General features: G+C 50.1%; 2 pseudogenes; both read right to left on the bottom strand.

Annotated features, from left to right (window-relative positions):
• Positions 1-18,484: 18,484 nt before the first annotated feature.
• LOC119825861 lies at positions 18,485-18,579 on the bottom strand (annotated as a pseudogene).
• Positions 18,580-49,597: 31,018 nt separating this feature from the next.
• On the bottom strand, positions 49,598-49,705 carry LOC119825786 (annotated as a pseudogene).
• Between the last annotated feature and the right edge of the window lie 22,384 nt (positions 49,706-72,089).

Raw genomic sequence — 72,089 nt, 5'->3', positions numbered from 1 at the left:
TGAGGGGTGGAGCTGGGACTCCCACCCTCAGCACTCGGCTTCCGCACAGCGAGGGGGCAGCAAACCATATACTGAGGCTGTCAGAGAGGGACAACATGACAGAGTCCCGTGTCACCCAGGGCTTAGATTCAGCTCATTGGAAGTTACAGTTTGCCCAGTGCTGGGTCACACCCTAGTTCTTTGCTTTCATCTTCTGTTCATTATCATATGGTATCAGTTACTTTTCTTGGTGTATCAGTTACTTGCTTGCTGCTATGACAAAAATACCTGACAAGCAGCAGTTTAAAGGAGGAAGGGTTTCTTTTGAATTACAATTTGATGGTCCCTCACAGCCAGAAAGGCATGATGGGCAGGGGAAGCGGGCAGTTAGAGCTAGCTGGTCGCATTATATCCACAGTCAGGAAGCCAGGAAACAGATCAGACAGGAAATGGCCCCAGGCTCTAAACCTCAAGGCCCACCCCTAGTGACTCACTTCCTCCAGTGATGCTCCACCTCCTAAGAATTGTACAACATTCTAAAAACAGCACCACCAGTAGAGGCGTAGGGGTGGGGCGTGCTTTGCATTCAAATCACAACACACGTCAAGGAAGTAGATTTGGTTTTTGCAAGGTCATTGGAAACACAAAAGTTACTGGAAACCTTGGAATCAGATCTTTAATCCCCAACTCCTGTGCTTTTGGGTGTTCTGGCCTCCCCCACCCACCACTTCCTCTCTTTCTCTCTCTGGCCTGGAGTGTGGACATTCACATTGAATAACCACAGGAAAATGCCAGGATCCCACTGTGCACTATATAGTAAATAAGCAGAAAATTCCTTAGCTGAGCTCCACATGGTGAATCCCACAGTCAATTCAGGCAGGTTATGTTTTGAATATCGTCCTCGTTCCTTTTCCTCTTTCTGCGGTGAACTACAAAGAATGACAAGGGTGACTTTGCGGGGAACCTCACAAATCCGGGTGACAGTCTATCACTGCAGAGACGTCATGGCAGGAGCTTAAACCAGATAGTCACATCGCATCCCCAGTGAAGAGCAGAGAGCGGTGATGGCATGCTTGCTCACCGGCCCGCGGGCTTTGGCTCTGATTTCTTAGACAGTCAGTTCAGGACACCCTGTCTAGGAAATGGTGCCTCTCTCAGTGGGCCAGGTTGTCCCACATCAATTAACTTAATTAAGGTACTCTACCACAGACATGGCCCGAGGCCAATTGAAACTCCTTATTGAGATTCTCTTCCTAGGTGATTCTAAATTTCATCACATTGACAAATAAAGCCGACCATCATGAACATGAAACAAAGTGTCCCACACATCCTTGTGTGTTAGAGGAGCTGAACTTCAAATTTTGGGAGGTTCTGGAAACTTTAAGAGGTGGGGCTTAACGGAAGGACCTGGTCCTGAGAGTGTGTTGTCCCTATTGTCCCTGGTCCCTATCTGTTGATTTCTTTGCTTCCTGCCTATCATGAGGTGAATATTCTCATTTACTACGTGTTCCTGGCACAATGATGTTCTGTCCAGTCACATGGGGCCAAGAGACAATGGACTGAGGCCTCTGAAACTGTGAGCTAGTGCCAGAGGTTTCTCCTGCAAGTCATTAATGCTTGTGTGTGTGTGTGTGTGTGTGTGTGTGTGTGCGTGTGTGTGTGTGTGTGTGTAGGGGGGGGGAGAGAGAGAGAGAGAGAGAGAGAGAGAGAGAGAGAGAGAGAGAAAGCACAATGGAAAATCCAACTGCATTGCTCCTTCTGCCCTTGCTGACCTGGGCAACCCTATGGAGAAACAGCCTGCCCAGCCTAGCCACGCATCTACTCCTGCAGGAAGCACAGCTCACCTGCCTTTAGTGTGTTGTTGTATTTCTACATGGTATTGAATCTAGGTGCCTCGCCAAAGCTCTGTAAGCCAATGTGATGAGAAGACAGAAATGGGTTATCGCTGTGAAATTGGACTGAAAGCTGCACTTTGGGAAAATCCTCTGAGTGCAGTGCCGTCAAGGCAACTGTGGAGACCTGGTAAAAATATTGGAAGAATTCAAAAGCAAAGAAAACTGAAATTGTAGGTTTAGTTGCTTTATTTAAAAGCACTAACAAAAGACCTTACAGCTGTAACTCCTGGGTGCTATTTCCCTTCGGTGCTGATGTGAAAGTAGTCGTGACTTTCTAGAAGAAGATAGAGCCAACATTGTGTGTGTGTGTGTGTGTGTGTGTGTGTGTGTGTGCGCGCGTGCGTGCGTGTGTGTGAGTGTGTGTAATATGAAAAGGGAATTATTGGGCTTGCTGACTCAGTTGGAGGCTGAATAATCCCACAATAGCTCCCTGGACGAGAGGGCAGAGAACATAGTAGTTGCTCAGTTCAAAAACCTTAAGCAAGTGTGTCCTACTTCGCTTTCTGTTGCTGTGATAAAATGCTGATCAAAGGCAACCTGGGAGGGAGAGGGTTTTTTTTCTTACAATCTCTGCTCTCAGTCCATTTATATTTTTGGTTGTGAGCCTAGCCTCTAACGGCTGAGCCATCCCTCCAGTCCTCTCAGTCCATTTATGAGGGAAGCCAAGGCAGGAAGTCAAGAGAAAGCTGGAGGCAGGAACTGAAGCAGAGGCCACAGAGGATCCCCGCTCATTGCCTTGCTCTCCAGAGCTTTGCCTGCTTGTTTCCTCATACTTCAGGACCCTCTCGTTCTTCTTATACGTCAGGGGTGATAACGACCACAGTGGGCCCGACCTTCCCAATGTGTCATTAATTAAGAAAATGCTCCACAGACATGCCTGCAGACCAGTCTGATGGAGACATTTTCTTAACTGAGGTTTCTTCTTCCCAGATGACTCTAGCCTGTGCCAAGTTGACAGGAGACTAACCAGCGCAAAGGAGGAATCGATGGCACTATCCTAGTCCAGCGCTGAAGACCTGGACGCTCCCTGGAGAGTCTCTGGTGTGAGCTCATTAAAGGGATGAAGACGCAAGAGTCTTGATGCCTGTGAGTAATGGATGTGGTGGTGGTGGTTCACGGAGAACAGCTGGTGTGGGCTGGCTGGTTTCTTCCTTCCCACTTGGTTCTATGTGGGACTCCCGCTGACTAGATGCTATCATCAATATTTAAGACAGGTCTTCCCCACCTTAGCTAGTCTTCACTGGAGACAGCCTCCCACAGGTCCACCCTACCTCAGATCTAGGATATTCTCCATAGCCCCATCCAGGCCTTACTCAAATGTCACCTCCTTGCATGGGTTTCTCTACCTACCTGGGGACAGTCACTCCACCCATCCCCGTGGTACGCACCCCACAGCAAATGGGCACAGGGAGTTCAGGTGACCCATTTCTGACAACTCCTAGCAAGCTCCTCCCATTTTTCTGCTCAGCTTCCCAGACAGATTGCAGTCATGGACTCTTTTGGGGATCTTCAAGTCAGATGTGGCCCCAGATGGAATGTTCTGGAGATGAGGTGGAGCCACTGTCATGCAGTTGTGCATGTGCATGTCCGTCAGCAGGCTGCATGAAAAGCCTCCTCTGCCATCATGGCCAAGCATCCCCTCAGCCCATGTCCCACGTACCTGCTGCCAGGGAACAGCACTGACCTGGTATATGGGAACATGGCTAGTGCAGGGGAAAGGTATGAATATCTGAGAGCCAGGCCTTAGGTCAAACGCACTGTGGTTCTTGAGGATGCCATCCTACCAGAGACATTTTCTTCCCTCACCCTGATTCTTGCTGTCTTGAGGAGGAAGGAATCCAGCACTCCACTTCCCAACTTTTTTTTTTTTTGTAGTGACACACCCACCCTGGTAACCTAAGTCTTATCACATGACCCATGCCCCATCAATCAGAAAGGACCCATGAGCCTTTGTTCAGGAAGAGGTCCTGGGCAAAATTTAGCACTAGGCTACAGATCAATACACATCTGTTTCTGATGTCATTTGTGCTGGGTTGCTGGTGACCAGCTTGGGTTCCAAGCAGTGCATCCCAACAAAGGGGACCCGTGTTCCACAAGGTCAGAGAAGGCAGGCTGCGCCGTGACCTCGGCTTGGAATGATATGGAATCTGCAATTTGGGCCTGGCAGAGGGACCGGGCACAGGGACAGTGGGGACATCAGTATCTATCCATGATCCAGCCACAAATGCCGATTTGTACCCGGGCCAAGTCAATCCCACTAATCCATTTAAAAAGAAGAGAATCACATTTGTGGGACAGTAATAGTGCAGTAATTGAAATTGTAATTCCATGAAATCCCATTACTTACGTCGAGGCTGGAGACATGGGGTCTGGTTTCCTGGGCTCTTCTTCCTGCTCCTCAAGAGGAGCTCTGCTGTCCTGGGGCCATGGCCTCTTGACAGGAGCTTCACCTCAGAGGAGCAGGCTCAGGGATGGGGTCCCCAAGGGTCTCGGCTGCCCCAGAACACTGCAGTCTGCCCGTGGCCTTGCCTGTTTGTACACAGGCCACCCTTTTCCCGATCTCTGCGCCAACACAAAGAGTCACTAAATAGCCTGTGATGGGGGTCATCCGAGGGGCTTGAGAATGTTTAACATGGTTCAGGTGCAGGGCCACCTGAGGTGTAATTTTAAGTCACCTCACAAGCTCACTGGAGTTGATATTCCACCATGAGCCTCCTTCCCACCCACTACTGGGTAACGGCGGTGCTTTATCGATGATCTAGACCAGTGCACAGCTCAGTCTATAAATAGAACTGCTCCCTTCTGGAGCAGAGAGTTCCCTTCACATGGATGATGGGGCTATGTCCTTGGCTTTAAGACAGAGGTGCTGTCCTCAGAGGGTGGTCACTTCTCCAGAGCACAGGAACAAAAGCAGGATGCTCCTTCAGTCCTAGGAAAATGGATATCTGAGACCCTCTTCTCCAGGGCAAAGGGCAGAGAGACTGGGCGACGCATCCCAGGCAGAGCCTCTGCTCATGGACCTGTGTGGGCTCTGTATTAATTCATTAGTGATGGAAGAGCCACAGAGGGAGAGGAAGGAAAGTTTAACAGGCTCCAGGAATATCGTGCTCACTGTGTGCCGGATGATGCCCAAGTGTGCTGTTTATCAGTGATGCGGTAGTTATGGTAACCCATGGCACAGGCATAAAGGTCACCCTCACTCTGCAGAGGTGGAGGCTAGTTTCAGCACTGATAAGAGGCAGAACCCACACCCATGTGTTTAAGCAAGACTGGGCCTGAGCCCCTGCCCCATGTAGCCGGAGCCCCACCTTGGTTTGGGCCGATGAGTGTTTAGCTTGTGTGCAGAAACAGGAAGTGCTTGCTGAGTGCAAGCCCCATACTGTGCCCTCAGACACCTGGGCGGTAATGTCAGTGAAGATCAGAATGGAATTAAAGAGGGAACAGAGGCCTATAAGGTAGTGACCAACCCCCTACTATATTGATGAGGAAACGGAGGCACAGGAAGCTGAAGAGAATCCTCCACTGTGCCCGAGTCTAGACCCAGCTGTCTGTCACTACAGTCCACACGTTCAGTCACTGGTTCTGCCAACACCTGTGTGGGCTTGCTGGGCTGGCTCAGCCCCCCGTTACTGGAGATGTATCTTTACTTTGCCTGTCCCAGAAGGCCATCCCTCAGGCCAGTGTCAAGCATGTTTGCCATCCCCAACATCAAGTCCATCTCTGTGTGACACCCAGCTCAGCTCTCAACACTACTGTTGGCCTGTGATGCCACTGACCCTGCATAGTGCAGAGTGTCCCAGGAGCCTCTCCTCTCTCATGGATGACCCACCTCTTGTCCCAAATACCTCACTGGGTGGTTGGGGCACAGCCTTGTTGGTGCTATAGCTGTGACTCTATCGGTGGACCACAGCGATGGGTCAGAGAGCCTTTGTCACCTGAAATACCTGGTCACTGACATCCTTATATCACAGCCCACCGTACCCTCAAGACTATGACGTCATCCTCGCCTTCCCATCCTCCTGCTGCCCCTCGCTAGAGTCCCAGATCTGAAAGTGAGCATGGGCTGTGTGGGCAGCTGGGAGACACCAACTTGGAACGAAACAAATTGGAGCTGAGTGGGCCTGGGCTCCCTGCAGCCCAGCCGGCACCTGCTACCAAAGGACTCACTCTTGATTTGATCTCTGCTACTGACACTTTGTCTCTCCTTATAGAAGATCTGTCCTCTGAAGCGGTAGTTCTCCCGCTGACAGGAGAGCAGGATGTGGAGTCAGAGCAGCTTGTTTAATAGTCAGCCCGGGCTTCTGTAGTGACAGCTGAAAAGAAAAGCCACTCTCCTGGGAGTCACGGCTCAGCTGTGGGCATTCTGGCAGGAGTGACATGCCAGCCCTGGAGGAGGACACTGGGTCTCCACCGACCACTGTGAAGAACCAGCATTCCCAGTGCTCTCCTTGAGCTGCCACACCCTCGGAAGTGCTGAGTATAGGACCCGCCCACTGGTCCCTACCCCAAGAGTCAGGTTGTCTTTGCTCAGTTTGGAGATGAAGAAACTGAGTCACAGAAGTGTCCAAGGACACAAGTCAGTAGGGAAAGCAATAACGTTATCCTGGATTAATACCTCATTCACAAGCCGGGCGGTGGTGGTGCACGCCTTTAATCCCAGCACTCGGGAGGCAGAGGCAGGCAGATCTCTGAGTTCGAGACCAGCCTGGTCTACAAGAGCTAGATCCAGGACAGGCTCTAGAAACTACAGGGAAACCCTGTCTCGAAAAACCAAAAAAAAAAAAAAAAAAAAAATCTCATTCACAATTATCTCCATGATTGGCAGCAGGCCAGCATCATATTTGAATTATCCCCCATCACTATCTTCATATCACTACCCTCACCATCACGTCCATCGTCACTGCCATCACCAACTCCACCGTCAGTCGCCATCATCATTATCGTCACGATCACCATCGCCATCACCACCATTTCTTCATCACCCGCCGTATGTCCACCATCATCCTCATCCTCCTTATCACCATAGTGTCACCACCATCACCAGCTTTGTTATCACTGCCGTCATCACCATCACCACCATTCGCCTCGCCCCACCCCCACCATCACTACCATATCAGCATTGTCACCACCGCAGCCCCCCCCCCTCCTCCTTCTCGTGTCTTTGCCAAGTGTCCCTTTTGTATAAGCCATCAATTTCTTTGAGACCTTGGAGTCATTTTTATAGAGGTTTCGCTTAAATTGTCTCTAATTTAAAACCCCCCAAATATTCATGCATTAATCAAATACAAAGACAATGTACTTAGTTACTGTGAAATTAAAGTGGAATCACTATGGGGACTCAGAAAATTAAAAACTGGCCCATTTGTTTTATATATATGATACTCTCTTCTCTCTCTCTCTCTCTCTCTCTCTCTCTCTCTCTCTCTCTGTGTGTGTGTGTGTGTGTGTGTGTGTGTGTGTGTTGTGTTTTGAGATAGGATCTCACTATGTATCCCTGCATGGCCTGGAACTTGCTATGTAGATCAAGCTGGCTTTGAACTCACAGAGATACACCTGCCTCTGCCTGGAATCAAAGGAGTGTGCCACAATGCCTGGCTCCACTCACTAGTATTATGTTGACGGCTCCATTTCTAGCATTACTTTCTATGCAAACCATGTCATCTTTCACTAAACATATGACAGATCAGCACAGAACAGTTCCTAACCGCTGTTTTGAAATCTGTGTGAGTTTTGCAATCATAGACACAATTTTAACGGGATGTGTTCTCGCTTTGCTTGTCTGCTGCCATAACATGAAGCCCACGATAGCACCAGAGGCTCCCAACCCATGCTCCCTGGTTGTCAGTGGACAAAGCCCGGTCCTTGTGTTTCTCGCCACACTTTGCACCCTATGCTTTCCTGGTCATGAACCCCTGCCCTGAATCCTCCAGGGTCATGTTATCAGGGGCCCCCTAGCTCACAGTGTGTACATTGTCCCATAGTCACGTTTCCTGAGGACTGAGTTGTGGTAGACTTTGACCTGGGTACTTGGGACTCAGGAGATGGTGACCGTAATTTCTTGACCCCTTCCAGGGAGCCCTGAGATTCTTGCATAGGCAAGGAGGCACTGTCTGTCTCAGCCCCAATGGAGATGAAGCAGAGGGGCAGAGGGGAGACAGCTGATGCCCAGGGGCACGCAGAGGAGCCAGTCTTCATCTTAGCGAGCCCAAACAAACCCTTCCTTCTTTAAGTCACTTCTGTCAGGTATTTTGTAAGCAACAGAAAAGTAACAATTGTAGCAGCTGGCCACTATCCCAAAGCAGGTCTGAAAGCGGCCAGAGTGAAGGGGAGATGACACTGTGTCCAAAGATTGTGGCGCTGCCTGTGCCAGCTGGCCCCTCCAGGGAGAAGGACATGTCTCCATTGATACTGGCTGGTTGAACCTTTGTCCTGCAAAATGTTAGCGGAAATGCTGATGGCTGTCAGTACAGAAGCCTCGGGACTCAGGGTGTCATCTGTTACATTTTGTCTTTCTCTCTACCACAGGAAGCAGCATGAAGATGACAAGAAGTGACATTCTGGCCCTGTGACCATGGACAGAAAGCACCTGCCAGGAATCAGCCTTTGCTCCACAGAGCACTGAAACCGGGGCCAGTGTGTTACACAGCAAGAACCCCTGAGTCCTGACTGGCCATCATCCACACCCACGGCACCATCTGTATCAGTTGGATGTAGAATCTCAGTCCTTTCTATTCAAGTGTCTGGGCCACAGAGAGCCGCCTCTCAACGCCCACTGACCAACGGGGTCTACCCTGCTCACCTTGCCTTGTGCACCTCACCCCTTCCCAGTGGGTCATGCACAGCAAGCTGCCCCCTCACCTTGTACACCTCACCCTGAATACCAAGCCCCCGCAAATGTGGTCCTGTGTCCCTGTCCATACTTACCCACCTGGGCTTATATTCCTGGATGGGCTCACCCGGCCCCCATGTGCCTTCACTGTCTCAGTCTCCCATCAATCCTTTTCCTACTTCTGCTTGGCATCCGAGGCTATGAGGCCCCAGTTGCTAGTTGGGGCTGGCAACAGTGTGCACATGGCCTGAGCTGTGTCAATCATTCCTCTCAACTGCTGTGCAAAGGCAAGACTTGGAGATGCGTTTCTGCCCTGGACAAAGGAGCCAGAGAACAGAGCTTGCCTGAGGCATCCCACAGGGAAAGAGAGAGAGAGGAAAAAAATTCTCTTTGATTGTTGTTCAAATTCTGTTTTCCTCCAAATTGAGGAAATGCTCACTCTGGCTGCAGCAGTGTTCCCTGGCCAGAAATACCAAGGCTGCAGCTCTGCCCTGGTCGGTTGCAGACGTGTGAGCCCAGCAACTCTAGGATGGAGACCCTGCTCAATCACATATCCCTTCCACCTTTGGTCTGAGGGCCCTAAGGCTGAGGGTGAAGGCCCTAGCTCCTCCCCAGCCCCTCTTCTCCTTTCTCTCTGGATGCTCTGAGGAGGGATCTGGGGACCACAGTCTTACAGGTGTGAAGTAGGATGGGGGACATGTGTCTCTCACAGACTTGTACCGAAGTCACCTGCATACCCCTTGCCACCCTCCCTGGTCCCCAAATGAAGTCAGGGTAACACACAAAGATCATGAATGTCCAGGGAATGCCATCTTCATCGCCCGGGGTCAGCCAGCCACAGCCTGCCCCATCCCTCCCCTTCACTGTGCAGGGGACACTTGTCCGGTCGAACATCTGCTGTTTGGGGTCCTATCATGATGATTTGGGGGTGTTGTGATTTGGAGATGAGCCAGAAAGTTTATGCGTTGAGGGTCTGGTTCATGTGATAGATCTAGTCATTGAGAGGTCATGGGTCACATAAACTCTGACCTGATCAGTGGACTGGCCCACAGGTAGGTTCTTATATGTCAGTCTTTTGGACCTGGTAGAGGTGGGGCCTGCTGCAGGATGTGGTCACCGGGTTGTGCTTTGGAAGGGGACATCTTGCCCCTAGCCTATCCATCCTTGCTCCTCTGCTTTGCAGCTTCCATGAGCTGAGCAACCTCCCCATCATATACCCTTACCTTGATGCTCTTCTTACCACAGGTCCAAAGCCATGAGCCAGCCCACTGTGCACTGAAGCCTGCGGCTGTGAGCCAAAACCATCTGTCCTACTTATGAAGTGTCCTTCTCACATATTTGTGATGTCATCCACAAACGGACTAACACAGGGACATGCTCATTTCCCATCATCCTATGCAGTTCCTTCCTGATTGTTCTGGAGCCGAGATTCTACCCATCTCCAGGTCCAGGCAGTGTAGGAGAAGTGATGGTGGCCTGGCCAGTCAATGCTCATCCTATGGATTCTGAGACTCCAGGCCAGGAGGACCAGATGGGTGGCGGCTCATCAGCTAGGCCTGTGCAGAAGGTTCTGGACTATGCCATACCCCTGCCCACCCTTCTGGGTCCCATTTTCTTGATCCCTGCCTCCAGCCCCCAGAGGTCTCCAGATCCTGGTAGCTCAGGCTGCAACAGTGTCCCTTTCTCTTCTAAGTTGGCCCAGGCTAGCCCATGGTATCACTGCTGTTCCTTCAAGTCAAGAGGACACAGTTCCCTTGAGCACAGCTGTTGTCTATCCTGGAGGGGGAGAAAGCTCGAAGATGACTTTGTCTAGCTCCCTGGGGACATGCTGGGGGGCAGGAAAAGTTGACTGTTTGATGGGGAAGGGGACCTGTTTGGGGCTGATGACTGAAGAACTGGTTACTACTGATGAGAGCCTCGGGTCTCTGATGGAAAGTGCTGGACTGATTTGAGGCTTGACTCTGCTTATTTAAATTAACTGAACCATAAATCATGCCTGTCACATTCCTGTCCCTTCGGTCCTATAGATGTCTGCTGGCTTCTCTAGTAGAATTGCTCTGGGCACCGGGAGATAGTCCCCACGCAGTTAGCTGGTATGACAAAACTATATCTACCTGTGTTTCTTATTCTGAGAGCCCAGGTACCTGCTAATGTCCCTGGGACAGCTTGGTCCCCCAGCAGTCATGAGAGGACGGTGAGATCAACAGCAGGATGAAGAACCCTTTTAACATGTGCATTTAATTTATTACACTTTAAACGAGTTAATGTCTCCACCTCCCTTCTAGATTACAGCGATTAATTCAGGTCTTTGCCTGGGCTGATGGACTGCTAGTACTCAGCCTATTTCTCCATTTTTATTTTTTTTAAAACATGGCTGCTAACATGACTGCTCACCAGCAGTTACACAGTACCACCTCAACACACCATCTTCTCAGGGTAACTGGCTGTACCCCAATGTTACATCTCGCTATTTGCCTTGTTTCTTTGTATCTATCCTGTGGGTGACTGGTGGCAAGGGGCCCTGGGTTTATTTCCCACATTCTTTCTAGATCTCCAACCATCCTGAAGTCCTCTTTCAACACCCTCGGGCACCTTACCCCCTCTCATTTTATATTTCCATTGCACAACTGACACCTGGGTCCTTCTAGAGTTTACCTGTAGCCACACTGACCAGAACCCATGTCTTCCCTTCTGGGAAGTCTGGACCCACCTTGTGTACTGTGACCCTGCCGGCTTCATAGAGCATCTCCTCTCTCTCCTCAACCCTGTAGCCCCTCTGCAGGCCTTGGGAAGTGCGACCTGATCTACATGTGCTTTGACCCTGTAAAGCAGATCCGGTGGTGGCTCTGGCTGCACCGTGGGTGGCGACACTGAGCACTATGGTGTCCTTGTGCGTGTCCCTAGCTCCTCCTGACTCCTGGAGGAGGGTCCAGGTGGTGCTGCTTTCCTTGTGTCCCTGTGAGATGCAGGCTTCTAGGGCACTCCCTGGGTAATTCCCGCTCAGCGAGGACATCCCTGTTTGGGTATCTCAGGACTGTAGAATGCAGATGTATTGTAGAAATACATCTTGGTTAAGAAGACCCCCAGTAAACGCTGCTTCATGCTAGATCAACATGGACCATCCAACTGCAAACAGCTTTTATGCTCAAATCCAACGAGTATGGGGACACAGTCCTAAGAGGCCTAAGTGGCCCCAGAAGCCTGGGAAAGGCCATATGTGAGAACAGTGCCCTTTTTGGTTAGGACGCTCCTGACCTCTGAGCAGCCCGAGCGCAGAGGCTCAGTCCCTAGACCCCATGGTGGCAGACGCAGTATCTACCTAGCCCATTATCCTCTCTGTCTGCCAAGTGCCACCCTGACCATGGCACCTGCTGAAAGAAAAGTGACTGCAGACACTGAATCGGGAATAACACTTTCTGCTGCTCCACGGAGCCCCAGGCACTTCCCACCGTGGTACTGACCCACATCTGAGAAGAACTCTCCTCCTTGCTGGGAACCTGCGCTTCCCTCAAACCAGAGTGAAGTTGGTTCTCCATTCCCAACCCAGAGCAGCCACAAAGTAGATCGTGCTGAGAAGTACGTGGCAGTTAGAGAAGAGCTATGGCCCAGACCTAACGCCACTCCTGGAGTCCATCTTCCCTCCAGTCTACAGGGTTGGGCTGTAATTCCCAGCTGGCCGTCCAGCTAGCCGGTCACACGGCCTGAGTGTCCAGTGGATGTGGTGGAAGGACATGGTTTCTCACTGAAGGCAGTGCCCCCCCCCCCACCATTTGACTGGGCCCTCATTGACCCTCGGGCACCGATGGTTGGTGGAGCCATCAGTCTGGTACCGAGGGACTCACGGGCTGCTTCTGAGAGAGCCACATGCGTCTTTGTTCCCTTGGTGTCACGGAATCCTAGTTTCCAGGCATCTCCGCCACTTTGCTGGTTCATCTAAAGGAGGGTGGAGGAGGGAAGGAAGGGAGTGGGCCTGAGAATTTGGGGTGGAGACCCAGTGGGGATGTAGATGGCCAAGGCCTGTAGCAGGAAATGAGTAGCTCGTGGCTGACCCCACCCCCACCCCCAGCGCTGAAAGGGCAACGGGAGCCCTCAGAGGTCAGGACTCCCACAGGAAAGGGAATCTTTGTTGTCTCACAGAGCAGGAGTCGTTAGACCGGTGGCTCCTCCCTCCTGTCCTGTGTCTTTGTCTTTTCCTCATGTTCTTGGAGCACATTTTTTTTTTTGATTTTTTGAGACAGGGTTTCTCTGTAGCTTTGGAGCCTGTTCTGGAACTAGCTCTTGTAGACCAGGCTGGCCTCGAACTCACAGAGATCCACCTGCCTCTGCCTCCCGAGTACTGGGATTAAAGGCGTGTGCCACCACCGCCCCGCTGAGCACATTTTTTTTATGTTCTCGGAGCTGTTGGCTGGAGTGGAAGGCAGTTGTTGTCAAGCCATGACCACTGCATCCCTGGCAAAGGTGTAGCCATCAGTCTGGCTCAGCAGCAGACCTGGGAGGGTCCTGAGAACACTGGGACCGAACATGTCCCCTCCCCTGATCAGCGGATGGATGGCCATTATGCGGAGGGTCTGCTGCTCTTGTCCTGGGTTGGTCTCCCTAGCCTGGGATTGTAGGTTTGTGGGGATGAGGGCCCCATTCTGGGCCTCCCCCAAGTGTCTCCTAGAGGGGAGAGTGTCTAAGCCGAAGAAGGACAAGGACCCAGGTCTGGCTCCTTTGTGGAGCTGCATCTGAGCATATTCAGTCTTGCTAAGCAGGACTGGACCTGGTGAATACTGAGATGAGAGACTTCTGTGATGTCAAACCTTGACCATCCACAACCCAGGGCATGGGGGCTGCTTCTCCTCATTTTGTGTAAGTGGATCCACTTTAGATGTTGAACCAATATTAGCATTCATGCACAAAATACATCATTTATTAATTCCAAAGGAATTCAGATGAAACCAAAGTCATGTGCCCAGACGCAGGTGTGTATGAGATCTTCATGGAGGGGCCTTGCAGTTAGCCCTTAAGGAGAGAGCTGCGGCTGGTGCTCTCTGCTAGCAGGAGGCACTGTTTCAACCTCAAAGTTCAAAGATAGAACTTAACAGGGTCTTACCAGGGCCAGAGAGGATCCAAGACAGTCTTGGGTAGATCTGGGGACAGCTGTCCCTTGTCTCTGCAGCCTGGAAATCCCCCTGGCCTCCCATCCCATCTTCCACTACCCCCTGTATCTGTTCACTGGCAGGGAAGGGGCCAGAAGAACCTTCCAGAGCCTCTCTCAGTCCATGCTCTAGAGAACTCCATGAACAGGGACTGGGAGGTCTGATTAGTGTGGTTCAGTGCCAGGAAACCTCAGGATGGAAGCCGGGGCACTGTCAGGGGTGGGCAGCACTGGGAGGCTGCGCAGATCTCCCTGAGTATCTGCACGTGGACTGTGGCATATCCCATCTTAGAGAAATAACATATGGCAAAGCTGAAGTCTGATTAGCAGTGATTTGGCACTTTTAGGGACCTGTGGGAGTTGGAGATAGTCTTATTACATAATCCAGGCTGGTTTCAAACTCACAGCACTCCTCCTGCCTCAGCCTCCCTGAGTGATGGGATGGCAGATGCAGACTCTGAGCTCAGTGTGATGTGATTTGCCTCTAAATAGTTGTTTATATGGTGTCTTTTCCAGCTGTCAGTGATACTAAGCCCCCTTCCAACCCCGTGTCTCTAAGTAATGAATATGCATAACTTATGCAATTAGGCGGATAGAAAGCTTTCAGACATTGGCTCGGCTTCCTGGCTACCACCGCCTCCCTAGGCAGTCTCGTGGTCTTGGGAAAAAGCACACACATTAGCTCTGGAGGACATAGCAGGGGTCTGAGGAGACACCAATTCTCCAAAGTGGGAGGAGGGAAGCTGGCCAGTGTGCTCTGGAACAACATAGCATTGAGCTGCAAGCTCACACACACACACACACACACACACACACACGCATACACACACCTTGTTTACCTGGTAAAAAGACGCCAGCGGGAGGAAAAAGAAGCTCAGGGCAAATAACTCTGGATGATTTATGATTTGTGTATGCCTTCGGCATAAATTAATTACCTTTTTAATAACCGTTTCCTCCCAGGAGAATTATGTTTCAAAATATCTGATGTGGCTGATATTAAAAGAGCCCAGTTCCTGATTACATGGAGGGAGGGAGCCGGGAAAGAAGCAGAAGGCTGAGGGGGAGAAAGGCTAGCCAGAGAGAACGTCCCAAGGTCAGCCCCTCCTGCACCCCACCCCCATAAGAAGAGCAGTCCAGAAGACCCAGCAGCCGCAGAGGGTGTCCGGTGGCAGGGCAGGGTTCCCGAGACTAGCTGTTTCACAGAATTAAGTTAAGAGCAGTCTAGCCAAGTCTGCAAGATGTAATTGAATGATCTATTCTCACCATCTATATAGGGGGCCTCTGCATCTAGGCCTTGCTTGAGGGGAAATTCTTTTTTCATGATTAATTAAATAAAGCACTTGCTAGTCCCCATTATCACCAGGACTCTGCAGATCTGTCCTCTCCGTGTCTGCCTGCCTGTTAACAAGGGACCCGTCAGTGAACTGTTTGTGCTTACTGCTGCCTCCCCCCATCCTTGTTACCTTCTCAGTCTGTGTTGGGGGCTCAGGGCCTTCATGTTACCATCTTGGGAACATGATACCCCTCAGCCCTCAGTATCTGTGGTCACTTCCTGACTTGCTGCAGATGGGAACTCACATGCTGGCTTTTTCTGCCATGCACAGTAAAATGACAGACAGGTGTCCTGTCTATTGGAGCAAGAAAACAGTTGTTGAGAAGACTGAGAATTCCTGTGAAGGGTGCAGTCATATTTTCAGAGCGTTAAGACAGAATCTGACAATCACTTTGAAGCCCTTAAAGATCACACTTCCTCTGAAGCTTTTTGCAGGGTGGGCTTCGGGAAACCTGAACAGGAAGCAGGAAGTGCCCCTGGGTGGGCAGAGGAGAATGTTGCCTGGCTGAGAGATGCTTCCATCTGTCCTCAGTCCATGCCCTCTGGCTTGGGGTTGTGTGTGATTTGGATGAACACACCTGCCTAAGGATACAGTAGACAGATGCTGATGGAGGTTCACCACAGGGTCAAACTCGAGAAGAAGATGGGCTTTGTCGAGTGCACGGGAAGGGGGTGGGGAATTGCTTTCTGTTACTGTGTCAAACACCACGAGGAAAGCAGCTTGGGGTGGAAAGGGTTTATTTCATCTTACAGATTGTAACCCATCCATCATCGGGGGGAGCCACAGCAGGAACACAGGCAGGAACCTGAAGCAGAGACCATGGAGGGATTTTGGTCACTGGCTCACTCTCTCACTCGATGAGGGATGGCACTGCCCACAGTTGGCTCTTACAAAAATTAGCAATCAAGAAAATGTCCAGTTTTGCCAACAGGTCAGTCTGATCGAGACACTCCCTCATTTGAAACTCCCATAGGTATTTCTGGACTGCACCGACAGCTGGAGATAAACGGGAGAGGGGACATACAGACCTGGTCCCCTTGCTTGAGCTGGAGCTGGGAGCCTTCTAAACGGTGGCTCACAGAAGTTCTCATATACCTCCTGAACTTGCATGCATGCGTGTGTGTGTGTGTGTGTGTGTGTGTGTGTGTGTGTGTGTGTGTAGTGGCATTTCATTTGTATTTTAATAAATGAAGCTTGCCTGAAAATCAGAAAAGTAAAGCCACTGGCTCTTACTTTGACCTCAATCTGAAAATGGCGATCCTGCCTCCAGTAATCCTCAGAATGAGACTGAGACTGAGAGCTGTCTCCTCTCATCTTATTAGCCTTTCTAGTTCTGGGATTAAGGGTGTGCACCACTATGGCATGGTTTCTATGGCAAACTAGTGAGGCTACTGGGATTAAAGATGTGTGTCACCACTGCCTGGTCTGTAAAGCTGGCCAGTGTGGCTGTTTTATTTTTCTGATCTTCAGGCAAGCTTTATTTATTAAAATACAAATGAAATGCCACTACATGTATATGTGTGTGTTATGTGTATATGGTATATGTATGTTTGCGTATACTTTTGTGTGTGGTGTGTGTATGTGTATGTAGCATATGTTTGTGTGTGTGTGTTGGGTGTGTTTGGGTGTGTGTATGGCATATGTGCTTGTGAGTGTGTACATGTGTGCATGTGTGTGTGTGTGTGTGTGTGCATGCATGCATGCCTACAGTGTCTGCCTACAGGAAACTCTTGCAAACCATGCCTCTTCCCAAGGCCATCACAGTGCAGGAAAAACCAGATCATACAAATCTTAGCTGAGTATTTCAGAAAGATTTAAAGATGGGGTCAATTTGTCATCCCAGCTACCCAGGAGAGCTACCCGGGAGGCTGCAACAGGAGTGAAGGGTCATGACCAGCCTGGGTTATAGACAAGGTTCAAGCTGATCACGGGCAACTTAGTGAGATACAGTGTCAAATAAAATGTATAAATAAGGCAGGGGATGCAGCTTAGAGAATATTTACGTGGCATGTTCAAGGCTCTTGGACTCAATTCCCAGTATTGTAAAATAACAGACAAGTAGGAGATTACTTGGTCTTCACACTTCTTTTCTTTTCTGTGTTTATATGGGTGCATATATGTATATTTTCACCACTTGCAATGCTATTTGGGGGGTCTACCCTCATATCCTGCTGGACCCATCACTTCCACCCACAGTGTCTTCTATGGAGTGAGTGAGATACCATAATTCAAGGAAACAACCAGCAATGTTACATCCTCAGTGAAAACACACTAACTAGCCGAGAACCTTGGTGTCTGGTGGAGAGACTGTGTTCTGTAACTGAACTCTATCCCTGCCTAACAGGCAGAGCAGGGGATTTCTGAGCGAATGGTGAGTGATGTCTCTGGAGACGGGGGAGCAACCGTTCTTTGGTGGGTAAAAAGCAGGTTTGGAGTCCTGGCGAGACGTTCCCAGTCATAAAAGCCATGAAATTAAACAAATAGGAAGTTGCTTTGAAATACGCTCTGCAAACGGGCAATTTGTCTTTGAGTGTTTCAAAATTGCCCACTGTGAGAGATTACAAAGTACTCTGGCATTTTATCAAAGTTAGGGTGTCTCCCAGACGTCTGAGAGCCACATGGTATCGAGGCAGCCAGCACAACAGCTGTGTGTGGGCACTGTGGGTGTGTGTGGTGGCCCTTTGAGCTAGAGTCTGTGGTGGAGATGTGGGGATGAGGGCCTTAAGTCAGTAATAGGAAGTGAACCCCTCTTACGTAGTGAACTCTGGAGGAAGGAGGCTCCCTGGGATCCCATCTATTCCCCTTCCACCCCTCCCAGAATCTGCCTAGCATACCACCAAGTGTTCTATACCTTTCTGGGCAGGGATTCTGTCCCTGTGTGCTACCACAGCAGGGAAGTGCCCTTGAACACTTCTGCAGCCCCCTCCTCTTGTGAACGCTTTCTCACGTCCCCAGACATGGAGTACAGAGTCTGGCTTTGGTGCTTGGTGATGCAAGGGATGCAGGCTGCTCTGTGGTGAGCTACTCCGACTTCTACATTCTTTTACTAACCCTGCACCACCTCGTGTCCTTGGTAGTGGGGATGCTTGCTTCTCCCTTGATTTCAGGGGGCTCACCCTTATTCCCTCAGCTACCTCTCAAGAATCCTTACACATAGGCAGCCAGACAGACAGTCATCCAACATGGCTGACTTTCACAGTCTAGACTAGACATTGTGTAGGGTCAGTTTGCTATTGATTCTGCCATTGCTGCTGGGTCTGGGCACAGTTGCTTCGTCTCTTAGAGCTGTGACCTAACCAGCTGTAGGCAAGGTTCCCTGGAGGAACAGGACTTATATAACATATATTAAACTGACAAGAAAAGACATCACACTTGATCTTAGCCAAAAGGCTGAGAAATGATAATACCATATATTACAAAAGGGATTCATTAGACTGACTTATACGATAATGGCCTGACAGTCTAACAGTGGCTGCCCGTACACCGGAGAGGCTGAGAACCCAGTGGCTGAAGGCTTAGGGGATTCCTGGAGAGTCACTGGCCTTCAGTCCACCTTGGTTGGCTGAAGCAGCCAAAGTCTGACGTCAGTTGAGGACAACATAGGCATCGGCATCACCGTCATCAGCATCAGCAGTGGAAGTAGGAGGCACACCCTCTCAGCAAGAGGTAACAAAGCACGGTTGCCTTGGTTGCCTTTTCCTTGGACCTCTTTATATCTGGACTGCTTGTTGGAAGATGCTGCCTCCTCTGGAGGAGGATTGTCTCCCTTTAGTATCTCTTAGCTGATTCCAGATCCCTTCAAGTTGATGAGATTAGCTATCTCCTAACTGAAGGAGTTATCCATGGGGTCTGCTGGAAACGCTGGCCTTTTGCCATACGGGAAGCAGAACTGGGGCTGATTTCACAGGATACAGATAGTGAAGATAACAAGCAGGGGCTGGGGCAGTGCAGAGGACCACACAGGACGAAGATGCTGCAGCCCTCCTGGGATGAGGGCAAGGAGCAGGGATGCTGGCAGAATACAGAAAGATCAGCTGTGATTCCACCTCATAAACCTTTACTCGGGGTGGAAATAGTTCTCAGGATGTGTCCTGGTGGAGTCTCTGGGAATGTGTCTTTGAGACATTGCCGGTGCTACTTACTGATGAAAGTGTGCACTTGAATTCCACCATGCCAACTGCTGAGATGAACAAACAGTGCCCTCTGGATGGAGTGTCTGCCTTCTCTCTGGGTCTGGAACTTCTGCAATTGTGGCTGGGTTTCCAGCAGAGGAGTACTACGTGCTTAGCCTGAGATAGAATTCCTGGATCCTGTGGTTTCCACTCATTGCTGGAAGAAGTGTGGTTAGTGTGACACCCTGAGGGGAGCTTGGGAGCTTGCTTGGGTCTTCAGAATTCACCTAGTCATTTTGTCTTGCTAACAGTGCCAGGAAAACTTGCTTAGCCATGAATTACAGGCAGAAGTAAAATGTCGCTCAGTCCTGGTGTCTTTCTTTCTAACCACCCAGAGTGAAGAAGGACATGGGCCTTGAACCTATGGCTATGGAGCAGGGGCAGAGCAGACAGAAGCTTGAGGTGGAGTGGGATGCCTGATCCTCCTGCATTTGGATTCTCTTTTTGCTCTTTCCAGCTGAGTGCTGCCTGAGTCAACTGGTCCACTGCGATTCCAGAAGCCCAGCTCCAGGGCTCTTTTCCCAAAACCTTGGGGGCAGAGTGAGCATCTGCAGGTGAAGAGTGAATGGTGCTTTTGTAAGCTCCTGCCTCCATGATGAATGTGCTCTACCATGCCTCCCCATCCCCATATTGGATGGAGACCATTTAAAACCCTTCCTCCCTTAAGTTGTTCTGCCAGGAATTTTGTCACAGCGACCAAGAAGGAACACATCCAGGCACGGTGCCCATCATCTGTATTAAAAGAAGATCCTTGGTGAGACTTGCCCCACAGAGACACCATGGGTTCTCTGTTATGTTGATTGGCAAATTCCCTTTTCTGGCGATTGGCAGGTTGTTGTGTTAACTGGCCAGATGTCTGTTGTATTGATTGGCGGGTTATCAGTTATGTTGATCATTGTAACTCTAGGGCTGACTTGCTTCTCTGGAATTCACACTATCCATGGCTTAGTCCTTGCTGCCATCAGTCAGACATTCATCCTTGCTGAGCTTGGAGACCAAGTGAGCCTCTCCTGTTCCTGTAAGCAATGCTCGCTGCTGTAAGGGATCAATGACTCGACTCTGGGTCCATAGTCAACCTCCCTGGCTCCCAGATTGATTGAGCAGAGGTGATCAAGTGGGGCACAGGGGCTTCTCACCCTTTGCTGCATTTGTCATTTTTGAGAAGTTCAGGATGTGTGTTAACAGGGGCTTGACCTAGGACATCCAGCTTCCATGACCAAGTGTTTGTGAACATGAACTCTGACCTTGAACTTTCTCAAGTGGAAAGGTGGTACCTGCTGTCAGAGTTTATCAGCTTCTGTTGAATGAACATTTTGTATCCAGACCTGTGGTGCCAGCTCTGTGAGGAGGTGAGGCAGAGAGAGCTGTGAGCTGCTCAGCCTGGAGGGGGAAGAGGACGCCCACCTCCTGGCCTGAAGAGCCCTGGGCTGCTGACCTCCGTGCTGTGCCTTCGGGGAACCCAGCCTGGTGTATAGGAGCCAAACTGCCCTGGGCTCTGGATGAATAAGAAATGAAGTTCCAAAGTCAGGGCATGTGAGAGGAAAGCTGAAGACACCAGGCCTGAGGTGACAAGGCCCATTCATTGTCCCCCAAGATGGAGCTTGTTAGGTCAAGTGCATCTTGAATAAGAGGCTCTGCCCACATGAAGCTGGACCTCAGCAATCTGAGCATCCCTGGGTCTCAGTGGACTTTGGGTCCTTGTAAAGATCTACTAACTCTTGCCTCTGGAACTGGCTGATCCTGGGACCAGTGTGTTAGGCTTCCTAGCTGATAGATGCAGGCAGTCTGGAGACCCTAGCTTTCATAGGGTTAGCTCTCTGCTTCCTCAATCTGATGAGATGCGGGACATAGTGGGACAGGAGGACCAGGCCTTTGAGGGGCATGCATAGACTTCAGATGGGTCTTTTCAGCTGGGGTTGAACAAAGGGAAGGCACGAGGACGTGGGGGGAGCATCCTTAATCCCTCCCTGTAGCAGACATAGCTTCCAGGGGCTGGTTGGAACTCTCCCTCTGCACCTTGCTTTCCCATGTTCCCTGGTCTCTTTGCGAGTGCCCATGAAGGGTGACAGCCAGCACACCCCAAAGGAGTTTAGATCCAGATGTCATTTGACAGTAACCGTCTCATGCACCAGATAGTCCCAAGTCCAAACTACACAGGTTGGGGTTGATCTCTCACTGCTGGGCCATGTTGGAAAGATGCTTTAGATGTCTCCATTCCCTAGTCTATAAAACACACACAGCCACCACACGATTCATTTGCCACCTGATGAGCTGCTTCCCACAGAGACTGAGGCTCGGGGATACAATGTCTCAGCCCCAGGTAACGGGGAAGGACTCACTCTGAATCTAGGGCACAAAATAGTACCTCCTTCCCTCCCAGTTTTGTTACAAGGTTGCCTCTGAGGATGATGTCCACATTTCCCAACTCCAAAACCACTTAGGCTTGAGGTGAAATTGAAAATAAATAGGGAACACGGACAAAAAATGCTGACTCCATGGGCCTGGCTTCAGCCCCATCCATCATCTTAACTGTAGCCACAGCAAGGCTGCGGACAGAGCGCGTCTGTACCAGGAGCTCCCTGCAGAACCTGGGGCCTCAGAGGGGCAGGAATGCACACATGGGTGGGTTCCTGAGGCTGCGGACAGAGCGCGTCTGTACCAGGAGCTCCCTGCAGAACCTGGGGCCTCAGAGGGGCAGGAATGCACACATGGGTGGGTTCCTGAGGGAAGGGAGGAAACACAACCTCGGTCACCTCCATGGGTCCCTGAGTGTCCCCAAGTCACCTTCCCGCTCCCTCTTCTCTATCTTCTGTCAGTCCCTTCAGAGCACAGGTTGAATTAACCCACTTTTAAAGGTCACTCCATCAGTCCCTGCCCACATCCTGGTCTCAAGCCCCCCCTTTTCCTCCCATGACCACTCCTCATTTTGGGGATTATAAAGTACTGTGGTTGTCAGTAGCGGGCAGTGTTTTCTCTGTATCCAGAGATGAGTGTGTCTGCTTAGGCCCTTCCTGAGATTCCCTTCCTACTGGGCTGGTCGTAGGCGGATAGGTGGGGCTTGGTGCCATCTCTCTCTGAATCAGCCTTGCTCAGTGCTCTCTCTCTCACTGTCTTCTGGGCACGAACACCTGTGGTGTTGTTATTAAATCCCTTCTGTTTATAACACATTTATTTTCGTGAATTACTGTGTTGTAAACATCCTCTCTCTGCTGAGCAGACACCATCCCCTCGGGGCCTCACTGCTGAGTGTCTCTTGCCAGGCCACACACTTCCCCCCCTCTGTCCTCCAGAGTGTCCCTGGCCCAGGTAAGGTCCCCCCTCCCAGCTACCGCAGTCACTCCCGCCATCTGAGCACTTGTCCCTGTGGCCTGGGTTGGGCCTCCTGTCAGTGAGAATATGTAGCAGCCCTCCTACTTTCAAGGCGTAAGTGTCCCCATGTCCCAATCTCTTGCTGTACCTGGCAGCAAGGAGTGACAGGACACACTGCAGTACTGTCATGGTTTGTTTGGCTGTGGGTGCCAGCAACATTGCTCATCTTGGAGGAAGACCATGGTGGGAGAGTGGGGAGGAAGCTAGTTGTCCTCAGGACAGCCAGGGAAGAGAGAGGGAGTGGAGAGAGAGAGAGAGAGAGAGAGAGAGAGAGAGAGAGAGAGAGAGAGAGAGAGAGAGAGAGAGAGAACACGCACCCCTCGCGCACTTTTCCATATCCCCCCACTTCCTAAAGGCTCCACCTCTCCATAGCACCAGAGGCTGGAGGACCAAGCCTGTACTTTAAAAGCTAGGCTTTGGGGAACACTTAGGAGTCACATCACTGTCTCAGTCATGCTATAAACAGAGGCTCCTTGGAGAATTTGCATCCAAGCAAAGGGGAGAGGCTGCTGGGCCTCCCACAGACACAAGGGTCCAAGATGCAACCTGGTCCTTCTTTGTGCCACAGCTGCTAGGTGAGCAGCTGCAGTGGTACACACAGCGGGGACAGACACCTCAGTTCTAGACTTAGCTCTCCCTCAGCCTGACTCTGGCCCAGAGGAGTCTCATTCCTCTGAGCATCAGTTTCCCCTTCTGCAGGATGAAGAAATTGACTTGGTCTCATCTCTCCAATAGCAGTGTCTCCTGTATCTATCAGCGTCCACGCCCCCAGCACAAGCTCCCTCCGTATTCCTCTTTAAATTCCACTCCCATTCCAGCTAAAGTGTTCCAAAGGAGGAACTGCCATTTCAGTAGCGTGGCAGAAAATCGTTCTGGCCTGGAAGCAGAGGAAACCACAGCCGGAAATGGAACAGGTGATTTCGCTGAAGAGCGCCTGGGAGATGCGATGCGGGCGCTGGAGCCCACCCAGGGTCAAACTCAGCACTAAGGGTTTCAGGAAGTGGGAGATAGGGGAGGGCAGCGGTGTTGCATTATGAGCCTTTGGTGAACTTTGTGAGCATTTTTTTGTGAGCAATGGTGGTGCTGCGTATACTGTCTGCATGTTCGAGCTCCTTCTACCATCCAGAAATCCAGGAGGCCAGTGCTATGGACTTTCCTGCTTCACAGATGAGGAAATGGAGAGTCAAGGATAACCCCCCCCCCCCCACACACACACACCAAGGGACATGTGTCCATCTGCTTTATTGTAACTCAGTGATAAACTCATGATCAGAACCCAAGGCAATGTGACTCTGGGAATCTGAGTTTCCCATAAACACATAAAAAATGCCCCTGCCTGAGGTGGTTGAATCCCTCAGTTATTTGGGTCTCTTTTCTGTTTCTTTTCTCTCTGTAACCATGGAAACTTCCCCTCTCTCCTGTGGTCAGAGACTCACTCTCCAGATGAGGCCCATAAAAGGGTGCTGGTCCTAGCATCTTAGGGTGAGGCGGGAACTGTGGCAGTGTTAGGATGCAGTGCCAACTGAGGGGATAATGTTACTGTTCCCTTTCTCACTGCAGCCAAGAGGCTACTGCAGGCTGGCCATTTGGGGAGACCTATGTGAGATTCAGCCTGCCTGGGGACCCATGAAGTGGTCTGCATGGGTAGGGCTCTATCTAGTCCTGTATGTTCCCAGCATCCAGAAGAGGGCCCAGGTCAGAGTTAGGGCTGGACAAATATCAGCAGGCAAATCCATGCATTTCCCTGGATTTCCACAGGTCTGGTTCCCTGGGTTCAGCAGACTGGGCTGGGCTAGCCAGGCTTCTGATTACAGCAGTGGAGGGCACCATGGCGGTAGGAACTCTGAGCCTCTGCAGGCCTCTGGGACTGTTAGTTCTCTCGAAGGGATCATGGGTCACAGGTCCCTGTGGTGTTGTGGAGCAGGTGCGTCACATCTTGATCTCTCTCAGTGACCACCTGCCATCAGATGCCAGTGAGACACCACAGTCATGTGACGCTGCAACACATGCATCCTGAAGCCCCGCAGGACAGTTTCTTGGCCTCTTTTCTTGGAATTAGCAGATCCAAAGGTGTGCTTCTCACCCTCTTTCTGTGAGGTGGAGGAGAGGGAGGAAGGAGGGGCAGAGAGCAAGGTGGACCTAACCCTTAAGCTCAGGCTCAGAGGGACCCTCACCAAGCTTCTGGGTGCTTGGACTTTGAGGACAAGCAGCCCCCACCTTAAGATCAGACCAGTGGTTCTCAACGTGTGGGTCATGACCCCTTTGGAGGTAGAATGGCCCTTTCTCAGGAGTCATGTTATCAGATACTCTGCAGATCAGATATTTACATCCTGATTCATAATAGTAGCCAAATTACAGATGTGAAGTAGCCATGAAAATAATCTTATGGTTCGGGGCAGGGTGTCATCATAAAATGAGGAACTGTATTAAAGGGTCACAGCATTAGGAAGGCCTCAAACTCAAGTAGCCTATAGCATTGGACTGGAAATCACTCAGCTGACGGAGAGCCACCCAGTGATGCTACTTTGTGACACAGATATGTCCCCCCAATAATTCTTGCTAATAAAAAGATCCCGACCTAACTTCTGGGGATCTTTGTGATTGTTTTCTATGGTACTGAGAACAATGCCGGTGGATGAACAAAAATCCTTCTAGAACCTTCTAACTTAACCCAACACCTAGCCAGGTAGGTACAAGTAAATAGTTAAACCCACCAGAGGCCACAGAATGTAAGGAATCTAGAATTAGGGGTGTTGCTTTGGGTCACAGAAGGGCTACGGTAGAGGCCTAGCCTGGCTATGGTCGAGATCAACTCTCTAGGAGGACCTGTTCATGACTAAGTCTTTTGCTGCAGCTAAAGATGCAAGGACCAGTATTGCAGGTGACCCTGAGTATGTCCTCCTCTCCCCTGGCTCCCCATCACGCCTGCTGTTCCCATTTTAACTCCTGTAGCTTTAATACATTCTGACTGCATGGGCTGAAATGAACACTTCCAGCTGGCGGAGTAGAGGTCAGCTTTGATTCCTCCCTGTCCCCAGGCGCCTCGAGAGGATTGGCATCTCTTTCACATCTCTTCTTTCATAAGGGAGCGACCCGTCATGAGCATTCCCATGTCAAAAATAACATAACCCGAGGCCAGGTGGGACCATGTTCATATTTGCTTCCCCGGGGTCACCTGTGTCCCTTCACCATGATCAGGTGGCCCGTCAGGCATATTGTGCCGTGTTTTACCCATCTGGCATTTGCTTCCTCCGCATGCAGCAATGAAGCCCTGATATTGCTCTGGGCAGCTTCCTCGTCCCTGCGTAATCATTCCTCGGCTGCCTACCCTTGTCCACAGGGCCGCATGGCCAGAGGCCACCCACTCCTTTCATAGGAAAGTGGGGCAGAGAGAGGGCTGGGGCATGCCATTCCAAAAACTGAGCAGCCAGCCCGGTCAAACAAATGAACTGGGCTGACTGGGAACAGATGGAGTAAGCTAGCTAAATCAAGTCTCTGTCATGTAAACTTCCTCGGGAGGGGACAAATGATTTTGTGCACTTCTTGGGGATGAGCCAAGGTAGCAGTGACCTCAAAAGGTCCCTCTGCCCAGCCTGGGCAGCCAGTTTGAATCTTGTCTCTTGTTCTACCACACATGTGGTCATTGTGAAGCCTCACCATCTCCTGCCTCAGTTTCTTCCTCTGTGAACATGGAATCCCTGCAGGACAGTCACAGAGTCATTGGGACGAGTGTGAATTTGCAAGGTGTAGCCCAAGTCTGCCAGTCCGTGGCAGGTGTGTAGGAAATGTCAGTCATTTCTCCTGGTTGTGTGGCTGCGGAATTGTCATCCCTGTGTGGTTCTTGTGCCCAGGTGGACATCGACTCATGGGAGGTTCCGCGGAGGACCTGGCTCTTTATAAATTGTGTCACACTGAAGTAGAGACAGAGATGGGATGGTCTCTCCTGAAGCATCATCGTTACTTTCTCCCATGCACCTGCTCTGCCAAGCTCTGCTGGGAACACTGCGATCCATCCCCTGATTCCTGCGGCATCTCAGCTAGAGCCAGATCTGATTTTCTCTGTTTTGCAGATCAAGGAACTGAGGCCCCTAGACATCAAATCACTTGCCCAGTGCCCAGCCAGTACTCGGTGGAGCTGGCATCCACGCTGCAGGCAGGCTGACATGCAAGTCTTTACCCTCTGTGTATTTGATGTTTCCTTCCTGCTAACTCCTAATCATGTCTGACCTGGTCCTCCATTCTCTGGAGCTCGCTGCACAACATAAGGAGTCTTCTTGGCTACTTAAGAGTTGGCTAAACCCTTCCTTGGATCAAATGGATTTTGTCTGTTCCCATTGGGATCTGCTGAACTTCTTGTTTGCTTTGTGCTTCTTGCTCCCCAGTAAACACTGATTCAAAGTTGCTGTTTTATTAAACGGAGGATTTTGATTACGTATAAAGTTTTCAGACCTGAATCAGAGAGACCAGACAGCCCTGCACAAAGGCAATAGTCCCTATCGCTCATGGGTCCACTATCTGCCTGCCACTGTATGGACAATTACGGTTTGTCAGCTCACTGTGACACATCTCAGTGAGATAGCACTCCAATGTCCTCCATTTCATTGACAAATGACTAGAGGCTCTGGGTGGTCACGTGCCCAAGGCTCACAGCACTCATCCCAGGCTGGGCTGGCTGACTCAGGTTGAGGGAAACATCCAGGCCAGGCAGGAGCCACCCACCCGGCCAATGCTGCACTCTTGGTGAGCAGCCGGGGTTGACTTGCTGGGGTCACTTCAGGAGGGTTGGGGTTCCTGGCTGAAGCCCCTGAGCAAAACAGAAAGTCTGAATCAGAGCTAATGCTTAGCGTGTGAAGCAGCAGGAGGCAGAGGTGAGTTCTCCTGGGGACCAAAAGGCATGCCTTCCCGATGTGTGGCTGGCATCTGGGGCACCCCAGGACTCCTGTGCAGAAAGCTTGGTTCTAGAGTATAGTGCTTCTGGAAGATGGTGAAACCTTTAGGGAAGACCTGGAGGGAAGAAGTCGGGGGTTTTTTCGTGGGTGGGAGGGGTTAGGGACGAAGGTGTTTTTAAAGGGATATTAGGACCCTGGCTTCTTCCTCTCTTGGCTGCTATCATGACTACCATGATGTGAATAACTGTGACATGATGTGAACAGCTTGCCTACCCTCCATTTCTTTCTTTCCTTTATTTTTTAAAAGATTTACTTTATTTTATGTATATGAATACTTTGCCTGCATGCACATATATGAGTACTATGTGCATGCCTGCTGCATTGGATCCCTTGGAACAGGAGTTGCAGACCCTTGTGATCTGTTATGTAGGTATTGGGAACTGAACCGAGGTCCTCCAGAGGAACACCCATGGCTCCTAACCACTGAGCCATTTCTGCTCTCCATGTCTACAAGTCCAAAAATCGATGGGGGTAATTAACCACGGACTTAAGCTCTGACTGCCAGAGCCAAAGTAAACCTTCCCCTTTAAGCTATTATTGCAGAAGGCCAACTGGCATCATGAGGTAGCATGAACCTGAGCTTGCAGGGACTCTCTGGCATCATTGGTGGCAGGCATTGGGAGGTGGAGTCACTGCTCCCAGGTAAGAGTGTCTTCAACATAACAGGTATTATCTCTGTCATCAACAATCAGGCACGAGTGACAGATTTGTATGACCCCCCATGCCCATGTTGAAGCCCCAGGCTCTCTACTGCTTTGTGACAACAATACTGGCCAATCCTCTCTCTGCAACAGGATCCAGCATAGCTCTTGAGCATACAACTCCCTTTGGGGAGAAGGAAGAGGAAGAGCTTGGCAGTGACTGGGAAGGGCTGCCTGCTATCTTCTACCTGTTGGACAATACATGGTCACATGACTATGCCCTGCAAAGGAGACTCGGCTAGGTCTTTATTCTGAGATACAATGTATCCAGCTACAACCAGGAGGCTGTAAGGTACTGCAGAGGGATGGACTCCAGGGGATGCAGCCCTGCCCCAGGGCACCAGGGTTTGTCCCCAGCAATGACAGTCTTCCATCTGTGACTGCAACCAGTTCCAGGCAGGTGAGGGAACTCAAGAGAGATAGACAGCAGCCTGCACAGATGGTCCTCGACAAGCTGGAAAAGGGAAGTCAAGCTGGGGAGTTCAGACAAGCTGGGATTTTCAGTCGTGAGACTCGTTTTCCTAGAAGTGATTGGAGGTCACAAATTCATAAGTGAAAAAGGAACCGACGACCGCTGGCGGCATGGGGAAGAAGCTGGAAACTGTTGCTTTGGTGCTTATGCCCCACTGCAGATGGGGCATTATTAGTTTTATTTTTCTTGTTGGACATCACGAGCAGTATCGACTGTTGTGGCCCATCGCTGTGACAGACCTTGGCACACACCTCCTGTGACCCATGTGTCCCCCCTTGCCCTTTCCACATAAAGCCCCATGCCCAGCCCCCGCCCCCAGCAGCCTTTCTTCCCTTAGTCTCTGACACCGTGTGGAGAGCTCAGTGGATGAGCTATTCTATTCATCTACTCACGGACACGTGACCATAGGCTGGCAACCACTTCTCAGTATACACCCCAGGCCAGACACCACAGCAGAGAGTAGACAGCTAAAGAGAGTGGGGGAAGAGTCCGCTAGTCTGCCTTTTATCCAGCAGAGGCATTAAAAATGCACATGGCTGCATCTGCTGGGTGAAGCCGATGCCATAGCTGTGAGCTGCCATCCTGTCCCTGGAACTATAGGCCACCAGCTCACTTCCCCCAAACTAGATCATGGTCTTGGTGGACATGTGGAGAAGGGAGGTCAAGGCCATGAGGGGAAGGGCATCTAAAATGGAGTCAGAGTAAGGCAAATGAAGATAGTGACCTGGTTGTGGCTGCCATCATTTCCAATGCCAGGGCAGCCCCAGCCGGACTGCTCCTTTTATAGTCCTCCCCAGGCTGTCACACAACTCTCCCCAGGGCCTGCTATGTGCAGCCCTTCCTCAGTCCCCAGCAGCTTCTTGCGGGTTTGTATGTAGAACTCCATGAATGTCAGCTTCACACAGGTGTCCGACATGTCCAGACTCAAACCTGCCATTGCTGACCACAAGCGTCTAGCTGATTGCAGTCCTATTTGTGCTTGCAGAGGTCAGAAACAAAGGTGGGGTACCAATTTCCATCTGGATGCGCCGTCTTCCCTTGACGTGGTCTTGCTTCCGAGAGCAATCGTCCCTCTGCTTGCCAGAGAACAGACAATGGCTCATCTCAGACACAGCCTGAGATGCAATCACAGAGACTTTGCCTCTGGCTTCCTCCTCCTGATCAGCATTCCTCAGACGCTGACATCCTCGTGCACACACCCAGATCCAAAGTGCTAACCTAGACGGAGCAGGCAGTCACTTAATGGTGCAAAGAGCTGACGTTCCAGGAGTGTCTGTTACCCATTTCAGGAACCCTGATGACCCAGCAAGTCACCTCACACCGTTGGCTTCCTCTGTGACAGCCCGAAGATAGAGGGCATTGTCTCCATATGATGATGCGGGTGAGTGACTGGAATCCCTTGTGAGGAGCAGCAGAGCCTGTGGCTTGAGGACCCAGATGTCAGAGCCAACATGACTGCCGGAGTGGTTCCTGGAAGACATGAGATCCCGGTGGTTCTCATGGACACTGAGTTTGGAGAACAGATCTGAGGCTGGGTTTTCTTCTCATCTGGTGGCTGTGCCGTGTCTACCTGTGGTATAGGGGCTGACAGCTGCCAAATCTGCCTCTTTGACCTCTCTCTCTCTCTCTCTCTCTCTCTCTCTCTCTGGGTTGTCTTCTCATCTGGTGGCTGTGCCGTGTCTACCTGTGGTATAGGGGCTGACAGCTGCCAAATCTGCCTCCTTGACCTCTCTCTCTCTGTCTCTGTCTCTCTGTCTCTGTCTCTCTGTATCTCTCTGTCTCTGTCTCTCTCTGTGTCTCTCTGTCTCTGTTTCTGTCTCTCTCTCTCTCTCTCTCTCTCACACACACACACACACACACACACACACACAAATATTTCTGTATCATGGCTGTGGCTGTGCAGTCACGGGGCCAAGGAGTTCAAATGGGCTATGACGCTTAGGTTTCTGTATTCACTGTTCAGGGTGGTGACTGTGTTACCTACTTGCCTTATTGCTGCAGCAAGACACCTGACAGAAACAAAGAAGGAAGGAAGGGCTTATTTTTGACTTACAGTTCATGGTGCTGTGGTCCAGCATGGCATAGCCATGCGAACAGGAAGTAATGGTCACATTACATCCCTAAGCAGGAAGCAGGAAGTGATGATTGAAGGTTGATGCTCAGCCCACTTCTTTTTTTTTTTTTTATTCATCCCAGGACATCCATGCATGGATTGGTACCACCCACAGTTGGGGTGGATCTTCCCTACCCAAATGAACTTAATCTAGACAATTCTTCGCAGGCATTCCCTAGATAACAGGTGTGCTAGAAGGCTTGTCCCTAGGTAATCCTAGATCCCATTGACAATCAATATTGACCCCTAATAGTTACTGAATGGCCACGGGTCATAAATTCACACCAGGACTTAGTGCTCATCAGCCCAGTATCCTCCACCTTTGGTGACAAGTAACCCTTGCTCTCTTAGAATATGTTCTTAGTTCCTCCCAACCATGTGGTTCTGGAGAGGTATTTCGCTTCTGTGGGACCCCATCCCATAGGTCTGTAAACACCGACCTTTAGGAGTCATTGACCTAGCACAGTGTGGGCAGTATCTGGCAAGAGGAGAGTCAGAACAACATAGAGTGGAACTTACACAGGCCATAGCAATCCCCACTGGTCCCAGTAGCAATTTTCTTGTTTCTTTTCCTCATAAATCCTGGTTCTTTGTGTGGTTCCTCATAGGACAAGACGTTTCTCAAACCAATAAGTAAATGAGTAGAGGGGCTGTCAAAGCTCAATAATGTTGTTGGATGACTAGTGAAAGGACAAGAGAGAGCTCCACAGAAGCTTTCTCTGTCACCTATCCATCAGCCACCCACCCACCTATCTATTCATCCATTTACCCAGCCACCTGCCTACCTACTTATACACCTATCCATCTCTCCATCCATCTATCCAACCATCCAGCCACCCAGTCACCTATTTACCCATCCATCCTCCCTTCCATCCATCATCCATCTATGCATCCATCTGCCCACCCACACATCATCCACCCACACAACCATCCATCCATTCATCTGTCCATCTGTCCACCTACCAACCCATCCATCCATCTACCCATCCATCTACCCATCCATCCATCCATCCATCCATCCATCCATCCACACATCCATCCACCCACACAACCATCCATCCATTCATCTGTCCATCTGTCCACCTACCAACCCATCCATCCATCTACCCATCCATCCATCCATCCATCCACCCACTCACCCACCCACACATCCATCCACCCACCCACCCAACCATTTATTGGTCCATCCATCCATTCATCTGTCCATCTGTCCACCCATCAGCCCACTACCCATCTATCCATCCATCCATCTATCCATCCATCCATCCATCATCCATCCATCCATCATCCATCCATCCATAATCCATCCATCCACCCACCCTCCGATCCATCCATCCATCCATTCATCCCTCCTATCCATTGTACTACAGCAAAAGCTGCTACTCTTTCATCCTCTTTCACTCACTCTTTGTAGTCTTTTTCTCAAAGCATCTTAAATTGATCTTTGTTGTGATAAAACATGGAGGGTCTCAAAGCAGAGCCTCTATTTTCATGGGCCCTTACAAAGCCAGCAGCTGCCTCTCTGTGTCTAAGGCTGTCATACAATGAAAGTTTTTAAAATGAGAGAATGAATGAATAGGTGAGTGTATACGTGGGTAGACATATTGGTGTGGGAGTGGATGAGTGCATGGCTAGAATAAAGATGGATAGAGGGATGATGGATGAGTAGATATGTATAAAGGTAGACTGGATGGGTGGATGAGTGTTGGGATGTTGACGGATGGGTGAATTGAAGGAGGGACAGACAGATAATGGATGAGTGATAGGTAGATACATGAAGGTATATTGGATAAATGGGTAAGTAAGTTGATGAATGGGTAAGTTATGAACAGATGTATGGATCAGTGGATGTGTAAATGGTCAGATGGTTGAGTGGGTGGGTGGATGATGTATGGATGGATGGATGGGTAGGTGATGAATGGTTAAACAGGTGAATGGGAGGACAGATAGATAAAGGATGGGTACATGATATGTGGATATATAGATAAATCTATGTTTGTTAAGTATGGGTGTGGGATAGCTGAACAGAGGGTAGATGGACAAGTGATGAATGCATCCATGAATGAATGGATGGATAAGTAGATGGATGGTAGATATATAGGTAGATATTGGCATCTGCATTGTCTGGAAGTCAGGTACTTCTCCAAAAGAAATCGGACCAGGGCAGAGACATCATAAAGGCCATGTCTCTGCCCCATCATAAAGACCTTATCAGTGGCCCTTATTTGTAGTTGGACACACCAGCAACTTGACATCAGTGACTCCTCGTTTGACCAAGTTAGAGAGCCAAGCACCTAGCATTCCACTGGACATCCCATTGGGAAATCACACAAGTGCTTCTTAGCACTCCCTGGAGCCAAGATTCTTGGGGGTGGTTCCTCAAGCCCACCTCACCTTCCCTTCTATGAGTCCAGAATCTCACATGTAACCCAAAAGAGATGAGGTGTCATGTGTGCTGCATGGGGAAAAATGTGGTCAGGAGTGGACACATGAAGTGACCCTCGTGACGAATCTAAGTGCAGGTTCTATTTATCTCAATGCCGATCTCATGATGGGGGACATTTGGTGCAGGCCTTTACAATGGTCTGTTGCCTTTCTAGGACAGAGGGTTTTGTTCCTTTTCCCCTGAGTCCCTCAGCTGATCAGGCTGAATTACTAGCATTAAGGTTCATTTCTCTATGTCATCCACACTGAGTCTCCATCCCTGATCCAGCTGAGACATTCTCAATATCATTAGGAATTAACCAGCCCAGGGATTCAGACATGAGCAACTGCATACCTGGTTAGGTCCATCATCTCCCTGGGTAGGCTTCTGGACATTTGGGCAGTTGGATAGAGAGTATTCTGGTCCTGAGGGAGCACAACCTGTCAAGTACTAAAGCCACAGAACTAGAATTCCAACTGCCTAGTGATGCACCCTGGGGGTTGAAGGTGAAACCCAAGGGGGTGAAGTCTTAGTGTAAGAGTTGAGAGAAACACCAGGGGCCAGGGAGTCTGCAACACGGTCAAGCTCAGGAGCAACGACTGTTGCCATGTTGTGTTTCTCCCCTCAGGGTGTGAAGAACTGGTCTACCAACAGAGAACTCGTGCATTCTGCAGAAGTGTCCCAGGCCTCAGTGGCAAGGCCTGTTGCATAATCACTATGAGGTCAGCAAGCTTGCTGGGTCTGGCCCCTCTAGCCAGGACTCTGTATTAAGAAGGATACCTCTCTTACATGAGAGAGCTGACCCAGATCAGTGTGGCCAGGGTCATAAGAGGCTTTCCCTCCTCTCAGGACAGCACACAGGATGGTGTGGGACTTCTGAGATCTACAGCTGTGACAGCTAATCTTGGTTGTCAGCTTGACACACCTGATAAGAGGGGGCCTCAACTGAAGAATTGCCTCCATCAGACTGGCTTGTGGGTATGTGTAGGGGATGTTCTCTTGATTACTAATTGATGTAGATGGGCACTGTCCACCATGAGCAATTCCATTCCTAGGCAGGTGGACCTGGGATGTATACGAAATGCAGTTGAACTTGAGCCTGGAAGCAAGTCAGTGAGTAACATTCCTCCACAGGTTTTACTTCAAGTTCCAGCTCTGCTAGAGTTTCCACCCTGGCTTCCCTCAAGGACGGACTGTAACCTGGAAGATGAAATGAACCCTTTCCTCCCCAAGTTGCTTTGGGTCGTGGTGTTATTACAGCGATGGAGAACTGATGTGGGAGAGTCTTCTGTTTGTGTTGATTTCATCTGTTAATAAAGAAACTGCCTTGGCCCATTTAATAGGCCAGCCCTTAGGTGGGTGGAGTAGACAGAACAGGAAGAAGGAAGTGAGGTAGATGGCTCAGACAGTCGCCATACTTCTCCTCTCCAAGACAGACACAGGTTAAAATCTCTCCTGGTAAGTGACCACCTCATGGTGCTACACAGATTACTAAATATGGGTTAAAGCAAGATATGAGAATTAACCAATAAGAGGCTGAAACTAATGGGCCAGGCAGTGTTTAAAAGAATACAGTTTCTGTGTAATTATTTCGGGTGGAAAGCTAGCCAGGTGGCGGGACGCAGCCCCGCCGTTCCATCTACAGAGAACCAACTAAGACAAGATCAGGCGTCACTGACACTGGGCTCCCTAGAGTAAAGATGGTGTGGCCCCGATGCCTTTAGGGATCTCAGGCCGTTTTTGGACTCCTCCTAGGTGATTCTCACTGGAGGGTAGGTTCACTGTATATTGGCTGCAACCCCAACTGAGGATCCCTCCTAGTCACAGGGCCGTCAAAGGCTATCACTGGCCTGACGATTGGAGCTGGAAGCTGGACCACTCGGGTCCACTGCACATGTGCTGGAGTTTCCACCACAGGCATGAACTTGGTGAAGGAGAACCCTTTCACACAGCAACCCCAGTGAAGCACTTTACCCCTTGTAGACAGGCAGCAGTGGACAACAGAAATCTGGGGTCCATGGAGAGCCAGTCACCAGGGCTCAGAAATGTTGCTGAGGTGATGGACTTTTGTTGTTGGAGCATAGTGTTGCACTACCACAGAGGGACTCTGGCCAGTGGTCAGCAGCCTTCCCTGGTCTTCACATTCTGGTGTCACATGATGCCTAGGCTCAAGCACCGAGGGATGCTGTCACCAGGAGCACAGGGCAGAAGTCAGCTGCTCCAGACAGGTGGGGAGTGGAGGAAGCCCTGAGTGAGTGTGTAAAGAGTGGTGGAATCCTGAGGGAGTGTGTTTTGTTAACATGAACACAGCCATGTCAAGGACCCAATGCCTCTGTCAATCCCATGGGAATGGCAAAGGCTCCCCTCCCCTGGGCTGAGGCTCAGAGGGACATCAAAGCCTTCCTCTGGTCTAAGTGTGAACGGTGGCAGTGTGCACAAGTGTGAGTGTTTACAAAGGAGTGTTGTGGAGGATCTGGGCTTGGTCCCACCGTCTCACAGCCACTTGTAACCCCCTTTCCAGGGGATCTGATGCCCTCTTCTGGTCTCCTTGGCACCTGCATATATGTGGAGTACATACAGACAAGCAGGCATACACACGCACACACAAATACACACACACACACACACACACACACACACACACATAAATAAAAGTTTTAAAAGCCACAGGAACATAGGGTGGTGATGGGTCAGTCAAGCATACTTTGTGTGATGACTAACCTTGGTGCCAACTTGACCGGGCTGGCATCAACTAAAAAGGAAGCTATTGGGCACAGCTGTGAAGCTTTTTCTTCAATAGAGAGACTTACTTTAACTGTGAGTGGCATCTTCTGATGGCAGCCCAGATAGAAGGACAGGAAAGAGGGAAACTTGTCTTTTTTGGGTTTTTTTTTTGTTTGTTTGTTTGTTTTTGCCTGCTTCTAATCACTCTTGCTGGCAGCTTCATCTATCCTGTTGCTGCTGCTTTCCTTTACTAATGTTAGAACCATCTCACCAGGATTCTGATGTAGGCCTAGAGGACAAGAACTTTCCAGGAATCCCCCAGGCCTACAGAACTAGATGGAGGCTGCAGAGGCATCCAGCCTCGTGGACTAAACCATTACCGGGTTCTCAGCCTCTCTAGTGCGAGACAGCCATTGTTGGAGTACCCAGACTGTATCCCGAGTGCCAAGCTAATAAATCTCTTTAATATACATTCATTTTTATCTGTTCTCTTCCCCTAGAGAACCCTAAAACACTTGGGGTCCATCCTACACTGCCCAGGCTGTGGTGGCAGGCCCTCTCCTCCAGCCCCACCTGCCGTCCTTTGGTGGGAAATGCAACCACTTTCGGTTCATTTGCCACAGGCTGCCCATCTGGGCTCTAAACAGACCACCCACCTCGGCGTGACCGTCCTTTTGTCTGAGTTCTCTGGTTTCCTCTCAGCCGGTGATTCGCCAATTCTGCTGCATGTTGGGATCACCTGGGAGCCTAACGAGTCCCCACCACAGGCCAATTAGCTGAGAATTTCTGGCAGAGGGAAGCAGGCATCCGTTCCAGGTCCCTGGGAGGCTCTGCTGTGCAGCAGGTGTGAGAGCCAAATGCTCGCAGCAGCGTGCCTTGGGCGTAATGAGCACAGCTTCTGGGGAGGGGAGGGCTTGTTAAAATGCAGGCTGAGATTGGGAGGCAGGTGACACGATGTTCAGGTTTCCGATTTTGGAGACACAGAAGCCTGAGAGAGGGAGGGATATGACGTTCATTTGGGGATGATTTCAAAGGGTGGGGAGACTGGGGGTTAATATGCAAGAATTCCACGGGAAAGCATTATGCCCAGCATGCTCAAGGGCCTGGCTCCAATCCCCAGGATCATAAAAACGTTTAAAAAAAGGAAGAAGAAAAGGAAAGAAAGAAAAGAAAAGAAAAAGTTAAGAGCAAAGAACAGCAAGAAACCCACTACTGAAACCCAGTGTTTGCTTGCTGTGAATCTGCTCTGCAAGCAGAGGTAGAAGGGATGCCTGGCAGCTGCCAAGAAAGGGCAGAGGGCACATGGGTAGCTATCACCAACATACACAGGAGGCACCTAGCACCGTGACCCAGGGCAGAGACAGAGGAACTGCCATGCTCACAGCATCGTGCTCTCTCCAGGCCAAAAGGACAGGGACACCTTAGGACTCTCCAGTGTCTTCGGATGCCAGTAGGTTAGGGAAGACAGCTGTGGGGAGCAGATGTGGCTGTCCACTAGACCCAGGCTCTTTTTAGACACTGGATGGGACTGAGAACCATGGAGGCCGACTCCTACTCAGAAGATCTCAGTTCTGGAGACAGACCCTCCCCCCCCAGCAGCCATCAGAGCGATACTGAATGCAGAAATCCAGGAGCTATCGACTCACCATACGATGGAGATGTGACTGGCTTCTGTTGACCTTGGACTCACCAGACCCACTTCTCTTAAAAAGACAGGCAGGTGCCACCCAGGAGCACAGCGTTCATCTCTCAGTTGGACCACTGTGTCCATAGACAGGGCCTCTCAATCTCTGGTCCTTAAGTTTCCCCGGCAGCCATCCTGGGAAAGCTCTAACTTTCTGTTCTTGGTGATTAGGATTAAGAAAACAGGATGGGAATTTCATGTTAGGAGCATTTGTGGAAGGGCCTCCTGGGGAGATGATATTTGAGCAGAGACCTGGATGCACCAGGAGTAGATTGATGAATAAATGAGTGGATGTATAAATGATGGGTTGGTAGAGAGGTGGCTGGATGGATAGCGGATTGATGGTAATGGGTGGTAAGAGAGGGGTAGATAGGTAGAGGGATGGATGGATGGTGAGTGGCAGATTGGTAAATGGATGACCCAGAGGACAAATGACTCTGGATGGAAGAGGTCTGGAAATTTAGTATCTAGCCTCTCATTTTTTTGTTTTCCTGTAGACATTTCTTGCCTTCTATATTCCAGCATAGGGGCCTGGACAGCTCCTAAATTCAGAGATCTCTAGGCTGTCCCCATTATTGCTATCTGCCCTGAGAGGAGATTTTTCACAAGGTCCCACTGCCAGGTCCTTGTTGGACACTACTCACACAGCTTCCCTGGGCAGACAGAAAAACAGACACATGAAGGCAAGAACTTAACCAAGGCTCAAAGGGCTTTTGTGATGGGGACCAGGAGAGCAGACCCGTCTACCTGCTCAACACGTTCTTTATCAAAGACCCAACCATGTGTAGGCTGGGCTTTATGCCCAAAACTGCATATGGAACATCTCCCAGGTCACACTGTGTCATTCTGTGTCTTCGGGGAAGCCTAAGACCTCATGGTGGGCGGAGGAATCTTGAGGAGGCAGAGGCTGTTCTCATGGCTGTGTTGGGCTTAGGGTGCAGGCAAGGGGCAGGCTTTGAAGGACCTGGACGTGGTTCTGACCCCGAGACTCGGGATCTCAGGTTCTGCATTCAGGAAAGGGGAAGATAATGAGGGCACAGTGCAGGAAACCCAGGCATGACAACTTTTACGGAACATGTCTGTGTCACAGATGCCACAGACATCCCTAATGCTATCTCCATTCCTCTGGGACAAACTTCCTTCAGAAAGCCAACAGCTCCGAGCATCATTCTCCCTTATGTCCCCCTTATACTACCTGACATGCGATGACAGAGACTGGCTCTGTTGTTCTTCATAGTCACCCTTTCTCTGGGACACAACTTTCAAGAAATACTATTTGATGGATGAAGAGATAGATGAATGAATGAAGAATGAATGAGTGAGTGAATGGATGGATGAATGAATGACCAAGCCAGGCTTTGATAATAGAGTCATTCTTCTCGGCAGGACAAGCATGACTCTATGTTAACCCCTCCGCTGGTCAGTAACACCTGTGGGCTGTGCTTCTGAGTAGATCTATTGTCATCTCTGTCCTGGCCCTTGACATGGCCTCACCCACTGGGGACCAGAGTCACATAGATGGGGCGCTTTGAAGACCGAAAGGACACAGCTGGCATTCCCAATAGAAACCTGACATTTCCGGGACTTGTGTGTGTGCTTTCAAGGGGAGCCAATCAATGCACACTGCCTGGCCACGGTCCTATCCGCTCCCCCATCACCGTAGCAACCACTCCACTGTCAGGAATCCTCAGGCGGTGATTAGAGCGTCACTTGTCTCCTTTATAGACTCCCATGGCTGTGCACTCACCCACCTTCTCTCCATAGCCCCAGCCCCCTGATAAAGGTTCTCGTGTCTCAGCAACTCACAGGAAAGAGGGTGCCCAGGCTCCCTGTCCCCCAGAACCTAACCCTCGCAGGGCCCCTCACCTGGTAGAAGGCATATCCACTGCATCGCTGCTTCACATAACTGCATAGCTGTTCACTTTCTGTGACATGCGACAGATCAGGGAAGCGCTGTGCCTGAGTCAGCCAGACCTATGTAAGTTCTACATTCTGAACAAGGGACTCAGATAGTGCAGGAGTGGCAGCTTACAGATTCTACCCTCTACTCCAGGTGGGAGAACGGTGGCTGCCTCCATCACTCAGGCCACAGCTGGGAATTATCATGGTCACCGTCACCACCGTCATCATCATCACCATCATCACCATCACTATCACAACCATCACTACCACTACCGCTATTGTCGCTACAATTATCTTCATCACCATTACCATAGTCATCTTCATGACCATTATCACCGTCACCCCTCCCCCTCCAGCACTTATTCCATCCCAGGACCATAAGCTCAATATGAACAACAATTTGTGTGTCATTCCCCTTGGCCGGCCTCTAGAGCCATGCCTGGCATAGTGCACGTGTATTTATTGGATGCATGCAGGAGCTAATGAATGAATGCGAAGGGAACACTCAGTGGGCTTCTGCGATGATGCCAGCATCCCAGGGGATACACAGCTCACTGCTGGAGCCCAGATGCCACAGGGCCACAGGGAAAAGCTACCTTCCGACCACTCTCAATGCTCTTCTTGTCTGGCCTCCTCGCCTGGCACCCTTCCCATCTCGTGGGGCTTTATGCAGCCTAATTGATTAAATGCCCAGGCCCACTAAGTGATGGATTTAGCATCAATACACGCTGCCCTGGGGGCAGACCTGGGCAGGAAGCTCTCTAAATAAAGACATCTAATGATTAGTGTGAGACCTGGGTACAGGGAGTCAGGGAGGGAGCCACCGACCGCTCCATTAGCCAGGACCAGAGTGGCTGAGCAGGAAGCCTGAGGCCTCAGCTGCACTGGAGTGCAGGGGCGGCAGGGTGGAGGGAGGTAAGCCTGGCTGGAGGGCTGGCTGAACTGCTGGGTAGAGGCCAAGGCCCACATGAGTGGCCCTGGCTCCCCAGCCTTCCAGCTGGCCTGCCAGCATCTCAGGAGAGATCTGAGGGATATTGGGGTAGCCACTGAGCAGGGCCTGATATAGACAGGAGGATTTGTATTTCGTCACCTCCTGGGTCAATGCGGCTGGATAGGGACTTGGGCTTGAGGTCTATACCACATTCCCGTATCAAGGAAGTGGAAGGGCTCTCTGCTGATGCTTGCTGCTGCTTTCGATGATTTGCCACTTGGAAATGTCACTCAGATGTTTCTTCTAGATAATTTAGTTCTTAATTAACTTCTTATATTTCCCATACTCCACCTGGAATGAAGCTGGATCCCAGGTGTTTCTGTATCAACTAATCCAGTTTCCGCCTGTCCCTGCTAAGCTGCCCAAGGCTTGGGGAGGTCTTGAATGGAGAGAAAATGACTGTCTGATAATCCGGCCACTCTGCTCATGAGCAGGGACTACACTGGCCCCTCCCCAGCAGCTCACCGTTTTAATACCAATCGTGGTTTCTAGCCCCTTTGTCCTTCGATGACAGGTGCAAGGGGCAGAGAGGACAGAAACTAGCCTTGGGCCACCCACAGGGTCTCTATAGTCTTATTATTCCTGGCCTGCTTCTCCCTTACAGCAGCCCCTCCCCCAGGTGCCTCTCGCTCTCACCTTACTGCTGGTTAGTTTGTCAGAAAACTCAGCGGTGACTCTGTTCAAAGACACTTGCACTAACTCTTTGGCTATTGGTTCCCACGACCTCTTGGCTCTTTCCTTGGGGTTGATATGAGTGTTCAGACCCATTGCCCCAGGGAATGTCCCATGCCGTGGAGAGTGGAGCCAGAGTTTTGTTTTTCCCTTGTGGCATCGAGTTGAAGTACACTTGAGAAGTTTTGGTGGGTTTGACTACATCACCCAAATGAAATAAGGCTGGTCAGTTTGACAGTGGACAGAGCAGTCTAGGGAGGTCCCAGTTGAGTGACCTGGGGAAATAAAAGAGGAGAACCCCAGAATCAGAGGACCTTGGTGTCATGAAACGGGGAGCCCCAGATCGGATCCTCCCCAGATCCCACATCACATTCACCCTCTGTGTGAGATCCATACCCCACCTCCCACCCTCTGATCAGGCTCCGCCTCAGACCTGAATTGAGGATGGAGGAGAATGGGCTTTGGTACTTGCTGGCGTGGATCATTTCCGTGTGTCGTCCTTTCCTGTGTCCCAGTCATTCTCCAGAATTGCTGAGGGAAAAGTGACGAGCTCTCTGCAGAGAACAAAGGAGATGTGTGCCTACACAAATGGCACGTGACTGTGTGCCTACACAAATGGCACGTGACTGTGTGCCGACAGTGTCCGTGTGTGGTGATTTTCCTTGCCACAGCTACGCTCTACACGCTCCCTCTGCTCTCTGACCTGGAGATGACTAACACCACAGGTGCCAGTCTCAGCCTGCAGTGAGCTTGCTCAACAGATGTCCCAGCAACCGGGTGGTATAGGGACAAAGCTGGTGACTTCCCCAGCCCCACCTAGAACGATTTTCTCATGTCAGTATGGAACACAGCCCTTGCTGGACTTCCTGATGCTGTCCCCTGTTCTGATGCTCAGGCTAAGGGTCTGTCCTTTGGTCCCCAAGTCTCTGATGGGTTCCTTGTGCCTCCCTACAGCCCTATGAGCAATGTCCTCTTTATTTCTACTTCTTCTGATCTCACCGTATAATGCTTGCTGGTTTGGCATTGGCTATGGAAACCAGGCTTCAGGCTGGGGGCACATGCTATTGTGCCCAGTCAAATATTCTTCTTGAAACTTTTCTTGTAAGCTTCTGGGCTTGATCCTGCGTCCCACAGGGCCCTAGTCTGTGCCCTAAAATAACAAGGGAGTGATAGAGACCCTGAGTCCATTAGGTGTCCCCCAAGTGCTGGGGACTGGGTCTGGGTAGGAATCAACTGAGGGGGACCCCCTCCACAGTGCTCAGGTATGGAGACAGGGCAAGAATCCTCTGGGAGGTTTCCAGCTTGTGGATGGAGACCAAGTGAAAACTGTACAGGCAGCAGTGTAGGGAACTCAGAGCTTAGGTGAACATCTGAGGGCCACAGCTGCCCTACTCCATAGCTCCTCGTTGCTCCAAGCACCCATCCTTCTCCTTCCTGAATGTGAATTCGTAATCTGCTGATGCACAGACTCAGGTTCTTCCAGATGAAGCTGAGAATGACAGACTCTGGCAGGGATGATCTGCAGGGACAGGGCCACCTACATCTTTCCTGGTACCTGGCCTGGCTTTTCCTGAGTCCCCAGATCAGCAGGACATGGATTCCTATGGCAGGTGATGCATTTGGGGGCATTTCTCAAGTCAGGGGAACAAACCTAAACTCTTAGCCTTTCCCTCCTCTGCACCAAGCAGGGAGAGACAGGACTACTAGAGAAGGCATGTCCTTGGTCATTGAGGGCCACTATGCTGGGTGACGCCTGTTTGTTTTTTTCTAGGTGGAAGAAGGTGTGGAGGGCGGCTCAGAAGAGTACTGCCCACAAAGCCCCATGCCTCTAGGTTCCTCTGGTCATATTTATATGATGACCCCTGGGGAATTTATTAGTGACAGAGACAGTTACCATTCCAGGTAATTTCACATTAGCTCCAAGCATTCAATGGCCTTGTAAAAAGTCACAGCCACCATTAGCAGGATAGCGTCCTCATCTGCCATGTGCTTTGGAAGTCAAAGCCGAGCCAAACCTCCAGGCTGCTTGCAGCCTGTGTCCCCTCAGGCCACTAAATTACCTGTCTGGACAGCATTCCAGGATGGAGTTATTAAATGCAGACACGCTGACCATCTTAAATGGGCTTCCTGTAAATTTGCTGCGGGAAAAGTGATGAGGGTAAGGAAGTTGTGTGTCTGGGTACAAGTGACCAAATGCTGAGGGAGCAGGCAGAGGAAGAATCATCCCTGGCGTTGGGAACACATAAGGTGTGTGTGAACTCACTAGGTGTGCCTGCTCCCAGGTAAGGCTTTGTTCTTTCTGTGCGGTGTGGAGACCCCAGATTCACCTGTCTGGAGCAGAAACGGAAGCAGTGTCCATTTGGAGCTGACTTGTGGATGCCTGGCTCCATTTCGAAGGGAGTTCTCAGACCTTTGGCAGCCAGCTCTGTGTCTCCCTCTGGAGAGGAAAAGCTCCAGCCTCAGTTGCGGTTCCCAAACACCGGTTCTCTCTCCTCTGTGTCATTAACTTGCCCCACTACAGTGAGGCTGGGTGCAGCTGACAAGGAAAAGGAGAAGTGTCTCTGTTTTGAGCCCCTAATGGAGGGAACAGAGCTGGGAAGAACAGTGCCCGGTTCAAATCCCAACCCCTGAAATAGCATATAAATATGTGTTGGGGCATGGAGATGGGAAGAGATGTCATGGAATGGCACTCTATCTCGGTCCTGAGTTTGATTCTCAGTACCGCATAGACCGGGCATGGCGATGCCTATCATCCCAGCAGGATCAGAAATTCAAGGTCATCTCAACATCTTACAGAATTTGAGGTCATCCTGCATTCATGAGATCCTGTCTAAAGAAAAAAAATGGTTGGGGCAGAGGCTGGTGAAGTAGACGGCTGCCAAGAACCTTCAGATAGTATGATTCTGTGGCAGAGAATATGGCTTCTTCCAGAAGCCAGAGGTTGACTCCGTCACACAGGGTGAAGGGGCTCCACACCTGAGCCTGCATTCCAGAGTACTGACACAGGGTCAAAGTCCCACCTCTTCTCATCCCAGGCCACAGTCAGGAGGAGTTGGTCTGTAAAGGGTCCAGGGTAGGATGTGCCTAAGCCTGGGGCCCCACAGGTGCACCCCACCATCCTGCTCCGTGAGCATGTGCACCCTAGAAGGAAGGTCAGTGCCCTGTCTCCCCTCTTCTCCCCTTTGTTGTTTCCTCTGCTTGGGGAGAACACCTGTCTAGGGTCTGCAGAGGATGAAGCTTAGCCCTGTCTGTGTACCTTGTCATAGTTGCCTGTGGTCCACAGTACTGTTCACTGTGCCCGATGGGCTCTGGCTACCTGCGGGATGGGAAACTGGCATCCTCCTAGTTTGCACCTGTCCCTGCCTGTAACCAGTCCTGTAGTATCCCCATCTCTTAGCTGCTGCTAAACAAAGCTACCGCTAGCTCAGACTGAGGACCCAGGAGCCGTTCCTGCGCCCTGCCTTGCATAGGAAGGCTTTTGAGCAATGGGAAGAAATCCTGGGAGTCCAAGCAGAGAGGTTCAGAGGTCTGCAGCCTGGACAGAAGCGTCAAGGCTCAGCTCACTTTTACTGGGGGAGCGACAATGCCTATTCATGTTTGCTCTTGGCCCAGCCCCAGGGCCTCAGATTCCAGAATCCAGGGCTTGGGGCCTCAGCCCTTTCCCGTGTGGCTAGTGTGGACATAACCATTGGTGGCAATCTGCACAGGAGGCAGCAGAGAGATGGCAGGAAGTCACTTTCACCTCTGCTGGTCCCTATGAGCTGTGGGAATTATGGACACCTAAGGCTGGGGCTACAAGGGACTCTGTCCCTGCTCTGGGTACAGTGGGGGAATTGTGGGGGCTTCTTTGGGTGGGCATTAGGTTCTTAAGACTTTTACTCTGCAGGGGGGCAATAGGGTATGTGGGTTAGTGCTGGGGGGGAGGAGGGGCAACGAGGTCCGCAAGGCAGAGAGGCAATGGGAGGCTGACTTTCACCAGTGGAAGGGGATTTGGACATTCAATGTTCCCAGTGAGCTCTATCACATGGACTGGGTGATTCTCTTCCTCCAAGGCCTCAGGCTAATCCTAGGCATACTCAATGAAGACAAGTCCAATTCCCTCTATTGTCAAGAGGCCCTGTGCTTAGATCAGTGTCTGTCTTGGGGCAAATTTTCATGAGGTATTTGTGGAAATGTAGGAAAAGAGAAGGTAGGCTGGCATTAGTCAGAGGAAGGACTCTGGGCTCTACTGGCCGGCCAGCACTTTCCTGCTTGGACTCGCTCCTGTCAGGGCGGGAGCCAGCCTGCAGTTTGAGTTTTGGAACTCTCGAAAACTAATAAGCCAGGCAGGGACCTGGGACCCTTAGGTGCACCGGAGCTTTGTACCTAGGGACCTGCTTTCTGGAGTAAAAGCTACTTCTGTCTGCCTGATACCCTCCTCAGTCCAAGTGGGAGGAGGGGCCGTTGCATCTGCAGGCTGCCACCTCCTTGGTGAAGCTCTGATGGCTCCACTCCTGCCACTGCAGTGAATCCCCATGCCCCATAAATCTGTGCCCAGTGTCTGGGTGTAATCCCATGGGAGCTCAGCTCTGCCACCACCCTTCTCAAGTAAGAAATGCTGGCTGACCATCTGTCCTGCAAAAGACGTGACCGTATTACATACCGTATTGCTGAATCATCAGACATTGGTTAGAAGCGTGATTTGCCGTGAGTGTCCTGGATTTTTAGCAGAATATTAAGTGCATGAATCTGATGCAAAAATTCTTAGTATTGAATAAAAAGGAATGCTGGAATTGTTAGCACTAAGGGTATTCCCTAATAAGTGAGTCAGGCTAATTTAATAATTCAGGAGGCAGCCCTGAATCCAAGCTGGTGACGTTCGTGCCTCAGGACAACAATCAAAGACATACCAGTTATTTATTCCTTTAATTCCCCTGAAATGTGGCTATAAATCCGTATTACAAGATTTTAATGAATATTCATTTCTAAAATGAAATATGTAGTTGCTCTAGATTTTTAATGGAAGGTGGAAGGGATTGAAGACGGTGGATACCGATACTGCAGACCTGGATTCTGGGGTAGCCCAAGGACCCATGGGTACCAGGGCAGGAGACTTGGCTACCAGGAGTCTGCAGGGGGTTCTAGAGAAACCATGGATGGGCACAGCACTTTACAGTGTGCAGTGTCCTCCCACCAATTCATGTTCATGTGTGTAGTGGAATTGTCACACCACATAGACATTTACTCAGTCCTGGGGTCCCCTGAGCCACTAGTCTCCAGGGACCAGCTGACTTATTCTGATGGCTCTATCTCACCTGGGTAGGCTGGGAACAGTTGCCTCCCTCCCACGATCTCGTCCTGCGCACAAACATGCCCTTGCAAGTAAGATGTAAATCCTTCCAGAAGGACTGTGGCACCTTACACTGTGTGTAAACTGTCCTCTTTGGACAGAGGCATTGGTCTAGATTTTTAGGTCACTGCAGGTGACCAGGGAGGTGTGTGTATAAGGAGGAAGAAGACATTCCCCACCCCCAGCCCCCACTCCCAGTCCCCGCTCCCAGCCCCCACCCCCAGCCCCCCGGTGACTGAGGAAGCATGAACACAGGCCTGGGAGGGAATTCTTGTTCCTTGTGGACTCCTATGCCTTCTGTTCTGCTGTATTTGGATGTGGAAGGAGCAAGGGCAAGGCTAGCCTCTCATGCTCCCTCCTGGTCATCACCATGGATCCTGAACAGCAGGAGAGGAGGGGCTTTGGGCCTTGGGCAGTGAGTGCTGAGTAGCTAACTGCTTATTCCTTTATTAAGTAAAAACTGAGTTGATTTAAGAAAAAAATCTGAAAAGTACTGCCAGAGATAGTGGCGCGTGTCCAGCCCACAAAGTGCAGAGGTCAACCGGACTCAACCGGACCTTGAAGATGGTGGGGACAGGTGAGCCCCTTGCTCACCTGCCAGTATATCCCTAATTAGCCCAGGATGCCTCACTATCCCATTTCCAGTTCTTTCTCCAGCCTTCTACTCCGGATGACTTCTCATCCCTCCCAGTTGAGGTTCCTCCTCCTTGGGATATCCTGGAAGTATATACTACTGTTCATTTGGTTTGTTTTGGTTTGTTTGAGACAGCATTTCATAGCAGCCTTAGCTGTCCCAGAACTCACTTTGTAGGCAAGGCTGGCCTCAAACTCACAGAGATCCACCTGCCTCTGCCTCCTGAATGTTGGGATTAAAGGTGTGCGCCACCGTGTCCTGCTGATCCTTGTAGCTCTTCGTTTGTTTGTTTGTTTTTTGTTTGAGTCTATTCTGGAACTTGCTCTGTAGACCAGGCTCGCCTCGAACTAAGAGAGAACCACCTGTTTCTGCCTCTCGAATGCTGGGATTAAAGGCATGCACCACCACTTCCCGACTGATGGAGGAATTTCCTAACCAGTGTTTTGTTAATATCTCTTCTCTCTTCATCTACTTCCCCAACAGGATGTGTCCTGTGTTGCAACAGAACAGACACCAACTTCTTCCAGTCAGGAGGGGAAAGAGAGGACTCTAAGTCCTAGGCACACCTCTTCCCATTGCAAGTCAGAGACACTGGGCTAGTGGAAGCGAGATGCACCTGATGCTAAACGCTGCTCACTGTAACAGGACTCACGTTTCCGTTCCCAAGCAAGAGCCATCCGACATCTCGGGAAACTAACTTTTATCGGTTAGTTAATATCTGATACACCAACATCATTTGGGCCCTTCCACTCACGCCTGCTGCAGCCCAGAGACCCAGTGGCTGTAGGACTGACCTCATGTGGCCAGTCAAGCCAGCAGAGAGGGTACTGTGGTAGAGCCTGGATCTTGCCAATACCTAAAAGTGGCGTTCTTAGGTTCAGAAACCCACTCCCCTTCGTTTGCCCTTGAGTTGTTTGTGTTTCCGGCTCTGTTTGTATTGCTTGCTTTTCTCTCCTTTGTTCACAAAGAATCAGTCCGCTGGAAAAGCCAATTAAAACAAGGAGAGATTAAAAGAGAGGCTTCAGAAAGAGACAGTCACTACACATGCCTTTAAACAGCCCTGGGAATAAACAGCTTAGAGTCTACTCACATTAAAATTAAGCAAATATTTTATATTCTGCACTTGGCCAGATTTGGTGTTGTTTCTATGGAAATGTGCACCACTTGTAGTACAGAAAGTCTATCCCAGGTCCCCTGGTCTTTGTGTCCAAACTTTCCCTTGTGCTAAGGACTAACCATTCAATGAAGTCTGGAGTGGGAATGCCTTCCTCAAGTACGGCATCCTTGTACATCCTGTTTTGTGGGTTAATGAAACTTTATCTCAGGACCGTGAGCACACATTTTGTGGGAACAGAGGACAGTAAGCGTCCTCAGATCCAGGTTTGGTGGGACTCGACTTGGTGATCAGTTTCCAGGAGGAAGCAGGGCCCTGCCCCAGTTCTCACTCAACCACAAGCAGCGCCCTGGGGTCCACAGGACAGCAACAGGAATGCTAATTGGGAACAGAGACAGGAAAGAAACATCCAAATAAACTCCATCTCTGGACAGTCAGCAAGACTCATTAATCCCTCTGAAACCCCAGTTGGGCTCTGTGGCTTGAAAAAAAAGAGCAGAAACTGGAGCCAGGGATAAGCAGCCAAACAAAGACCATGATAGTAGGGTACTAGCAAGAACCAACCCCAGCTGGTAAGTTTGCATGTGATGTGTCCCCCACCAAGGCTCATGCTGAAGGCTTGGTGCCCAGCTAAGGGTCCAATCATTGATAGGTAAGGATAGGAGATCTCTGACCTAATCAATGGATTCACAGTGGTGGATTTATAATAGAATGAATTAGGAGGTGTTATGTATAATAGAAAGTGGGTGTGGTTGGAGGACGTAGGGGCATGCTCTTGGGTGCTCTACCTTTTCTTGGGACTCCCTTCCTCTACCACTTCCTGGATACTCCACCACACCCTTCCACCACCATGTTCTGCCCCAACAGGCCTTCTGTGATGGGGCCAAACAACCTGGACCATTTGAAACCTCTGAAATGTCATCTGGGTCTTTGGTCAGAGCAATGAAAAGTCAAGACACCCAACTCAGCCCCACAGTGCAGTTTACCTGTAGGGCAGTGGGATCATCCTGGCTGTGCTCAGGAGGGACTCAATGGGATCTCCAGGGGCAAGTGCTATATTGAGGTAAAGTCTTCATGCTGGGCAGGACTCAAACAAATTGCGGAGGAGTCAGGGTCCCAGGGGAGGTGACCAGCTTGAATCAGGAGGTACCATCTGTGACCCTGCCTGTAGCCTACTGCCTGAGATTTCTCCCATCCAAGTACTAACCAGGCCCGACCCTGCTTAGCTTCCGAGATCAGACGAGATCGGGCGCGTTCAGGGTGGTATGGCTGTAGACCCGCCTGAGATTTCTGAGGCCAGGGGTGGCATTGCCCTTTGCACCAGCAATACTGGACACATTTTCTACTGTTTCAGAGTCTTTGGAATAGAGGGTGAGCTCTACAGAACTTGGAGATAGCCCCTGGGAAGAGTATAGGAAAGTGTAGGCAGCAGTCGCTGGGGCAGGACCAGATCTTGGCCTATGCCCTTAGCTTTTGGCCTTGAGCCCAGGGATGCCAAGACCCTTAGGCTGAGCCTTCTCTTGACTGGGGGAGGCGGTAGACCTTGGGGCTGGGATTCTGCCTCTCAGAGGAGCTGTCTGTAGCACATACATGGAAGCAGGGATCTGTTCCTGTGCATTGAGACTTTGTTTATTCTTTAAGACTTAAACGTTTTTAAGATAATATGTGTGGGTAGGTACCCGAGGAAGGCAGAAATGTCCAGCACCCTGGAGCGGGAGTTGGAAGTGGTTTTAACCTTACCTGACAAGAGCTGGGAACTGAGCTCAGGTCCTCTGCAAGAGCAGCAAGTGCTCTTACCCCGGGTCATCTCTCCAGCTTCACCACGCAGCCCTACACTTTGGCCGGATCCTGGTTTCTTCAGGGACATGTCAGCACACCACAGTGCATTTGTGGAGCTCTGTCTGTGTTGCATTGTCACCTAGGCTTTCTCAGTCTTCCGATGGAACCTGCTGCGTCCCATGTCTGTTCTTGTTCCCTCTCGGCTATTGAGCCTGGAACCCCATTTCTGTTTATTTTGGCTTGCACATTCAGAGAGTCTCAGCTCCTCATGGTGTGGAAGGCGTGGAGGCAGTGGGCTGGTGTGTGTGTGTGTGTGTGTGTGTGTGTGTGTGTGTGTGTGTGTGGTGGACCCTTCTTCACATCAGGGTACAGTACAGCAGGAACCAGACAGAACAGGCAGGAACCAGACAGAACAGGCAGGAACCAGACAGAGACACCACTAGTGACCGACCCACTGCCCACATCCAGGCCCCACCTCCTTGAGATTTCACACCCTACCTGAACAGCACCACCAGATGGGAAACAAGCAAGCAGAACAGGAGCTTGTGGGGACATCTCAGACACAAACTCCAGCACCAGTATTCCCTCCTCTGACAGCTTCCCCCATGGACAGAAGCGACTAGCCCCTCTCGCTTAGACAACTGTGGGGAAGGCCCACTTTTTTCCCTCCAAAGGGCAGTTGGTAAAGTGACTGACATGTGGGTTTCACAGTGTCAGCTGTCTGAGAGGTGCGAAGGGGCCCGACATCACACGGTGATGAATTGTCAGTTTGCTTTTGGTTTGTTGATAAACATTTCTAAGCATACTTAGGTTATTTCTTTTTCAGTGGCCATGCTTCCGGCTACTTACTGGAAACCGACTCAAAAGTAATAAAAACTGCATTTAACACTTGACAGTCACTTAGTCGGAAATGGCCCTGTCCCAAAATACTTGACGAGTACTTGACTCCCATTAGCTTTCTCTCCTCGAAGGCAGGAATAATGGATGCTGTCTTCATATTACTCGTTCATCTGCACCTTGCTTCCATTTTCTTTTTCTGGAGACAGGTTCATGCGATATAGCCCAAGTTGACCTCATGATCAACTCAGGATCCTCCTGCCTCATCTTCCCTGATGCTGTGATTATCAGCATGTACCTGGCTTTGGCAACTTTTATACAACTGGTTTCTTTTGAAAGGAGAAAAACCCAAAACTAAGAGAGAAAAGAAAGGGGGACCATGGCTCATGCCTACTCCAGTGAGGGGGTTCACACCCACAAACCCACTAGGATGCCTTTAAGATGAGAGAAGATGAGGTTGAGAGTGTGACCCAAGAGGGACATCTGTTATTGGGATAATGAAGTATATCTGCCCCTGCTGGGCCCTCTGTGGTCCCCTGGGGGGAGGTCAACGGGGTGCCAAATTTGCATTACCCTTTCGGGCATGCTCTCTCACCTCATAGTCTAGAACCTATATACTTCATAGAGAGGTCCTACCCCTGGACCTGTTATGGTCCTGGGATACCTTCAGATTGAAGAGGGGCAGTACCATCTGAAGGCAACCATCTAGAATGTTCCACACAGCAGACGTTGATGCGTGTGCGTGCTGGTTACCAGGCCTCCAGGTTTGAGAATTAGTAAGTCTAGAGTTGGGGGTCTCAGGGCCCCCAGTACATCAGACAGGCCAGGGACTACTGCTTTGAAATGACAGCTCTTAATCAACAAAGGGAGAATCTTCTAGGGGCTGGTTGAAATGCATATAGGAGAATCCTGCCCCTGGAGTCTAATCTGGTAGTGGTGTAGTGGGGACCTGCCTTTTAAAGTGCTGAGTGGGGTGGGGTGAGGGTGGGGAGATGACTTAGCAAGTTAAGTGCTTGCTAGGCAAACATGAGAACCCGAGTTTAATTCCCAGAGTCCGTGTAGAAAGACCTGGTGTGGCAGCACACGCTTGTCCCAGATCTGAGGAATCGGAGACAGGAGGATCCCTGGGACTTACTGGCTAGCCAACTTAGCCTAATCGAGGAATTCCAGTTCAAGGAGAGACCCTGACTCAAAACAAACAAACAAACAAAAACCCAAGGTGATTGGCACCTGAGGAACAGTACCTGAGGTTGTTGTCAGGCCCTCACAAGCACAAACGTGTGTGTCTGAACCCATATACACACATGTGAACCCACCTGTACACGCATACAAACTCCTCACCCACAAGCGCCTGGTTACTCTGAGTATCAAACACTGTGCTCTGGAGCAAATGGAGTTTAGCAAAGTGACTCCATAGCAAAGAGGGCATTGGTGGTTAAAATAGATGTCAGGCTGGTGGCCTCATGGGCAGATACCCAAAGTCTGGTGCTCTGGATGCTTCTGAGTGCAGAGCTGTGTGCCCAGTAGGGAGACACATCGAATAGGGAGCTGTCAATCATCTCTGTACTCTCCCTCTGTTCCTGGATTACAGATGTCCATTAGAGACACCTATGTACAATCCTGTGCATAATCCCCATTTTCTCTCTCTCTCTCTGTCTTTCTCTCTCTCTCTGCCCCACACACACACACACACACACACACACACACCCTACAGTGAAGTCCTTTGCTGAGCTCTCCTTTCCAGTCCCCTTGTATCAGTTGCTTTTTTCATTGTTGTTACAAACGCAATGTAAAGAAAGGAGGTTTATTGTGGCTCAAAATCCACCATGGCAAGGAAGGCATGGCAGCAGAAACGTGAGGCAGCTGATCGGTCACATTGCATTTACAGTCAGGGAGCAGAGAGAGATGAAGGCTGGTGCTAAATCACTTTTTCAGTCCAGGACCCCAGCCTAGGGAATGGTGCTGCCCACATTCAGGGTGGGTCTTCTTTCCTCAGTTAAACCACTCTGAAAACACCCACACAGAGAAGCCCTAGAAAATCTCCTAGGTGATTTCAAATCCATTCAAGTTGACAATGAGGATGAACTCTCACCCCCTCCCTTCTTCCTGTTCTTCCCCCTTTTTCTTTAGCAATGCATTGGCTCATCACCATGTATATGCACAGAAGATGGACAAATCTCATTCCTAAAGGCTCCATAATATTCCATAATAAGGACATGCCGAATACCTGGAATTTAGATTATTTCTCATCTGGTCAAAACAGGGAACAATGATTATCCATGCATCTGTTCATCTGTATGTTTGTGAGTAGCTACATCGCCAGGATAAACCACTTAAAGTAAAGCTCCCGTCTAGCTGAGTTATAAGCGTGCTGTATTTGTAAGACATCACTAACTCTCTAGGAAAGGTTCTTTGTAAATAATATTCGTTATGGATTCAACCAAGCACGAGTTGAGATTTCTTTTTCCAGAGAGGAAAATGTGTCTTCCCTAAAATGCATGCAGGCATTTCTTTGTCATTATCACCTAAACAGCACAGCACAGTAAGTATTTATGTATTTTACGGTCTTTGTTATTTTCGACAGCTAGAGATGTGTTAGGGTCTGCGGGAGGCATGGATAGGCTGCGTTGCAAGTACAATGCCAGTCCATGCAAGGAAGTTGAGAATCAAAGCATTTATTATTGTGGGGGGGGGGTGCTGGCACCAGTCCCCCGTGGACACTGAGAAGCAGCTACTCACATGCCTCCTCTGAAACCATCCTGAGTTTGTGTGGGCCAATATTGTATGAACAAAGTATTCCTCAAATAGCCGACCAAAAACCTTGGCAGGTTGCCTTCTACAAAAACTGGCATGCTGATTTTAAAATGTCCTTGGCTGTGTGAGTACAACAAGAATAACCAGGAGGGCTGACCAGCTGGGTTGAAGGACTCTGCTGTCAGACACGACACCTATAATAAAGTCACGATCCCTTGATGACGGAGCTTTAACACCCTCCACGTAGCGAAACAGGCTGAAACTAAACACATAGATATCACACACACACACACACACACACACACACACACACACACACACACACCACATAAGCACACAAATCCATAAACTAAGCATGTACCACACACAAAGCAATACACTACACACAAATATCACATACACAAGTACAGAAGCACATACCACACATAAACATATAAACATATACCACACACAAACACTCATATGCAGCATTGCAATACACAAAAAAATGCATACAAACACAGATTTAATTCATGGAGAGTTGCCTCCGGATCCTTTCCTTTTCTAAGAGCGTGAGTGAACCTTTGTGTACATCTTATCCCTCTTCTCCCTTAACCATTTTAAGGTAGAGCCATGGTCTGAATAGGAAAGAACCTTTGGAGGATTGGGGTGGGGGTAACTTCATGGCTTTGAGTCAGAAAAAGACTTGAAACAGAAAATAAATCTATGAGGTATAGCAATGGCTAGATTGGAAATACTTGAACAAACACTGATCATTTGGAACATTTTGGAGTGAAAATACAAGCCAGCCAGGGGGAAGGGTTTTTCACAGCACAGGTATTGGGTGACACACTCATGTTCGGAACATAGGGAAAGCACCCATAACCCAATGAGACCCAGATGATACAATAGAACACGAACCAAGAGTAGCGTCTGGTAGATCGCCTAGTGGAAGCAACCCCACATCAGCTCTCTCTCTCTCTCTCTCTCTCTCTCTCTCTCTCTCTCTCTCTCTCTCTCTCCACATTTCACTCTTTACCCAACCCAAGAGACCAATACCTTTAAGAATTATCTGTTTGTATTTTGAGACACAATGCATAAAGGTGTAATTTTGTGACATCAACCACTGAGAATCGTGGGAGGTTGGAGGTGTTGCAGAGTCGAGTTCTTGTGTGTTATTAAAGTTAAGATGGTCTAAATCCAAATTAGAGTGTAATAACCTTAAGCCATTACATGTAATCCCCATGGTAACCACAAAGAAACCGCTATAAAATACACACAAAAGGAAATGAGATAGGAATTTAAACATTTAACAACAAAATCAAAATCAACTCAGTACAAAGGAAGATGGTAACTTGGAAAAGGAAGGAAGCTGGAAGGCAGAGCAGACAGAAGTGAATTTCTTCTTATCAGTGACCTTCCAGGGAAAGGAAGTTCACCTGCTACCGCTGGCGTGGGTCCGAGAGGCTTCTGCTCAGATAAACGACTCAGATGCAAGCCTCCTGCCTCCGCACTTCTGTGGCTCCCCAAGCCCAGCCGTACAATCAGTGTATGCATCCGGCTTCTCCGGGAGGCCTCCACCTGACTGGAGTCCTGGTTCACACCCCTGCCCCCTCCACCAACCCAAGGTACTAGAAATTGCATGGTTGTCTTGGGCTGGGTGGCAACTGTCACTTGGGCTTCTGCGTTTCCAAATCTCTGCATTGGGCATCTCTGCACACCCTAGCTTGAGTCAGATTTGACTTTTCAGTAGACAAAGACTGGAATTTATCTCTTTGCTCAGGAGTTTCACAGCTAAGCCCACATGATTCCTAGGCTCATAGGAAAAATACAGACAAGAATGTCTTCCAGAACTTTCTCAGAACCCAGCAGGATACTCTCTAGCTATTCAGTGATGTCTTACTCACTTCAACAACTCAGATATGCTTTGTACCACCGTTAGCAGCAAAGGATTATGGGGGTACCATGGTCCACCCATCAATTGGGATGAGAATACATGGCTATACTCACAATATATAATGCCTATTGATTAGGATCATTTTCTGCCCCTGCCCCTGCCCCTGAAACCTAATTCTTCCACTGAGAGAACTCTGAGAACTGCTACCCAGCTTTGTCACACCCTTGGAGGAAATGACATCAGGCCACAAACTCACTGTATGAGAAAAGTTGGAACGTGGGGAGGGAGGACCTGTGTGGAGGAGTGTGGCCACTCATGTGGGGCTTAGCTACAGATTGAAGGTGTTCAGCTTAGCTGGAGCAGGCACTCCTACCTCCCTCTCAGAACCTGGGCCGAGGGTGTGTGTGTGCATGTGTGCACACGCATGTGTGCGTGCATGTGTATGCACTTATGTGCAGAAACAAAACCACTAACATGGCCACTCTGAGGCCCTGCAAGTTGACACCTGCTGAAACTCTATATGGAGTATGGAGATACACATCTTCCCTGCAAGCTGCATCCCCCACAGTGCTGGGCTGTGTAGACAGGAAGCTGGCCCAGGGCTGGGAAGGCAGCTGAGGATGTCACCCTCATGCTGTGGGTCAGGCTGTGTCAGGTATAACTAGGGGCAGTGCAGGCTGCTGGTCACGATTTCAGTCTTGTGCAACTCCCGAGTTTCCCTCTAGAAGGGAAAGCCACGAAGTCATTCTTTCAAAACAGGACTTTGAGAAACCACTGCCTCAGGCATCTCTGGGACTCTGAGAAGGACTGGAGCCTCAGGGTAAGTGACCAGACACCGGAAGAATGTGACAGAAATGTCTGAGTGGCAGCTTCTATCTGTTTTGAGCACAGGAGCAGGTGAGAAAAATCCACTCTGGGCCTTGGTGGCTGAGGAGGACTCAGGAGAGCAAAGGCCTTTCCCTGAGCTGGGAATTCACAGTGCAAGCTATGCATCCCACAGTCGATCTGGTACATGCGTCCCCACACACCACTGAGTACTAGCCTGCAGTGTTTCCCGTGACAGCCATCTACCCAGAGGTCACCTGACACATCCAGAACCCTCCCTACCCGAGGACTAAAAGTGGGGGTTGTTGGCATCTGAGATTTCCAGTGAAGCTGCTTTGCCTGACAGAACAACTCTTGGTAGGAGTGCCCCCTGCGGTACTATCAACTTCTGGGACCCCCATATGGCTTAGGTTGGAGCTGTTTTCATAGGATCTTACCCTGGACCTGGCCTCGGCTTGACCCTAAGGAGTCCTTCAGTGAGGTCTGAGGACGTCACCCGCTCAGCTCTGTCCTCTCACATCCTGATGATTCCCGGCCATTCTCCTCATTCCTACCCTTTCATATGGGGTCCAAGATACTCACTCCACATGGAATCTATGAGGGGAGGTCCTCCTCCCCCCTCCAATGTCATTGTACAGGACACTGGAGGTTTTGCTTCCTGTCGGTGTTTTGCCTACCATCTTCAGGGCATGTGCCTGCCACGGGGATCAGAGACTAGGAAAATAGCGTTTGTCACTCCTCCAGCAGAACGTTAGTTTCTGGAACCCCATCAACCGCAACCAGCCACTGGGCAAATGGTTGAAATCAAGGATTGCCCGTGGGCTTCACTTTAAGGACTGCGGTACCCAAGCTGGGCTGTCTCATCATCTCTGCAGAGCTTTCCCCCCAAATTGCCTTCTTTAGTTTTATGCCTGGAGCCTGTGACTAGATCTGTTCCCACGCTTAGCCCTGGGTAGGACCACAGAGAACACAACTGGTTACCTGCAGGCTGAGTGTTCAGTTCGGATTTGACTTCCTGTGGGGTGAGGAAGATGGGGTGGGGGGGCGCGGAGGCTGGAGAAAGCCAGGCAGTCAGTCCTAACACCAACAGTCTCTCCGGTGGCCCCTGCCCATTCTGTGTGGGCAGAGAATGACTATGCATGCTGTTGGCCATGCCATTTGATTTGACCTAGAGGTCTGGGTAATTGAAGAGGTGGGTGTAGCTTAGCTGGCAGTAGGGAGGGCCAGCCCCAGGATGTAGGGTAGAAAGAATTCTGCTCAGAAGGAGCAGGGAATAAGACTGGCATCACTTTAGGTCCGACCCCAGCCCTAGCGCATCTTGAGCAATGGAGGAAGGGAGCAAAGAGATGAGATTCACCCAAGGGGTCTTGGGGACCCGCCAATGGTGATGGGGTGTCTATGGGATTGTGGGGGACTTCTGTGAACCTGTAAGCATTCCTTTCAATTTCCTGTGGAGGCTGAGCCCTCTCAAGAGCCAAGGTGAGAGAAAAGATAGGTACTCACTATTCACCTGGAGATCCCGTGGGAGGGGAGGTGGGAACCTGTCCCAGCTGCCACTTACCATGGTGGATCCGCATGAATAGTTTTGTGCTCAGATGCAAAGGCCCTGGCGAGAAGAATGGAGCAGGGCTAAGGCCCGAAAGTCCCAGGCCTACGTCCTTTGGAATTCCTGGGTGCCACTGTCATCTCCATTTAGCTGAGAAAAAGAGTGGGGTAGATTCTAGGCCTGAGATCGATGGGTGTCACGTGAGCCCCCATGGAGGGGTGGCCATCAGCTCTGAGGTGCTTCAAGACAGGTGGGTAGATGCTGGTGGACTCTGTTGCATTATTCAAGGGGTTCTGTGATGTGGAATTACCCATTATCTCTGACTTCTGAAGCTTGGTTCATGGGTTTCAGGCCTCCCTGGGCCCAATGCTAGTGTGGCAGACAGGAAGTAACCCTTCTGGGAATGCTTGTGGCTGCCCTGCGGCTCTATGGAGCGTGGTATACAGGACCTCACAGTCAGCACATGTCCACCATGGTGGCAGTGTCCCTCTCGGGCCCAGTAGGACAAAAGCTGATGTTTACATTTCCTGAGCGCAACAATGGCCACCCCTGGCAGGCTGCATGGGGCGAAACCTTCTCCTACCAGTAGTCCCGGAAGTGTTTGCTTAAAGTGTGTGCACACAGCTTCCCATCTTTGCCCAAGAACCCTGCCCAACTACCTCTCATGTTCTTGGCTTGAATCAGTCATGTGCCTTGGGAAGTCACAGGGCATCAGGCACCAAGGACTGATTATTCTGTCTTTCTTCCCAGAAGATCCTTTGGCCAGTGATGGCTTCCCATAGTCTCCCTATGCTCTGAGGAGACTCTGTTTGTGTATGTGTGTGTGCACGCGCACTAATGGCTGTGCACACCCACGTGTATGTGCACAGGCGTGCATGAAGAGGCCAGAAAACAACCTTGGTTGTTGTTTTGTCAAGTTCTCCTTCCCCCTCCTTCCCCTCTTCTCTCTTCCCCGGACTCATTTTAAAAAAGACTTTTATTTTTAAAAGGTTTATTTATGTGTGTGCATGCCTGCTTGAGTTTATGTGTACCATGTGTGTGCAGGCACCCATGGGAGCTAGAACTCGTGTTATAAGAAGCTTTGAACTGCTATGTGGGTGTCGGGCACCGAGCCTGGATTCTCTGCAAGGGCAGACGGTGCCCCTAACCACTGAGCCAAGTAGGCTAGGCTGGCTGGCCAGTAAGTCCCGGGGATCCACTTTGTCCATCTCCCCAAGGCTGAGACACAAACGTACATCACCACACCCAGTTTCTGTTTAACATACATAGGAGCCATCAAACGCAGGTTTTTGTAAGACAAACTATTCATTGACTGATCCATCTCCTCCAGCCCCAGGAAGCCTTTCATCCAGGATTTGAAGACCAATGTCCAGGTCTGTGAGCATGAGGCTAGGGTGAGATGTCTGGTCTTAGGAGACATGAGGAGCTTTCCCTAGGCCTTTTCCATGTCCCTGAGGGCAGTGACAGGATTTCCAACCCTCTCTTTCACCACGTGCACCCTTTCTCTGATGGGCTCACCCTCCTGCCCCCAAGATGATAGCCAGGCTCTAGTCTTGAGATCTGCCACTTCGGTAAATTAAATTCTTGCACCAGAATTCTTCCATGCAGAAGGCAGTCTCTCCTAATTGCTCATTTTGGGGTCTCATCAGGTATTTTCATGCCAAGAGGTTGTGGCTATGATGTTAATGGAAAAAAATTATATTTGGCATTTCTGTTCACTTCCCACCAAAGGCCCCAGGTCTTGTTTCTTATTAGATTTCTGCTGGCAGATTTACTTTTGCATTTCCTCTTTATTACAGGGCTTAGGGGAGTCAAAGGTGCCAGAGGGGGGTAGATACAGTGCTATTTGTGCTACAGAGCTCTCAACAAAGGACAGGCTGGGAACAGGCAGGAGCTTGGGGGAGTAGGGAGGAAACATGTGATCTGTCTGAGGGGCCTTCACCCTGTGTCCCTGGCTTTGGGGACATAGCTGGAGGTGGGGGTGCAGAGTCCAGAGTGGCTAAAACGTTGGTTTGTTGAAGAGCATGCTGGCACCCAGAAGAGGTGGCGGCGGCTGCTGGCCCCGCAGGCCATGCTCTGTGCAAAGGCCACTGGCTTTTCTGTGTATACTTGCTGTTAAGGGGAAAGACAAATCAAACAATGGGAAAACATGTCCTGTAAAACGGTAAGTTGACAAAGTAGCTGTCAGCATGTCCCCTGCCACCTTTGGGCTTCTGTTCACTTTTCATGCATTAACACTGTACATGTATTGATAACAAAATTGCCTATAAAGTATGAAAAAGCTTTTTTTAAATTATTTCACATTGTGCCCTGGGCATTTTCTCAAGGGATTTGGGCCTGTGTTATTTTTCAGAAGGCAGCATTTTTATTTATTTTTTGACAGTTTCATACATACCCCCCCCACACACACTCTATCCCTAGACACCCTCTAACAAGCACTCCTTCGCCTTCATGGTTCCTCCTTTTTAATTTTTATTTTTTATCCACTTAGTCCAATTAGAATATTGACTGATCTTGTTGGCTAGGTCCTGTGCAGGTGACCATAATTGGAGTTAATGAATGCAACGGCCATGTCATGCCCAGAAGACATTTCATAGCATCCTGCTCTATCCCTGGTTTTCTTTTTGCCCCGCCCCTTTCCATAGTGTTCTCTGAGACTTGGTTGTATTGGCATTGATGTCCCATTTAGGAAGAACACGCAGTAATCACTTTTTCTCATTAGTTTGTCCTGTTGGGAGTCCCTGCACTAACTGCTGCCCATCGCACAAAGAAATTGCTCTGACCAAAGCTGGAAGCAGAGTTGATCTATGGGTGTAAACATAGGCAGTTTGACAATGTGTCCAGTTAGCAAAGCAACAGTAATAGATTCCTGGCTAGGGCCTATGATCCTCAGCCCTGGACTTTTAAGTAGTTTTACAGCACCAGACCCGAATTCCTTTCTGTGGAGCAGGCTCCAGATCCAAGCGGAAATTGGTTGGTTACCCCTATAAACTTCATGCCACTATTGCACTGTAGGGCGCATCTAGAGCAAAGCAGTTTTCGCAGAGGAACACACCCACTACAGGAAGCTGGTGTCTTTCTCTCGGTACAGAGAGAAATGCAACAGAAGTGATTTCATGAAGTTAAAATGCATGGGCTGTGGTTGCCCAAGACCTGACCTACAAGATTCCAGCTTCAGAAGCTATGATGGGAGACGAGGTGAGAGGGAACTGGAAACAGCACCTTGGGAAGGCAGAACAACATCACAGGGGGCTACATTGAGGACTCCACAGTGAGGCAGAGGATGGAGTGCACCAAGCAGAGCTATGTTGGGGTGTGCGTAGGAAATGAGGGGTCACTAAAGGGAGTAAATAGAAAGATGATTCTGTCCTCTCTGCCTGCTGCTCAGCCACCTCCATGTTTATTCCATTTCTCAGAGACAGCTATGGTCGAAATTGAGTTTGTAGCCTAAAGCACACATTTATCTCGCATAGTGTTAACAACAGAAACAAAGCGTGTGTGCGGGTGCATGTGTATGTGTACCCGTTCTCAGATCAGGAAAACATTCTGAGTGTACACAAAGGTAGAAGGCAGGTCAGACCTATATACACCCACCACTTGACATCAACCACCGCAGACCTTGTACCTTCCCTGGGGATAGACTGGGGAAGGTAACCAATCAGCAGTGATCATAAAGTCCAGAGAGCACTAGTTCAGGGCATGGTCCAGGGTCCAGGGAATGGAGGAGGCCAGTACCTTATCAAGAGATAAGCTAGTGAGCTTGGGGTTGTTGGGACCCTATTCTGAGTAGGAGGGTGTCGTCCAGCTGGTGGATACATGGCTATCTCCTCAGCAAGCCAGATTTAGAGAGCTATGGTTAGCAAGAGGCAAAGGCCCAGCAGCAGCCTACAGCATTTGAAGTGCAGGGACTACGGACTTCGGATGAGTGTCCCTTCAGAAGGACCCTAACATGTCAAAGGACTCAGCACTGAGGTCAGCCTCCAGCCCAGAGTTGGGTGGAGAGGACCAAGGGGACCTGGAGGAGGAGGAGGGCAGGAAGCACACTGCCCATCTCACGCTGCATACTGATGTGTCCCCATGTGCCCTGACAAAGAAGCTGCTGGTCATCCCCCTCCCCCCGCCTCATGCTGTGCCAGTTGTGAGCAGGTCAGCAGCTCTTTGGTGTGTAGCTTGACATTGTAGTCAAGCAGAGTTGAGTTCCCAAGGTCCGGAAACTCATCATCAAGGGGCAGTGGCCTTCAGAAGGAACAGGATCATGAGGGTGGAGCTTCATGGTTGGGATAAGGGCTGTTACAAAGTGACTGGAGAGTTGTTTGGCCTCCCACACTGAGTAAGATTCAACCAGGAGGTCTGTGAGCCAAGAAGCCTTCCCTCACCTCATGCCTGGTCTGCAGGCATCTCGCTCTCAGAATTCATCTTCCAGGACTTGGAGTAGCACAAGGCTGTTATTTATGGGATTCCTAGTCTGTGACAGGGACTTTGCCATGGCAACCTAACAGGACTGCATCAAAACCACGGGCCATATACAAGTCCTTGGTTCTTTAGCCATCAAATATCAGTAGCCGGATCACGCTGTTAGAAAACATCTCCCAAGCATCTTCACATCTAGAGCAGTGTCCTTCCTACCCCAGAAGGAGTTTGCTGTCTCCCCGGGGGCCTTGTGACAAAGCCAGTCAGATGCCCTGTCAGAAGATTGTGTTCTGATTTTAGCTGGTGGCTCCTGCAGGGCTGGTTAACTTGTTTGGCATCTACTGGAGGCTGCAGACTGGACACTGAGTGATGAGAGTCCAGGGTTTGGCTTCTGGGATGATTGACAGGCAGGGTATGACTTCTGTGTGTTATCACACCCCAATACAGATGACTGCTCAGTCTGATCAAGAGTTCTTGTGGCAGGCTTTGGTTGGTAGATTCTGGTTGGTTTGAAGCTCTGATACATGATCCCACTGGTATAGGTTTCCACATTCATCTTCTGGTAGATTAGCATCACTAATGAAAATAACAGTCAATTTTAAAAAAGAAAGTGATGAAGCCCCGAATTTCCTTATTCCTCCTGAAATTGATTGCTGTCGACGGATTTAGCATAGTTCTCCTTTATCCTCTAGGGGTGTGAATCTCCTGGAAACACAGTTCACTCTATATCAGGACAAGTGTTCTAGTTTTATTTTTGTTGCTGTGATAAAAATGAAACAAAGAAGAAACAGCTGGGCTGTGGTGACCCAGCTTTAGCACTTGGGAGGCGGAGACAGGTGAGTTCAAGAACAGCCTGGTCTACAGAGCTAATTTCAGGAGAGCCAGGGCTACACAGAGAAATCATGTCTCAGAAAAACAAACCAACCAAAACAAACAAAAAGACCTCTGACAAAAAGCAACTTAGGAAAAATGGGGTTTAGTTCAACTTATATTATGCCAGGTTATGGTCAATCACTGTGGGGAAACCAAGGCAAAAACCTCACACACCTCACACCTGCAGTCAGAAGCAGAGGGAAATGAACGCATGCGCGCTCACTCGCTTGTGCGCTCACTCGCTTGTGCTCAGCTCCATTTCTCCACTCTTACACAGGCCAGGACCCTCTGCCTAGGGAATGGGGCCGCCAGCAGTGGACTGGGTCTTCCCACATGGATTGACTTAATTAAGACAATACCACAGACATGGCTACAGGCTGACCCAATGTAGGCAGTCCCTCACTGAGACTCTTTTCCCAGTTGATTCTAGTTAACAATTTTTGTATCAAGTTAACAATTAAAGCCAACCATCACAGCAGGATAAACGAGGCTCTTCTTCGTGTGTTCAAGTAACAGACTGACAAGCCGATATGTGCGCGCGTGCGTGCGTGCGTGTGTGTGTGTGTGTGTGTGTGTGTGTGTGTGTTTGTGTGTGTGTGTGTTCTCTTTTCTACTTACACAGATACTATTTTACTAAGAGCTTTCTTTATTGAACTGGATTTCGTATAACAGAAATAAACCCTTGAAATGCAAGACTTAGTGGCATTTAGTGCATACCTTCCACAGCTGTGCCAACCCCTCATCTGACTCCGTCCTTTGGTCTCTGTTCTACTGTTCAATGCTCTGCAGTCCATCTACATGGGAACTCGGGTCATTGTGTCCCCTCTAGTTTCAGATGTGAGCTGTTCTGTTGCACGGGTAGCCCCCTTCATCTCCCACAGAGCTATTACTGGATATTTGTGTACCTTATGGGTTTTGGTGCTGTCGTTATCAGGACTGGCACTGTGAGCATTAACAATGGCTGTTATTTCAAGGGGTTTGGACTTAGTGGCAACATTTCTGGACCCTCTGGTGATTTTGTATCTAACCAGAGGACCACCAACCAGTTTTCCAAGGGAGCCATGTCATTTTCCAGCCCCCTGCAATGCAGTCACAAACGAGGCCACCCTTCCTCTGTGTTCTGCCAAGTTCTTCTTAGAGTCTGTCACATTATTATTGTTAGTGGGACTTCTGTAGCTTTGGGTTTTCCGTTTCTTCCTGAGTCAGCTTTGGCAATATGTATTTGTTTCTAGCACCTTCCGGGTTCTATCCAGGCCATCTAGTAACTGGCATCAGCTCTTCACCGCACTGTCTGAGTCATTGAGCTGCATGAGGTGGTGGTGCCCCACATACATTCCTCCCTCTTACGGCTCCTCGTGTGGCCAATGTCTTCCCCTTTACTGGGTTGCCACTGTCCTTCTCATTGTGGCTGTATTATCCCCCTCCCTGCTAAGTGAGGGATACACTGGATGGCTGGGTCCTGTTACAGTGTGTCAGCCTTGGCAGCCTTCCTCTGTAGGAAACATCAAAAGGACCCCTGAGTAATCGGGTCCATTGAAGCAAATGTTCTAACAACTGAAGACCTTGGCTGACCAAGTTCCCTCCGTGCCAATAGCTCTCTGCACAGAACTGGGGTTAAGGGTCTCTCTCTCTCTCTCTCTCTCTCTCTCTCTCTCTCTCTCTCTCTCTCACACACACACACACACACACACACACACATACACACACCTGCACTCCCACAGACTTTGACTCACCATCTCTGTAGCATTTAAGGCTGTCTGGGGCTTGCACGCTTAGGGTCTGGGACTGATCTGAACTGGGTTTGTAAGGGATGCCGCCAGGGAGAAGGCAGAGCAGCATCATAAAGAGACTGCAGACCCAGAGGTCCTGCCTGGCCTGGTGGTGGCCATGGCAGTCCCTGGCAGGGGAGCAACACGGTGACAAGGCAGCCCTAAGAAAAGCGGTTTTTACAGCAAGAACCTGGCTTGAGCCACCTGCAGCTCAAAATCTTGGCTCTTAAAATATTTCCAAATGTTTAGAATTTGTTCCTTCTACCCGTTACTAAGACAACCCACATACTATGATGAGCTAGTGGTGGCCGGGGTTGGGTAGGGGGAGGCACAGAGAGAAGGAGAGGCCGGGGTTGTTCCCTGACAGCTTATCCTCCCTCCGTCTGGGAGGCGAGCGTGTTGGTTCGGTATTAGAGTATCAGCCACTGACTGAGCATCCTGGCAGGCCAAATGCCTGTGTCTCCAAGTGCTTCAAACTTCATGTATCCAGGGGATGGGAGTGGGGTGGGGAGACACACAGGAAGTAGGAGAGTCACTCTGAGCACGGCTTACACTTGGGAGACAGGTGTCAAGTGGAGAGAATGCATTTTAGATGCCCTCAAGCTGGTGATGGCTCACCCTCACTGGCCAATTCCTGCTCTGATTTTGGTGACTCATCCCTGCCTGCAGTGGGGGCTGGATGGGAAGGGACATTACAAAACAAAACAACAACAACAACAAAAAAAAAAAAACGAGAGAAAATCATGAAACTGTTCTGTAGAGACTGGAAGCCCCTGTGCCGCTCCTTGCTTGTCTGAGAAGAGGGAACCAGAGGTCGGAGGAGAGAAGGTCCCCACAGCTGGGCCGGCTGTGCGGAGCTGTGAAAAGCCCTCAGAGAGGGGACACAGGGCCGCCTTGTGTGGGGAGCAGTCTCCCCTCAGCGGAGGGTTCCACCCAGCAAAGTTTAGGGATGAAGGTCAGCCAGCGGCTGTGTGGGACTCTCCAGGGGTCACTGAAGATCTAGTTCTAGCTCCGACCACAGAGTGGGAAGGGTCGCAGTTCTCTGGACAGGAGGCAGAGCAGGAGTCTGGCTGTGAGGGAGACTGCACTGAATCAGCCAAGTATCTCCCTGCTCAGGACCCTGAGAGCAGAATGACCATGACCGTGTGTGCATGTCTGCGTGTGTATGTGCATGCATGCGTGTGTGTCTAGGGTGGGGTGTAGGGGTAAAGGGATGGTTTTATTCTTGTCCTAAACACTCTCAGTTCTTCTCCTCCTCCCTCTTTTCCCTCCCTCCCTTTTCCCTCATCTGGCTGCCCTCTGAACCCTGGTACCCAGTAGGCACCCGGGTAGCTTTCACACTTTATAAAGACACCCAGTGAGTGCCCAGGGCAACAATAGTGATGATTCAGACCTCTGTCTGGTGCTGTGAGCAACAAATGCCAACAAACAGCCTGGAAAGGATTAGTCAAAGGCCTAGATCTGGGGATTTCATGCATAGAGGCCATCTCTGAAGAGGGAGCCCAGCCAGGCCAGGCAGCAGGTTCTGTCCCAGCAGCCTGAATGCAAATCCTTCTCTGCTGCATTTGGGGAGCAGCTGATCCTTTCTTTCTCTCTAGGCCTCAGTTTTGCCGTCTGTAAAGTGGGTGGGAGGCTAGCGAGCAGAGACAGATAGGCGATTACTAGGACAATAAGGAACTAAACAGGCAAACGCTGAGGCCAGCGCTCCACCCAGGCAGGAGTGGGGCTGCACCCCAACACCCAAGCATCCCCCCAGCTTTCAGTCCTGAGAAGCTCGTAGGGTTCCCAGGGAAGGTGAAGCCGGCAGGCATCTGCAGGAAGGCGTGACAGGTGGCCTCAGGGGAGGAGAGCGGACCAGCCCTGCCTCTGCTCAGCTGGGATTTCATCCCCTTGAGATGCTCTCCTCACAGGCTCTCCCAGTCTGCAATCCTATTTTTGTCGCCCAAGCCTCATTTTCTGAGTGACTGCCCCTCCTGCTGGGAGGCTGAGACACAGCCACAGGCCTCTCACTAATTAATGAGAGGCAGCAATTAGCCATTTACAGCGGAGCAAGCGCTGGTAATGGGATTTCGAACTCTGAAGGGAAACGGAGTTAAACTGTGTTCAGAGCAAATGAAAGCTTGAAATCCAAGACGTTTTTGATTCAGAGTTCTGTTCTAGTAATTAATGGGATGGTAGTTGTTCAACTTCCTGTGAGAGACCAGAGATAATGTCCTAGCGTCACACAAATGTTGGGGGAGAGGGAGTGACTTGGTCTCCCCTCAGCAGACCCTGTGGATGCGGCCTCAGAGAACACAGGATGGAGTTGGCTGGGAAGCGTGGGTCTCTGCCTCTGCCTCCAGTGTTAGTGTTAGAGATGCTGAGACAGCTCTTGGAGGAGTGGTTCTCAACCTGCGGGTCATGACCCCTATGGCAAGCCTCTAGCTCCAAAAATATTTCACACTGTGATTCATAACAGTAGCAAAACTATAGTTATGAAGTCACAATGAAATAATTTCATGGGTGGGGGTCACCCTAACATGAGGAACTATACTAAAGGCTCTCAGCACTAGGAAGGATGAGAACCATTGTTCTAGAAGGACTTGGACACCTTGTGAGGGCCCAGCTCCACACTGACCTCTTCCGGGTCAGCTCCAGGCCTCTGCTTTGCTGAAGAGGTTGGAATAAAGGATCTGTGGAGTCTGGTGAAAGAGAACACAGCGTGCCTAGAGGGATCAGAGCCTGCCTCCACCGGTGCTTCAAAACCGTCCACAAAAACGACCTTGCTGGCAGATGGCCTCTTACCTATCCTTACAGGCTTTCAAGGTTAAACACCACCATCCTAAAAGGGACAAGCATCACAGTGTAGAGGAGTCCCTGAAAGACAGGTGGGGAAGGCTTGGAGATCCACAGTGGCAGGGGAAAAAATTAAAAGGGGGATTTATGTTTCCTCGTGTTCAGGGGTTCTAAAGTTTATCTATTTGTTTGTTTAGTTAATGGGTATGGTGTTTTGCCTGCATGTAATCTATGCATCACGTGCATGCATGGTGCCTGCAGAAGCCAGAAAAGAACACTAAATACTGACTTAGGGTTTCCATTGCTGTGCAGAAGCACCATGACCACAACAGCTCTTACAAAGGAGAACGTTTAATTGAGGCTGGCTTACAGTTTCAGAGGTTCAGTCCATTGACATCACAGTGGAGAACATGGCAGATGGAAATATGGGGGTATGGAGGCAGACGTGGTGCTGGAGAATTCTACGTCTTAATCCAAAGGCAACAGGAAGTGAACTGAGACACTGGATATATCTTTAGCGTAGGAGACCTCAAAGCCCACCCTCACAGTGACATATTTCCTCCAACAAAGCCACACCTCCCAACAGAGCCAATCCCTATGAGCTTATGGGGGCCAGTTACATTCACAGTATCACAGATACCCTGGAACTGGAGTTATAGGCGGCTGTGAGCCTCCATGTGTGTGCTGGGAATTGAACTCATGTGCTCTTAACTGTGGAGCTATCTCTCCAGCTCCAATGGTCAGAGTGTCCAAATGGAAGGGTGCTCAAGGGAAAGTCTCAGGGTTCCATGGCTTCCTTACCTTAAGTGTCCAGTTTCAATTGTACAGGGGGTTTCTAAACTGGTCCCTGGAATTTTAAGCCATCCTCCCTGAAACCATCAGACCTGGAAGACACCTCCTACTCCATTGTGCCTCTCCTCGACTTGTGTCTACCTCCCCTGCACCTGGGACTGTGTCCCTCCTCCACCTGTTTCCCCCTCCCCTGCACCTGGGACTGTGTCCCTCCTCCACCTGTTTCCCCCTCCCCTGCACCTGGGACTGTGCCCCTCCCCATCCGTGTCCCCCTCCTCTGCCCCTGAGTCTGTGTCCGCCCACCACCATCTGTGTCCACCTCCCTCTGCTCCAGAGTTTGTGCCCCTCCCTGGCCTTCACCCCTCCCCTGCCTCTGGGTCTGGTTAGAGAGAGCTGTCTTGTACCCCCCCCCATAGACCACCCTCCCTCCTCTCCCCAGTCTTGTGCAGACCCTGGCAGGGGTGGGAGGGATGAGGACACCTCAGCTTAGCCAGCAGGCACGCCGGCCCCCTCTAGACCAACAGGCTTCACACCTGTTCCACAGAGCCCAAGCCAGCGTGCTGAAAGGGATCTTCTCCAGTACTTGCGAGCTGGCGTTTACTATTTCTTTTTTAAAGCTGGAGACCGGTTGCACGGGACACAGCTCCTGCGGTTTGCAAACACTGAAACTTCACACTAACTGGTGTCTCGTCCCCATGGATCCAGTGAGCCACCGACAACACGTTCCCTCCATTGTCTCTTCTCAGCCTCACCTGTCATGAAATCTACAGGGAAAGTTCACAGGCTCCGCCCCAGACTCTCATTCTCACTGTTCCCCATGTCTAGGCTGTGCTGAGATGCTGACAGATGCAATTCCTCTGTAGAGCTGAGTTCCCCAGAGCAGGAGCTCCGCCTCTCTGGTCATTTTCTCCCCCTCCCCACCCCCCTTCCACACCTGCAGGGTTAAATTCTAAATACAAAATAGTTACTGTGCCTGCAGAGCTCCACGGGTTAGCTTGTTCTTCTGGATCACGTTTCTCTGCATTGTGGGAAGCTGAGTTATCAACACAGCATTGGCAGCCTCACGTTTATCTTATTATATAAATACGCACCTTCATTATGTGATATGTCATTTGTAACATCCCCAGAGTGCAATTAATAAGTTCTCCTAGTTAACACTGAATGAAGGCAAACATGCCTTTCTTTAGGAAAGAGATTGTGGACTTCTCTTGTGTGGAGGGCTTTCCTTGCCTTTCTATGTACACCAGGCTGGCTTCAGACTCACGGGGATCCACCTGCCTCTGCCTCCCAAGTTCTGGGATTAAAGGTGTGCGCCACCACCACCAGCTCCTCTCCTTTCCCAGAAAAGCAAAAGCAAAACCAGCCAACCAAAAACACAACCATGGCGATGGGTGTGCGTGTGCAGTACCATCTGTGGCTTCACCCTCCACTTCTTCACGCCTCGTGAAGCTGAGCATCTCTTCCTCCCCTTGTGGAGCTGCCGCTTGTGCTCTGGGGAGCAGAATGTCTGTGAAACGCTTGCCGGTAAAGAACACTGGGGCCATTGTTTGGCTGGTATTGCGTCTGAGGTTATTTTTATGTTCTTCACACAAGTGCATTGTCGCATATGAATTGCAGATGCTTCCTGCCCAGCTGCGGCCGGCCCGTCCCTCTCTTAACAGTGTCTTCAGCAGAGCAAAAGATTTTAACTTTGATGGAATCGCCCAATTTTCCTTCATGGCTCCTGCTTTCGGCCTCCCCTTCACCAAGGTCACAAAATGGCTCCTTTCCTCCTCTGAGAAATTATAGTCTTGCATTTCACATAATGTCCTTGATACATTTGGAGGCAGTTTTCACAGAAGGTCTAAGGTCGTCTTTGCTCAATTGCTGAGATGATGTGCAGTGGAAAAAAAATCTCTTTCCTCTGGCCAATAGCCTGGCAAACAAAAACATGATAAATAATAATAGTTAATGGAGAAATCATCTCAATCACTCACACTTGTTGAAGGAATGGAGTGAAGGGCAACCGGGCCAGGAGGGACTTTACTCTCCTCGGCATCAGCACAGGCGATGGACACCCTTCGTCTTGGTGTGGTGCTGGCATCTGTTTTTCTGGCCCTAGGAATGAGTTACCAGCCCTAAAACACAATTCTCCCCGTCCCCCTAGAATCATGAACACTCCAGTGGACCACATCTCAGGGGGCCTTCAGGTTCTAGCACTTTCCACGATTCTAGGCCTCCAGAGTGTTTTGGGATTGGTCTGGGTGTCCAGTGAGCCATGGTCCCTCCCACAGCCCCTGGGTTGGAGGCACAGTTCCTCCCTCTTCTGCTCAGAGACCCAGTGCCATCCCAGATTGCCTCCTCTCCGATACCCAGCTCCTGCTGGGAACTTAGGCACTGTCGTCTCTCTGAGCTCTCCGAGGAGTCATAATTGTGCTTCTCAGCAAGGAGGAGGTAAAAACGACATTCTCACATGAATGAACTAATGCTCTCCAAAGCGCTGATCTGAGATGCAAACTGAGGTTGATGGAGGCCACTTCTCTGGGTTGGAAAGTTGGCTCAGAGGTTAAGAGAACTTTGCTTCTCTTACTGAGAATGCAGGTCCAATTCCCAGCAACAGGATGGCAGTTCACAACCTCCTGTAACTCTGGTTCCAGGGGATCCAACACCCTCTGCTGACCTATGCAGGCAGTGGACACAAACACTCTGTGCTGACTAGTTTTATGTCAATTTGATAAATGCTGGCATCATCAGAGGAGAGGGAACTTCAGTTGAGAAAATGTCCCCACAAGATCAGGCTGTAGACAAGCCTGTAGGCCATTGATGGGGAGAACCAAGCCCATTGTGGGTGGTGCCATCCCTGGGCTGGTGATCCTGGGTTCTATAAGAAAGCAGGCTGAGCAAGGGGTGGGGAGCAAGCCAGTAAGCAGCACTCTTCCATGATGTCTGCATCATTTGGGTTCCCTTCCTTATTTGGGTTCTTGCCCTGACTGACTTTGATGTTGAGCTAAGATATGGAAGAGTGAATGAAATAAACCTTTTCTTCTCCAAGTTGCTTTTGGCCATGTTGCTTCATCACACCAAGAGAAACCATAACCAAGATACATATAAAATAGCATAAATAAATCTAAAAAGTATTTTTTAAAAAAGAAGTCACTGCTCTGTGTGCAACAGGGTCACAGGGGCTGCTCCTCCGGGCTGAGACCTTGACCCCACATTTGTCTGCTCTTCAGCATCGCTCACTGTGGGTGATCCCGCATAGTGATGAGGAAGGAGCCAGACGCCTGAGTCACCTGGGTCCTTGAGTGAGCGGTTAAGGCATGAGTATGGGTGGCTGGGGAAGCAGATGAGAGCAGACAATTCTCTTAAGGTCAGATCACAAGTGAACTTTATGTCCCTTGATCACACCCAAGTCAAAATCATGAATGCACATGGCTGGCTCTGTT

Source organism: Arvicola amphibius, chromosome 10, assembly GCF_903992535.2.
Source record: "Arvicola amphibius chromosome 10, mArvAmp1.2, whole genome shotgun sequence".
NCBI classification, from domain to species: Eukaryota; Metazoa; Chordata; class Mammalia; order Rodentia; family Cricetidae; genus Arvicola; species Arvicola amphibius.
Note: the sequence above shows the minus strand (reverse complement) of the source record. Positions and strands in the feature narration are given on the sequence as shown.